Source organism: Mobula birostris, chromosome 3, assembly GCF_030028105.1.
Source record: "Mobula birostris isolate sMobBir1 chromosome 3, sMobBir1.hap1, whole genome shotgun sequence".
NCBI lineage: Eukaryota > Metazoa > Chordata > Chondrichthyes > Myliobatiformes > Myliobatidae > Mobula > Mobula birostris.
In genome coordinates this window covers 190599378-190671466 of record NC_092372.1, presented here as the reverse complement: position 1 = coordinate 190671466, position 72089 = coordinate 190599378, and the positions used below count along the sequence as shown (strand labels likewise).

The 72089-nt window shown below is 43.5% G+C and overlaps 1 protein-coding gene and 1 pseudogene across 1 annotated transcript; both read right to left on the bottom strand.

The window, feature by feature from the left end:
* Positions 1–15197: 15197 nt before the first annotated feature.
* LOC140195725 (uncharacterized) lies at positions 15198–18040 on the bottom strand (annotated as a pseudogene).
* A 5181-nt stretch (positions 18041–23221) lies between these two features.
* LOC140195499 (patched domain-containing protein 3-like) lies at positions 23222–65897 on the bottom strand. Its single transcript, XM_072253881.1, has 4 exons — positions 65123–65897; positions 49272–49393; positions 49030–49175; positions 23222–28950 (listed from the first exon to the last, which is right to left on the bottom strand). Exons 1-4 carry the CDS (start codon positions 65843–65845, stop codon positions 27260–27262), a joined length of 2682 nt encoding a protein of 893 aa, XP_072109982.1. The 5' UTR covers positions 65846–65897; the 3' UTR covers positions 23222–27259.
* Positions 65898–72089: the final 6192 nt, after the last annotated feature.

Genomic DNA, 72089 nt, shown 5'->3' with positions numbered 1-72089 from the left:
TGTAAAGGAGGGTAGTGACACAGACCGCTTGGTATACGGCGACCTTTGTGGAGGGACAAAGGCTCCTATTCTGAAAGACTCTAGGCTGAAGTCTCCCAAAGGCAGCTGATGCCTGTTTAATGCGGCTCTGGATGTCGTTGTCAATGCCGCTATCCTCAGACAGAATGCTCCCCAGATATTTGAAAGATGGCACTGCTGACAGCTTTTCATCACCAACAGTGAAGGCAGGTAGAGTGGGTGGGACACTGGTACTCCATTGGCAAACCACTTCTGTCTTGGTGGTATTGACAGTCAGCCCCATACTGCTGTATGCTTTCACCACCACAGCAAGGACAGTCTGAAGATCCTCCGGAGTATGGGCCATAAGAGCACAGTCATCTGCATACTGCAGCTCCAGGATCCACTCTCTACAGAGTTTGGTGGTTGCGTGGAGCCTCTTGACGTCAAAGAGGTTGCCAACTAATCTGACGTCCACTGCCACACCGCTGCTGTCTTCAATCTTGTTGTGGAGAAGCTTGGTAACACACAGCAGGAAGATGTTAAAGAGCACTGGCGCTAGTACACACCCCTGCCTCACCCCTGTGCGTACAAGGAAGGGCTTGGACTCTTGTCCTCCTATGGTCACCTGAGCAGTCATCTCATCGTGGAACTGGCGAAGGATGTTAACAAATTTATTGGGACAGCCAAATCTAAGGAGGACATCCCATAAGAGCTCTCTTTGCACAGTGTTGAATGCTTTGGAGAGGTCAATAAAGGCCATAAACAGGTCCTGATGTTGCTCCCGGCATTTTTCCTGAAGCTGCCGGGCTGTAAAGATCATGTCGATCGTGCTCCTGCTCTTCCTAAATCCACACTGTGATTCAGGCAGCATTGACTCGGAGATGTTGCTAATGAGTCTCTAAAGCATCACCTTAGCCAGGACCTTTCCAGCAACAGAAAGGAGTGATATGCCCCTACTATTGCTGCAGATGGCCTTGACACCCTTGTTCTTATAAATGACAACGATGTTTGCATTCCTCCATTGCTGTGGGATGTTCTCATCAGTCCAGGCCTTGGTGATGTACTGGCCGAGGGTGCGCATACACATGTACCCTCCATTCTTCAGTAACTCAGCAGGGATATTGTCAGTGCCAGGGGACCTGTTGTTCTTAAGGGAATGGACAGCTGATAGAACCTCCTGGAAGGTTGGTGGTAGACTGAGGTCGTGGATAGGAGGAAGTTCAAGCAGTTCGTCCAGGATGGTGGGGTCTGCATCAGAGTTCTGATTAAGCAGGGTGTTAAAATGCTCAGCCCACCTCAGCAGAATGGTATTCTGATTCTTCAGAAGTGTTAGACCACCTGCTGTTTTCAGGGGAGTAACGCATCGATTTATTGGGCTGTAGATGGTTTTGACAGCACTATAAAAATTATGCATATCATTATTATCGGCAAAGGACTGGATTTCATGTGCCTTTTCAGTCCACCACTCATTTTGTATGGCCCATATTGCCTTCCTCCGAGCTGCCTGCCAATGCTGCCTTATGCTGGTGGATGACGGGTTGTCCAAAGTTGCCTGGTGTGCTTTGTGCATGTCCTTAAGCAAGTTGTGGATGGTGTCTGAGTTATCGTCAACCCAGTCTTGGTGGTTCCTGCTCTTATGGTCGATGGATTGGGCTGCTGCCTCAGAGCGCAGAGCTGATATAAGTCCACTGTTATTCCATGGTATTTTCTGAGCTCAGACAAGGTTCCAACTCCCTTAGTTTCTCAGCTAGGATGCGTCGAAACTCACTTTTTGCATCTGTATTTCTCAGGCGTTTGCAATTTAGCCGCTTTTTACTAGACCATATACATTTAAAGTGAGAGAGGGGAAGTTTAACAGAAATGAGCATAAGTTTTATTTTTACACAGAGTAGTAGGTACCCGGAGTGGTCTGCTGGAGGGATTGCTGAAAGCAGACGTGTTAGTGGCATTTAAGATGATGTTAGTTGGAATATGCAGAGAATGAAAGGATATATATCATGTACAGGCAGAAGTGGTTTAATTTAATTTGGCATAATGTTCAATGTAGAAACTGTGGGCAGCAAAGTCTGCTCCTGTGCTGCATTTTTTCTGTGTTCATATAAACTGTTATTTAGCTTCTTTAGAGTCCCATTTGCCATTGGTAAATCTTTATGATCGTTGGTGATCTGTTGGTAGTCCAGATTGCCAGCTAATTGTAGATGCAGATGATAGACACCTCCACTATATGGTATGAGGTATTTGAAGATTCTGTTGGCGTTACTGTAGCTCTGGGCTTTTACAGGATAGGGCTACTTGCTCCATATCCAGCCCTCCTCCTTTTGCTGCTGAGCTTTGAACTATCCTTGGTGGAGTTACTAAGGGCAGATGTTTGCAGGTAAAATGACAGCTGACAAGTCGTATTAAGAGTTAAGAGGGGTATTAAGAGTTAAAAGCAGGTTTGTTTTGGTAAGGGAAAATAGCAATGGTGGTATGATTAGAAAGCCTCGGATGACAGAGGACAAAGGAATAATCTAAGTGTGGAGCAAAGGGGTGTGGCAAGGTCCTAAGGAATAAGTCTTATCTGTATTCACCAAAAAATGTGAAAGATATCCAGATTGTCTTGGTACGTTGTAATTTTCTGTTTAGTGGGATGCCATGGAACATTTAATAGGGCTGGGTGGGATGATATTTCTAAGGGACAGTAGTCTGGTTTGGGGTCTTTTGGCAGAAGGTGTGGAGAAGAGCACCAGGAAAGATGCCTGGAGGGTCCCATCAGAAAGGGAGACCCTAATGCAAGGAGTGCTTTGCAAAAAGGAGGATTCCAAGAAGGGAAGTTGTACCTGTGGTTGGTGATGGTAATTCAGTGATAAGTAAAGACATACACCCAGCTACTACAGAAACGTTCTCCAACATTTATGTGCTCAGGCAATACACATCACAGTTGCTGGTGAACGCAGCAGGCCAGGCAGCATCTCTAGGAAGAGGTACAGTCGACGTTTCGGACCGAGACCCTTCGTCCGAAAGCCCTGGTGAGAGGGTTGCATTTGTGCGATGCTCATCCAGAGACTGGATGCTGTGTGAATGCTTGAATGCTTTTTTTGGATTGATTAAGCAGTTTATTTGTGCATTTAAACCAGTGTTTAAACTAGTGTTTATGGAAAGTGAGGTACATCGTAATTAAGGTACTTTATTATGGATGCCGTGGGGATTAAGGTTTGGTGTGATTCAAAGTGGATGTCCATAAGTAATGCTTGTGTTCTGAGCTGGGTGGATATTCGAATTCCCAGTGAAGTGCTAGTTAGAGTGCTAAATTCTGTAAAAGTATTGGGGAAAGTTATGCTGATTAAACGGCATTTTGACCAATCAGCTGGTAAGTTTGTTGTGTTAGTCCAGAATACCAGTAGTGTGACTGAAGTCACGCTGCCTGATAAGACAGGGGCGGCTGGAGAGGCGGGGCCATGTGCAATCCATATTTTTAGAGAAGGTAGCTGAAGGTGAAGACTTTAAAGACAAGTTGTTTTCATTTCTGCGAAGTGAGGGAAAGGAGTTGTCTGATGTGCACGATCTAATGGGTCTTACAGCGTCTGATTCAAATTCTGAGCTGCTTTCAGCTATTACATCACTGTTTGATAGATTTTGAAGTGTATCTGTGAAGAGCCAAAGTTGTCATAGGCTGAGAGTGTTCTCTGAAGTCAAGTCCGCCTCCAGATGTGGAAGAAGAATATGAGGCTTGGGCAGAGCAGACATCCTGGTTATTGGATGAGTGGCTGTGCTCAGATAATATGAAAAAAAACAGCAACTGGTAGAGAGTTTAAAAGGTCCAGCTGCCTGATGTGGTGAGGCCCTTTAAGGGAGAAAATTTGTTGGTCACATCCATGTACTACATGCAAGTGTTAGAAAATGCTTTTGGCACAATGGACAGCCCAGCTTATCTTATGATGAACTTTAGGCACACGTTCCAGGAAAAAGGAGAGAAGCTTTCTGCCTACCTTTTCAAACTAGATAGACAGCAGCACTGCTTGTGCCGTAAAGGGGACATTCAACTGGCTGAGAGAAATCGGTTAAGGGTGGAGCAAATTGTGAAGGGCACGCTGTCACATGATCTGATTACTCTACGCATTCGAATGACTCACAAGATGTGTCTTCCACCCCCATCCCCCCAGTTTGTTGAGCTGCTTAGAAAAGTAAAAGGAAATGTGATGGAGGAGCAAAAGGCCTCCAGCAGTCAGGCAATGGCCTCAGTAGTACTTTCTGTTGCTGAAGCGACCCCTGATGCCATACAAGTGGGGACTTTGCAAAATGAAGTGAAAATCCTGCAAGCCAAGTTACATAGAAACATAGAAAATAGGTGCAGGAGTAGGCCATTCGGCCCTTCGAGCCTGCACCGCCATTTATTATGATCATGGCTGATCATCCAACTCAGAACCCCGCCCCAGCCTTCCCTCCATACCCCCTGATCCCCGTAGCCACAATGTCAGCTATTGCTGCTACCAAGCGTGACAAGTCTGAATGGAAATCTGACCCAGCTGTAGCATGTACTAAGCAGGGGAATGCCACTGAAAGCAGTCTTTTGACTAAAGAATCGACTGGTATATTTTGTTAAAACTGTGGTGAGGGTGGACATTTCAAGCAGGAGTGTGAAGGACAGGAGAGCTTCGGAAAGTAACCCAGCAGTTGCTTAAACAAAAAAGAAAGTTGGGAAAAAGTGGAAGGACCCAGTAAGGAAACAGCCATGCGTCTCAGAGAGAACAAGTTCCAATCGGTGTATCAAGGAAAATACTAAAGTGAAAAATCCTATTCCTGAAGGTTTAGTGGGAGCAAGCTTGGATGTATCCATATGGATTGAAGGTATTTATGCTAGAGCCATACTTGACATGGGTTCCCAATTTATTTTCTTTACTGATCCTATTACAACCAGTATTTGATGCATTTACCATTGATGCCACTTGGTGCCCTAGAAGTTTGGGGGGCGTAATACTGATGATTACCCGTATGATGGATACTTGTCGTTGAAACTGGAGTTTTCAGAAACAGATATTGGAGTAACACACACAAAATGCTGGAGGAACTCAGCAGGCCAGGCATCATCTAGGAAAAGAGAACAGTCGATGTTTCGGGCTGAAACCCTTCAGCAGGACTGGAGAAAAAATGCTGAGGAGCAGAGTTAAAAGGTGGGGGCGGGGGGGGTGAAGGGAGATAGAAACACAAGGTGATAGGTGAAACCTGAAGGGGAAGGTGATGAAGTAATGAGCTGGAAAGTAAATTGGTAAAAGAGACAGAAGGCCATGGAAGAAAGAAAAGGTGGGGGGGGGAGGAGCATCAGAGGGAGGCGATGGGCAGGCAAGGAGCTAAGGTGAGAGAGGGAAAAGGGGATGGGAAATAGTGAAGGAGAGGGGGTGGGGGCATTACCAGAAGTTTGAGAAATCGATATTCATGCCTTCACGTTGGAGGCTACCCAAATGGAATATAAGGTGGTGTTCCTCCAACCTGACTGTGGCCTCATCACTACAGTGGAGGAGGCCATGCATAGACATATCAGAATGGGAATGGGAAGTGGAATTAAAATGGGCAGCCACTGGGAGATCCTGTTTTTTCAGGTGGATGGAACATAGGTGCCCAGTGAAGCGGTCTCCCAAACTATGTTGGATCTCACCGATATACAGGAGGCTACACCGGGAGCACCGAACACAGTATATGACTCTAACAGACTCACAGGTGAAGTGTCGCCTCACCTGGAAGAGCTGTTTAAGGCCCTGAATGGTCGTGAGGGAAGATGTATAGAGGCAGGTGTAGCACTTGTTCCACTTGCAAGGATAAGTGCCAGGAGGGAGATAGTGGGGAGGGACGATTTTACAAGGAAGTCGCTTAGGGAGCGATCCTTGCGGGAAGCAGAAAGTGGGGTTGGCGGGGGAGGGAGGGAAAGATGTGCTTGGTGGTGGGATCCCGTTGGAGATGGCGGAAGTTTCGGAGAGTTTTGTGCTGGATGCGGAGACTGGTGGGGTGGTAGGTGAGGACAAGAGGAACCCTATCCCTGAGAGTGGCGGGAGGATGGGGTAAGAGCAGATATGCATGAAATGGAAGAGATGCAGTTGAAGGCACCATTGATGGATGGGGTGGGGGGAGCCCCTTTCTTTGAAAACGGAGGTTATCTCCTTTGTTCTAGAATGAAAAGCCTCATCCTGAGAGCAGGTGTGGCAGAGGTGGAAGAATTGAGAAAAGAGGATGACGTTTTTACAAGTAACAGGGTGGGAAGAGGTATAGTCCAGGTAGCTGTGAGAGTCTGTCCGTTTATAATAGACATCAATGGATAAACTATCTCCAGAGATAGAGACAGTGAGATCAAGAAAGGGAAGGGAGGTTTTGGAAATGGACCAGGTGAATTTGAGGGCAGGGTGGAAGTTGGAGGCAAAGTGGATGAAGTTGACGAGCTCAGCAGGGGTGCAGGAAGCAGTATCAATGCAGTCGTCGATGTAGCGGAGGAAATGTGGGGGACAGACAACAGTGTAGGCTTGGAACATAGACTGTTCCATGTAGCTGACAAACAGGCAGGCATAGCTTGGAACCATGCGAGTGTCCATGGCTATTTGAAGGAACTGTGAGGAGCCAAAGGAGAAATTATTTAGAGTGAAGACAAGTTCTGCTTGGTGGAGGAGGGGAACTGCGATCTGGTGTCCAGAAAAAAACAGAGAGCTTTGAGGCCCTCTTGGTGGGGAATGGAGGTGTAGAGGGACTGGATATCCATAGTAAAAATAAGACGGTAGGGGCCAGGGAACCTGAAATCATCGAAAAGATCCGGGGAGTGTGAAGTGTCACGGATGTGGGTAGGAATGGACTGAACCGGGAGGGATAAAACAGAGTCAGGGTATGCAGATACGAGTTCAGTAGGGCAGGAACAAGCTGAAAGAATGCTTTACCTGGACAAGTGAGCTTGTGGATGATCTAAGACCATTAATACAATCATGTTGGTCTGCCCGGATCAGGTCAAAAAAGGTGAAGCTTCCATTCTTGTGGGGACAAATGCTGCATATGTGAGAAGGTTCATGGGGGCATGCAAAAAAGAGAGATGGAGAAGTTTTTGAAAACCCTGTCCATTCACCCGATGTTCAGAGCTGCTTTGGAGAACGTGCAAGTTCCTCTTAAGCAGGATGATGAGCATAAACAGGAACTGTATGGTACACTCAGTCCAAGCCTGTCATGTTGCGTCCTGAGGAAATAGCTATAGTGACGGTAAACCCCAAATTCCCGAAGGTCCTCCTGGTGGATATTCCAGAGGATCACGAAGAAGAGTCTGTCTTAGCAGCCAGAGTGTTGGTGAGACCTGCACTGCAGAAACCTTCAGCTGTCCACACAAACAGGATAACAGTGATTGTCAGGAATACCTCAGAAAGTGAAATTACCCTCAGACATGGGATGCCGGTGACACATCTTTTCTCTGTGACAGTAATGTCGTGTTTTCTGGTGAGAAAACTGGAGGAGAGTCAGTCCCTTGGATCGGGAAAGTTAACAGCAAAGTCATTCAACTTTGGTGCCTCCCTGGTACCGAGGAATGGTGAAAAAGACTAACTGAGAAGATGTTGAAGCTCAAAGAAGTCTCTTCACTGACGAGTTTGATGTTTTTTGCTTCAAGAGCACTCGCCACACTACTAGACTGATGTTGGACACCCACTTCAGAGAGAGGTCGCAACTATACCCCTACTGATAAGGGAATGGGACAAACTTGAGGCACAAAGTTTTATACAGGATCACATCTCCTCCAGACAGACCTCAGCGTTCCCAGTTGGTTTTGCCTGAGAAGTACTGGAGGATTGTACTAAAGTCACTTCACGATGACTTGAATCATTTGGAGTTTGACAAGACCCATGGGTTGGTCCAAGATCAGTTCTGTTGGTTCGGAATGAAGCCAGAGGTTGGAAAGTACTGTAAATTGTGCATCCGATGTATTCAGAGGAAGACACTGTCCACAAGAGTTGCTCCATTACCTCATTTACAAAGTACAGAACCACTCAATTTAGTGTGTATGGATTTCCTCTCCATAGAGCCTGATTCCAGTAACATTGCGGATCTTGGTCATCACGGATCACTGCAACAGATACACTCAAGCCTTCCCCACAAAGGATCAGTGAGTATCTACAGTGCCAGAGTGTTATGGGGGAATTATTTTGTTCATGATGGTCTCCCAAGAAGGATACACAGTGATCAGGGAAGGGATTTTGAGAGTCGGCTCATACATGAGCATGCTTGGTGCCAAGAAGTCAAGGACCAGGTCACATCATCCTCAGGGAGAATCCTCAGCCTGAAAAGTTCAATTGGATATTACTAGATATGCTTGGAACCCTAGATGTCAACAAAAAGAACAGGTGGAGCCAGAATATTGGGCATTTGGTACACTGCCACAACTGTACACAGAATGAAGTTACTGGCTACTCGCCATACCATTTGATGTTCAGACACAAAGCGAGGTTACCTCTAAATGTCTGTTTTGAAGCCAGCAGTGAAGACTTGCTGCAGAAGACTCATCTCAGGTATGTGTCTGACATGAGGAAAGAACTGCAAAACGCTTATGAACTAGCAGTGGTTTCTGCTACCAAGCAAAGTCAAGGAAACAAGAGGAGATGTGATCAAGATTAGGTTCTCTCAACTGATGCCTGGAGTCAGAGTTTTATTAAGAAATCTGGGACTGCAAGGCAAGCATAACTTGGCCAACTGCTGTGTTTCAATGTCTTACATAGTGGAGAGCCAGGTGCCAAGTTTGCCAGTTTTCCAGGTGAAGCCAGAGGAGGGAAATGGTTCTTTCAAAATTCCCCATCAAAATCATCTTTTACCTCTAGAGCAGGAAGTACATGTTGACACAGGGTCTTACACAGAACCTACACCTAGTAGGAGAACTCTGCACAGGAGGATAACAGAAGGGCAACAAGCTGACAATAGCGTTATTTCAATGGAAATACCTGAAGAACCAATCACTGAATACTGTAAAGGCTCAGAGTATGAGGAAATGGGCATTTGGCATGCTATACCTTGTGCAAGCTCCCCAAGAATTGATGAAGAGATGCCTGAATCTCCCAGCCCAATTTAGAAATAGCAGGGAGGACCACCAGTGAACAGTCAGATGTGATAATGGACAGTGAGGGGAAGCTGGACTCCAGTATAACTGGGGATGAAGCTGAGTTCTCATGTGGCAGGGGGACCCGAGTTGCTGGAAGGTACTAGTGACAGGGGGGTGGGGGCGTCAGGGGAGGCATCTCCTAGTAGACAGGAATGGTCAGCATGAGTGACTGAAGCTGAAGATGTGATAAGGATGTCTCAGAGAGTCAAGAAACCCCAGACACGCTGGCGTATGACCGGGGAAACAGTATTGTATCCATCCCAATGATGAGATCTGTTACTTTCATTTACAAATAGATGGGGGGGGGGGGGGGGGGAAGGTCCTGAAATCACAAAATTGATTTGAATACTGTTCTTATTATTAATGGTTTAATAAGTTCCAAAGTCATGAGGACATGGCTATTTTCGTAAGATTTCTACTGCTCTGCTGGAAGGCATTTTTATTTTAGCAATTTTCAGCAAAAACAGTGTGTACTGCTAGTAAGTGTGTTTTGGCTTCAGCTAAGGATAAGAAGCCATGTTGTCCAATTTATGAATATTGTGTCAGTCAATCTGGATTGTCTTGGTACGTGTTGTAACTTTCTGCCCAGTGGAATGCCCTGGAAGATTTGATAGGGCTGGGCAGGATGAGACTTCTGAGGGACAGTAGTCTGGTTTGGGTCTTTTGGCAGATGTGGAGAGAAAAGCACCAGGAATTCAGTGACGTGAGTAAAGCAATACACCCAGCTACTACAGAAATGAGCTCCAACATTTATGTGCATATTTAGACTGATTTAACTGTAATGGGCCCTTTCATCTTTCCTGTTGACTGATAAAGGTTGAAAAATTGGTAAATGTGCTTTCTTTATGCTGGTGTATGATCTGCCATTTCTTGGCAATTGATCATTGTGAGCAGTATTTACACAGCATTTGCTACAACCAACGTTGCTTAATTCAGAACATCCCAACTTTCCTATTTTGTTGAACCCCAAATCATACTGACCCTAGATGTATATTGCTGATGAAAGGTGGCCTTCTCACCACTGAGTCACATGGTTGTTAGCAAAGTTGGCTAACAAGCCAAGTTTGTACATGAGCCCTGGTGAGAGGGTTGCATCAGTTCGATGTAAATAACTGGTGAGAGCCTTAAAGGACAGGGTTAATGCTTGGCAGGGGCTGATTAGGGACAGTGAGCATGGCTTTCTTTGTATGGGGAAAATGCTGTCTCATTAATTTTGTTGTTCAAGGAGATAAGAAAATTGATGAAGACGGGTGATAGATGTTGTCTATACAGACTTTAACCAAGCATTTTGAGAGAGTCATACAGCACAGAACCAGGGCCTTCGGTCCTACTTGTTCTTACTGACCAAGATACCAACCTAAGTTAGTTCTATTTGTCTTTATTTGGCCTATGTCCCTCTGAATCCCTTCCCATCAATATACTTGTCAAAAATACCTTTTAAATGTTGCTATTGTAGCTCCCTCAACAACTTTTTCTGTATTTTGACCCATATGCACACCACTCTCTATATGAAAAAGCTACCCCTTAAGTCCCTTTTAAATCTGGCCGCTCACCTTAAACACTCTAGTGTTGGGTTCCTTTCTTTTGTTCCAAGACTTTGTACATTTACCCTCTCTATGCCCCTCATGAATTTACACACCTCAATAAAGTTACCCCTCAATCCAAGGAATAAAATCTTAATCTGTCCAATTTTTGCTTATAACTCAGGCCTTTGAGCCTTGACAACATTCTCATGAATCGTCTTTCTACTCTTCCCATATTAATGATATCTGTTCTATAACAGAGAGCAAAATTATACACAATACTTCAAGAGCAGCTTTAGCAACATCTTATATAGCTGCAACATAATGTCTTACTCAGTGTCCTGTCTAAGTTCAGCATGCCAAGTGCCTTGTTCACCATCCTGTGATGCTCCTTTCTGCACCCTTAGGCCCATCTGTTTCACAACACTCCCCAGTGTGCTACAATTCACTGAACAAGTCCTTCCTGGATGACTTCTCAAAATGCAACATCTCATATTTCTCTGGATTGAATGCCATTTGCCATTTCTCGGTCTATTTACATAGCTGAAGAAGATCCCCTAGTAATTTTTGATAATTTTGATAATTTTCTTCTTTATGATACCACCCATTTCAGTATCATCCACAAACTTACTAAATGTACATTCTCATCCAAATCATTCATATAAATGTAATGCCCTGGGTCATATTTTTTACTATTATGCTGTTCTGTGCAAGCTGCTTCCTTGGGTTACTGTTGAAGATAAGAGATAGGAGAATTGTGTGCCATCCAATTAGGATGGCCAGATTAAGGGGAGGTTTCTCTGGTGAAGGACACTAAGGTTGGGCTTGGGGCTTTTGTTTGAGAGGAGATGAAGAGAGAAAACGCAGGAGAGAAGATGTCATAGGATTCGACCTGGAGCTGGACCATGATTCAACGAAACCTGGGGTGAGATCAAAGAAGGATCAGCCATGGGGAAACCGTAAGCTCCAACTTCAAAAGTTACGATTGTGGAACAGAGGTTTGATGAAATGGTGAGCAAAGACTTTGTTTTAGTCCAGACTAGTGCTGACATAACGGCAGTGGAACTGCCTGATACTACTGGGGCCCTTGGAGAGGGGGGCTGTGGGCTGTCCATACTTCCCAGGAGGAGAGGATTGAAGCCCTGAGAGAGGGGGGTCCTGTGAGACAAGCTGGGGAGAAATACTCTGTGAAGAAGGGAAAGTTCACTGCTGAGAGATTCAAATTTGGGGACTGCCCGCTCCTGCAGGTTGGAAGAGGTAGTTGATAGAGAAGATGTTGAAACTGGAAGGTGTCTTTTCTACTGATGAACTTGACGTGGGTTATTCCAAGAACACTCGTCACACTATCCAGGTGACCGAGGAAACCCTGTTCAGAGAAAGGTCGTGGTGACTGGCCCCTGCAGAGGTGGAAGACGTTCAGCAGTACTTGTGTAAGTTAAAGAAAGCTGGGATCATCACTGAGTCCAGAAGTCCCTATGCATCTCAAATAGTAGTGGCCAGGAAGAAGAATGGGAAGGCACAGATGTGTGTGGACTATAGGACTCTGAAGAAGTGTACCATCCCCATCCAATATACTTTCCTAAGGATTGAAGACGTACTGGCCTGTCTGAATCGTGCAAAGTGGTTCAGTGTGCTAGACTTGAGGAGTGGATATTACCAGATCCCATGAGTGAGGCTGACAAGGAGAAGGTGCCATTTACATGTCGTCTGAGATTCTTCCAGTTTGAAAGGATGCCCCAGGATATATTGAGAGACCCTGCCACCTTCCAGTGTGTCGTGGAAAAAACGGCGGTGTATATGAACTTGGTTGGGTTATTGGTGTATCTGGATGACCTGTGTGTTTAGGTCCACCTTGGAGGAACATGAAGCAAGACTACTGAAGGTGCTGGGTCACTTGAAAGCTGAAGGGTTAAAACTTCCTCTGGACAAGTGCCAGTTCTGCAAGATATCTGTCAGCTATGTTGGGCACATTGTTTCCTAGCATGGAGTAGCTACAGATCCGTCTAAGATAGAGGCGGTGACCACCTGGGAAAGGTCTCAGACTGGGCGCACTTTGCACTTGTTCCTTGGGTCGTGTGGGTGCTATCAGAGGTTCGTGAAGGACTAGGCGAAAGTGAGTCACCCTTTAAATCAGTTTCTGTATGGTTACCCTCCCTTGGGGAAGAAAGGGAGGAGGACAAAAGGAGAGAAGGGTAAAGATTATCTTAGCCCTTTGGAGCAAGATGGGATGTGAAATGTGAAGAGGCCTTTCAGTCACTGAAGGAGCTGCTGACACAAGTGCCTGTGCTAGCTTTTGCAGACCCCCAATTGCTGTATGTAATGCATACATATGCCAGCAGAGAGAGCTTAGGGGGTGTCCTGTAGTAGGATCAGGGCACAGGATTGAGACCTGTTGCATTTGTCAGCTGGAGTCTGTCACCCTCTGAGGAAAAACTATCCCACGCACAAGTTGGAGTTCCTGGCATTGAAATGGGCTGTGATGGATAAGTTGAGGTCCTGTCTCTATGGTGCCAAGTTTGAGCTGAGGACAGACAACAATCCCCTAATTTATATCCTGACCTTGACGAAATTGGAGGCCAGAGGCTATCGGTGGTTGGTAGCATTCTGCCTATGATTTCAGCCTGAAGTACCGGCCGGGAAGTAGGAACATTGATGCTACACACATAAAAGTTGCTGGTGAACGCAGCAGGCCAGGCAGCATCTCTAGGAAGAGGTGCAGTCGACGTTTCAGGCCGAGACCCTTCGTCAGGACTAACTGAGGGAAGAGTGAGTAAGGGATTTGAAAGTTGGAGGGGGAGGGGGAGATCCAAAATGATAGGAGAAGACAGGAGGGGGAGGGATGGAGCCAAGAGCTGGACAGGTGATAGGCAAAAGGGATACGAGAGGATCATGGGACAGGAGGTCCGGGAAGAAAGACAAGGGGGGGGGGACCCAGAAGATGGGCAAGGGGTATATTCAGAGGGACAGAGGGAGAAAAAGGAGAGTGAGAGAAAGAATGTGTGTATAAAAATAAGTAACAGATGGGGTACGAGGGGGAGGTGGAGCATTAGTGGAAGTTAGAGAAGTCGATGCTCATGCCATCAGGTTGGAGGCTACCCAGACGGAATATAAGGTGTTGTTCCTCCAACCTGAGTGTGGCTTCATCTTTACAGTAGAGGAGGCCGTGGATAGACATGTCAGAATGGGAATGGGATGTGGAATTAAAATGTGTGGCCACTGGGAGATCCTGCTTTCTCTGGCGGACAGAGCGTCTGTCCCTCTGAATATACCCCTTGCCCATCCTCTGAGTTCCCCCCCCCCCGTCCTTCTTCCCAGACCTCCTGTCTCATGATCCTCTCGTATCCCTTTTGCCTATCACCTGTCCAGCTCTTGGCTCCATCCCTCCCCCTCCTGTCTTCTCCTATCATTTTGGATCTCCCCCTCCCCCTCCAACTTTCAAATCCCTTACTCACTCTTCCTTCAGTTAGTCCTGACGAAGGGTCTCGGCCTGAAACGTCGACTGCACCTCTTCCTAGAGATGCTGCCTGGCCTGCTGCGTTCACCAGCAACTTTGATGTGTCTTGCTTGAATTTCCAGCATCTGCAGAATTCCTGTTGTTAACATTGATGTTGTTGCTTTATCCCGGCATGCGCATGAAGGGCAGGACAGGGACGAAAAGTGGGAGGGTGTTCCTGCCCCAGGAGTGAAATCCATGTGCCAGTTTGCCATCATGATGAAGACAGAGAGAAGACAAGGGCAGGATCAAGCAGTAGGTCAATTGGAAGCTTCTGAAGGCACCATTCCACAAGCTTACTGTAACCTGACTGCTCTGAAGACAAACCTGTTGCCAGAATGGAGTCCTGGGGAAGTGGCAGATGCTCAGTGAGATGATCTGGGCATATGTCAATAGAGCCAGATGCCAGCAACATGGCAAATGCCTTAGTCATTATGGATCACTACACCAGATATGCACAAGCTTTCCCTACCAAGGAACAGAGGGCGTTCATGGTGGTCAAAGTGTTATGGGAGAAGTATTTCATTTATTATAGCCTCCCCAGGCGGATACATAGTGATCAGGGACGGGACTCGAGAGTAGGCTTATATGAGTTACTGAGCATGCTTGGAGTCGAGAAGACGAGGACCACGTTTCATCACCCACAGAGTGATCCCCAGCCTGAGAGGTTTAGTCAGACTTTGCTAGACATGCCCAGAACCTTGGAAATCAGCAAGAAGAAAAGTGGAGTCGATATATTGGACATCTGGTCCACTGCTACAGAATTCCTTCTCTCCCTGGGGGCTCGTATCAGACCTCTGTCAGCAGGTTACATACAGCAACGTTTATACAGTTCAAAGAGGCCATCATTATCCATATATGGAGTTGTTTTCCAATTCTTCGTACAAGATTGTACAGAGGGCCAGACAAAGAAGTAGTCAGCCTTGGAGTGTTTGTCAGACAGACAGAGTCAGACCGTTCTGTCCTTGATTGAAACTAAGAAGTAGTATAGCAAATCCACAACCTAACAGCTGCGCTAAGCAGAAACAAAGGATGCAACTTATGCTAACAGAGTACAAAGTCCTTGAAGGTCAATTTATCATTACATGATAAACTTTCACAATAGGTGGTCACTTCGACAACGAGATGCAATACTGGCCAAAGGCATCGTAAAATGCAGACAACGATCAAAATTAATACAATCAGACTTCCGAAATGCAAAATCAATCCCCAGAAGTCCCCAAATATATTGAAGGGCCAGGGCCATCCCCCTTTCACAAGCCTTAAATCGCTCAGTCAGTACAGCCCTGCGCATACACTGGATATCACTAACATCAGTAGTCCCAGAAATAAGATGGTCAGGATTTACAATCATGTACCCAACATCTCGTCCTATTATCCAGGTGTCCAAGTGTTTCTCTCCTTCAGGATGCATTATGTCCCCAGCTTTGACTTCAGTGGTGTCCCAATCATCCCTCAGAATACATTGCTCTGTGCTGTTGTTACTCAGAGTACTGGCTGGTTCACTGTAATGGTCTAATGTTTTTCAGGATCTCCACAGGAATTAAGGACGTCATTCACCGTCACAACTTGGAACCGTCCCTTGTGAAAGCCTATACCACCATCTGAACACTTCTTACTTGGGCAGCTCATCTTTGCTGCTCTGTCGGAACTTTGTAGCGTGATCCCCATCTTTGTTTCTTGTGAGTTGTCTGATAATGTAACTTCTGCAAGCTGGGTTTTATTTAATATATTCGAATATAGTTCATGCGCGTGGCCAAGTGGTTAAGGCATTCGTCTAGTGATTTGAAGGTCACTAGTTCGAGCCTTGGCTGAGGCAGCGTGTATGTCCTTGAGCAAGGCACTTAACCACATATTCCTCTGCGATGACACCGATGCCAAGCTGTTTGGGTCCTAATACCCTTTCATTGAACAACATCGGTGGCGTGGAGAGGGAATTCTTGCAGCATGGGCAACTGCTGGTCTTCCATACAATCTTGCCCAAGCCTGCACCCTGGAAACCTTCCAAGGAGCAAATCCGTGGTCTCATCAGACCAACGGATGCCTATAAAGATAAAAGTTCATGCTGATACGTCTCTGTCTCCAAAACTGTGACAGCCTTTCCTTTGTTGCCTGTATAGTCTGTGTCTCTTCACCGTTTTTATGTTTTGAATTTATGCAGTGAGGTATAGTATCCCCTTTGCCCAGTTCCCATTGATGTTCTGCAACTATGTCAGGAGTTTTCAGGAGATCCAGCTTTGAGGCCGTTTGCAGTGTCTGTAGCCGAACTTTATTCATTGGCATTGTGGACTGAACCCACTCGCTCTCCCTCTTACTGCAGCCATCATATTGTGACTTAGTTACTCGAGTCAATGCAGAATCACAACTTCCATTCTGTATATTTGTACATTGTTTTGTATCTAAATCTCTAAAAAAGATTCCTTAACGGATTTATATGCATGGGCAATTGTGGGTTCCCCATCATGTTCTTTGTAGTCAAACAAAACTCTGCATCTTTCTGTGCAGTAGCTGGAGATGGGAAAACCTTCAAAGTACTACTTACACACTGTCTTGTCTTCATACTTTTCAGCTTCCTATTCTCAGCTCCCTTCACAGGGCTGCATAGCCGAGACCCAGAAGTAGTCTGCTTAATAGCCATTAGGCACTCTTCTAGAAGACTATCGGAGGAAGCCTCTGTGTCTTGGGATGCGGTATCACCTTTCTCTTTAACCAGGGTTCCTTTCCATTTCTTTGACCTCAGAGCCCCATTGAGACTAGTAAATCTTTTCCCAGGCAGCTTAACGGAACAAAGAGTCTCACAATTTTTCAATAGACTTTGCCTTTTTTTGTTCTCAGTAAACCTATATTGTGGACCCGGTTTCTCATTTTCGTTATCTGAACAGCTCAAGAAAATGCTGAGATTCAGCTATTATATTTTCCTTTGATCGGTTAAAACTATGATGGCAGGCTGGTATCATAGTGGGTACTGCAATCTGATTCATTTGTGTTTCGGGAACAGTACAAATTTCTACATTATTCACTGGATATTCAGGGACCGCTTCTCTGATATCGGGAGTGTATGGGATACTTGATTTCACTAAATTCTCTTCATTGCTGCTTTCCAATTGACTTGAGTCCATGGGGAAAGTTTTTATCCCTTTTGTTTCATCAATTCCATTTCCAAATGCAATTTCCTCGAAGTGTTTTTTTTTCCACCAATGATGAATTTTCCTTTAGTCCAAGAGAGTCCTCCTACTCAGTTCCTTCAGTAACACGTTTGCAGACTGTTCGATATATCCACCGAGATTGCCCTTTTAGTTTCACAGCCATGGTAGTGGACAGTAACACCTGATATGGTCCTCTCCACCAAGGTCTGAGTTTCCCTCGATCCCAGTTCTTGATCAGGACAAAATTTCCAGGCTCAATCGTGCGGTAGTCACCTTTAGGCTGGGTTTCGTCTTCCTGGTAGGCCTGTCGTACCTGTGAATGCAAGCTTTGGAGATTTTTTGTTAATTTGCATAAATGTTTTCCCATCTCCTCCCCCAGGGTATGCATATCCAATTGTGCAGGTAAGCTTTTGGAGAGGAGCAGCACACAACGTCGGGGTCCCCGTGGGGTTCTCATGGGTTTCCCGTAAATGATTTCTGCAGGTGATAACCCCGTCTTACTTGATGGCGTGATTCTCATATGGAATAGGGCTAAGGGTAAAACCTTCAACTTGGTCAATCCAGTTTCTTGTGTAATTTTGGCCAGTTTACCTGTCAAAGTACCATTGGCTCGTTCCATTATGCCGGCTGCTTTCGGATGATGGGTACAGTGGAACTGTTGTTTTATAGCAGATTCTTTACAGACTCCCTCATTTATTTTAGCAACAAGATGTGGCCCATTATCCAAGCTTATTATTTCTAGCAGTCCATAGCGAGGAATTATTTCTTTTAGCAATATTTTCACAACAGTCATAGCGGTATTATTAGTTGTAGGAACAGCTTCAATCCATCTGCTAAATACATCTACTATCACTAAGCAATACTTATTACAATGTACTCTAGGTAGTTTTATAAAATCATGTTGCAAACAAGAGAAAGGCCCACCAGGCAAGGAGGTGGTTCCAGAAACACAAGGCATTCCCTTTGCAGCATTCATTTTTTACAAATTAGACATGCTGTGGCTCATTTTTTAGCTGCCTGCTGGAAGCCAGGGTGCCACCAAAATTGTAATAATGTATTAACCATTCCCTCCTTGCCCAGGTGTGTACAATTATGTACATAATCTATGAAAATGGGTAAGAACACAGAGGGAACACAGACCTGTCCCAAAGGGGTTACCCATAAATTGGTCTGAGGTTCAAGGTGGCAACCCATTTGGGACCATAGTCTGCGCTCTCCTTCAGGGACGTCCCCCTAGAACATACGTATTTCCCCCATATCTGGTATAGCCGTCCTTAGATTTTGTCTAATAGGAGCTTTCTGGGTTCCCGAGGGGACTAAAAGTGTGGGATTCAAGGCTGTCTGTTTGGCTGCTGGGTCAGCCCTAGCATTACCATTAGATATCTCATCAGATTCCCCAGTATGGGCTGCACGTTTAATAATAGCCAAAACTTGAGGTAGCTGTACAGCAGTGAGTAAGTTGTTTAGAAAGGTAGCATTACTAATGGGGTGGCCAGAGGAAGTCAGGAATCCCGTAACTCCAAATGCATAACGGGAGTCTGTGTAAAAGTTCGCACTTCAGTCTGTTGCTAGGATACAGGCACGAATCAGAACAAACTGCTCAGCCTTCTGGACGGAGACAGCTGTTTCAAAAGAGGCCTGCTCAGTTACTTCACTGTCCATCATTATTGCAGAGCCAGAACATCGTTTCCCTGCTGGATCCACAATCATCTTCCGTCATCATAAAACGCTGCCTCGGGCTTGAGGGGGTATTGCGGAAGGGATGGGAGAGTCTGTCCTTCTCTCATGGTGATCTGGACGAGTGGGGGGGGGGTGCAGTTGGTGCGGCAGACTTCATGGCCTGAAATTGCCCAGAGATGTGGTAAAATGCCTTGGGTTTGTCAGTATTAAAAGAGTGTCTTACCAGATGTCCCATCTTCACCTCCGTCTCCTTACAGTATCGGAGTTGGCCCGCAGCCTAGTCTTGCCATTCTTCCTCTGTGCTGGAGGCTTGTTTCATCAGGGTGTAGGCAAGGAACCCTCAGTTCTTTGGCTTGAACCCAGGGCGAACCCTAATGTTGGCATGGGAAACCGCCAGTCCTGTCTGTCACCAAAGGGAACCTGGAACTTCAGTCAGTAATGCACTGCCCTCTTTTAACCTCTCCAATCACCGTGACTGGAAACTTGTGTCCCTCAAAGGGTGCATAATATTGGCTCTCCTCAGTTGAGCACACCGTAAGATCATAGCACAGAGTCACATGAAGGTCTGCCTCTGGCAGAGGGGGTTCAAACGAAGTGGAGTCCAGATTAAGTGCCCACCGCTGTGGCGGGGGGGGGGGGAGGGTGAATTGGTAACTGGGGAAGCTGTTGGTTGTTCACTAGTCCCAGGGTGATACCCTTGTCTGTGCATAGAATCTTGACTTCCAACGGACATAACAAAACCTCACACTAGGTCCCCCTGGAATTCCACCTGCAGTGGCTGGGTACATGAATACGTGCGTTCTGTGCTTTGGTTCCAATTTCTGATCCCCAGATATAGCCTGCTCGCGTCCTTCTTCCCACTGAACATATTCACCTTTAATATTTAAGACATGGCAAGAGTAAAGGCAAACAAATGAGGTAGCAGCAAATTTCACTTTTGCCCAGTAACAAGCATTATTCCATTTAGGCGGTGAAGAGACTAGAGGTGTATAAGATGATAAGAGGCACAGATTGAGTTGATAGTCGGAGACTTTATCCCAGGGCTGAAATGGTTAATAGGGGGACGTATGTAATACTCAGGCTCGCTCAGCTCATGTTCGTCTAGGGAGAGCAGCCTTCGGCCCCACCAAACTTTTGTGCGGATTTTGTGTAATGTACAAACCCATTGTAACTGTCATGGTCAGGTCCAGGAAGTCTGCATTCCGGTTCATGGTCCAGTCCGTGGACTCCGGACTCCAGGTCTTCCGGCTGTCCCTTGTTTCAGTTGGGCTTAATCATAGGCACCTGATGCTCGTCTTGTCGCTGGGAATATAAGTGGCCCTGGGATCGAGTGTGGTTGCTGCTTCAGCTCATCAGTATCCACTTGGAGCACCCTGCCGGTGGAAGGCTAGAACAGCCATTCATGATCTCTAGGCCTGGTTAGAGGACCACTACTTCACAGAACCTGGTTGTCTCTAGTCGGAGCAGTCATTGTGGTGTGGATTTGGCTGATTCTGGGGCCAGCCAAGGTTGTTGGCTGCACCGAGACTCAGAGCCACCCTGGATTGAGCTCCCTTCCTGTCCTTGCCTTCGTGGGGTAAGTCAGGCCGTCCTTGCCATTACCCTGTGGCTGGATCTGTCCCTTCCTGTCCTTGCCTCCGTTGGGTTAGTCCGGCCGTCTTTGCCATCACCCTGAGGCTGGACTGTTCCCTTCCCCTCTCCATCTGAATCCCTGACAGTTTCTTCGGCGGTTTTCCTCGGCAGTCATCCTGGCCTCGCATCCTAGTAAGCATCCCAGCCCGGCGTCCAAGGAAGGGGCCCGGCCCTGTGCTGTAAGAAGGAGTACCTCGTCCTGCCCAGGCAAGCATTGAAGGAGCCAAGCCTCGTCTAGTCCTGTAGCCAAGCCTCATCTAGTCCTGTAGCCAAGCCTTGTCTAGACCTGTAGCCAAGCCTCGAAGGACCCCAAGCCTCGTCTAGTCCTGTAGCCAGGCCTCGAAGGACCCAAGCCTCATCTAGTCCTGTAGCCACGTCATGTTCTCGTCTAGTTCCGGGGTCCGAGCCTGAGTCAAGACCCAGGTTCTGGGTCCTTGTCCAGTCTCTGGCTTGGAGTCCAAGCCCAGGCTCCTAGTTCCCAGTTCCTCATCCTGGTCCCGCTTTCCTAGCCCAAGTCTGTGTTCCTGTCCCAGCTCCTAGTCTGTGCCTCATCCTGTCCCTAACTCTAGTCCAGTCCAGTTCCCAGTACTTCAGTGTCTGTGTCTTGCATTTGGGTCCATTCTGAACGCGCCCCCTTATGACAGTACCTGGACAAATGCGCACTAAGTCTTTCATCACAAGATTCGACACCAAACATGTCGCAGCCATCACCTGTTGCTGGCCAAACTGTCGGAGTCGGGCTGCGTACTGGTCGAAGCTGGTGAAGACTCTTCACTTGTTTTCTGTAGATGAGTCCTGCGTATGCCCAGTAGGAGGTGATTCGCCCAAATATCCGTTTCAATGTGGACGGAGGTATTTTCAAAAACGCCTGGTGTGGAGGCTTATCGTTTTTACGCGAAACCGGCGTTTTTAAAATTACGCAGTCTAGTGTGGACGTAGCCTGATTTCCCTTTGGGGTTGATCGGGATTCGAAAACCCGATCCCAATAATATGTCAAAGCTCATCGCAGTCGATTTCGATCATTGTCAGGCCAATCCATATTATTTGTTTTAATCATGTTGGGTAACCTAATTGGTAAGCATTGGAGCAGTAAGGTATTAAACTGGGGGACAGATTCCCATTTTTAGAAGCTTGGCTTCCTGTGAAAGTGCTATAGCAGGCCACAAGTCACTCCTGACAGTCTGGTCCCAATTTCCCAGCCTTAGGTTTGCATTCAAGTACTTTAGTGATAGTTACAGGTTGTTGGGGAGCCCTCTCCTAAGCTTGAACAATCTGGTCTGTCTGTTCATTTTCATTATGGATTCCCGCCTGTAACTCCTGATAGGTTTGGTATCTTAATTCTGCCTTCCATTTCCGCCCCTCATCAGCTGAGAGAATCATGCAGCAGAGACCGAATAAATCTTGCGGGGTCGCATTATACATTTGTATAGTACTGTGGACATAATAAGCAAACTGTGCTGGTTTTTCCTTTTCTGTGTGGGGCCTGATTCGTGATCATTATCATATCTTGAGGCTTCCGGGGTGCATACACAGTAATTACTGAGGGCTGTCGCTCCTCTGCTGCTTGTGGACTGGGCAGCATTCGGGTGGGCAATTGTCTTTGTGGAGCCATTAACTCTGGGGTTTTATTGGATCCTTCCCTCCCTGTCTTGGAATAATCTTCAGTATTCCCTTCCTGGATCTCATGGTATAGAGAGCCTCCCCTTCCCTGCCGCCGCTGTTTTACCTAAGCGGCCACGGTATCTGAGTACTGGGATGATTGGGGTTCGGGAGCACTGGGTGCACTCAGCCTCTGCTAAGGTGGGTGCCCAACCCTCATCGCGGTCACTGTCCTCAAACAGGGTCGATATGCCAGACATAGGTTCGGGATCCCGTATTGACCCTGGATCTTGCACGCAGCACTGCCAATTTAAACCTTCCTGTCTGTCCATATCTGTCTTTGCCTGTTTTCTTTGTCTTTCTCGTTCTTTAATCAATAATTACCACTTTTTTATCTCAATTCTTTTACCAAATTAAACTTACTGCTTGTTCACAAGAGGTCATATCCCAAGTTCCCTTTGGTGGCCACACACCGTTTCCCAGTTTCTTTGTTAGTGCTGCACTTAACATCCAGATAGACTGCAGGGGAGTCCCTTTCCCCTCTGTTTGGCCAAGCGTCTGTCCCGTCCTGTGCTGGTCAATTTCGCGGGTCAACCGCCTGTCACCCAATTAGTTACTTCAATTTACCAGACCACTGCCACTGGCCCGCCGGGTCAATTAGAATAGACCAGAGTTGGTTACCCCCTTATCTAATTACCAGGTTCTGCCACCAGCCCCAAAATGTAATAGGTTGCTGCCACTAACCTGCTGCCCAGTCATTGTGGCCAACCCAAAAGAAAAATGTAGTAGATCACTGCCACTAATCTGCTGCCTAATTCTTCAGCACCCGTAGACTTTAATACTCACAAAAACAACTGCTTACCTTATTCTCCCGGTCCGGGTGGTTTGTTGGATCCCGTCAAGGTACCAGTTCCTCTGGTCGAGGGACAGGAGTTTCGGACATGTAGAAGGGACAGTCAGAGGTAGAACACCTCAGGGTGCCCTACCACCCGTTATTACTCACCCGCAACTCTCCGTCACTTACTCAGCCCAGAAGGACTTACCCTATGTTGGGATCCGAGTCACGGCACCAAATGTAAATTTAAATTCGTCAGACCAATAATCACACCACAGTTCTTTACTTTATCCTTTTCACCAGTTTATTTGTTCGAGCTCAGCCGGCGAGAGGCTCCAGAGCCAAAACACCGAGAGGGACAGAATTCCTTCTCTCCCTGGGGGCTCCTATGGGACCTCTATCAGCAGGTTACATACAGCAACATTTATACAGATCAAAGAGGCCATCATTATCCATATATGGAGTTGTTTTCCAATTCTTTGTACAAGATTGTACAGAGGGCCAGACAAAGAGGTAGTCAGCCTTGGAGTGTTCGTCAGACAGACAGAATCAGACTGCTCTGTCCTTGATTGAAACAAAGAAGTAGTTTAGTGAATCCACAACCTCACAGCTGCACGAAGCAGAAACAAAGGATGCAACTTATGCCAACAGGGTACAAAGTCCTTGAAGGTCATTAACCCCTGAATCCCCAATATCCTCAAAAACTTCATCAATAGGATTAGACCTGGAGTGGGGCCATGATTCGATGAGCCCGGGGTGAGATCAGATGAGGATTGGCAATGGGGAAACTGTGAGCTTCAACTTATGCACATTAGACTGTTTCATTAAAATGGGCCCTTTTCTCTTCTTTAAAAATTCTTTCTTTACTAACCTTTAGTCAATTTAAGAACTATAAAGCTAAATCTTTTAATTGTAACAGGGTAACGAATCACACAGCACCCACACAAACAGGGTTTTGGGGTGGGCTCACACCTCAATCCCACACGTTTGGCTGGGGCCGGAGATCGTCTTCCCTAGACTTACACAGCTGATGGAACTAGACTGTTTTATAAACAATAAACAATCCACTAATTCCATGAATCACAGGCCTCTAGTCCCAGAAACAACAATCCACCATCTAAAACAAAAGAAAATCTGCAGATGCTGGCAATCCTATAAACACACAGAAAATGCTGGAGGAACTCGGCAGGCCAGGCAGTATCTATGGAAAAAAGCAGTTGACGTTTCAGGCTGAACCCCTTCAGCAGGACTGGAGAAAAAAAACTGAGGAGTAGATTTGAAAGGTGAGGGGTGAGAAAAACCAGGCGATGGGTGAAACTTGGAGGGGGAGGGATGAAGCAAAGTGCTAGGAAGTTGATTGGTGAAGGAGACAGAATGTCAAGAAAGAAAAATGGGGGAGGGGGAAAGAGGAGCACCAGAGGGAGGTGATGGGCAAGCAAGGAGATAAATTGAGAGAGGGAAAAGGGGATGGGAAATGGAGAAAGGTGTTGTAGCGTGGATGGAATCACCGGAGAGACAGAGTCATAAAGCAGCTTCTTTATTCGACACAAGAAGCAGGCATCATACAGACGGAAATGCTTTCAGTAGAAAGGTCTGCTAGCCCAATGTGGGCTCGATATTTATATGCTAAATACTAAGGCAATTGCAACTTAAGAAGTTATAGATAATGCTTCCTTTTGAAGCTACATACAAACATCACACCTTCTAACTTCATCCTTTCCTTCTGACACCAACATGTCTGGGTGGTATCCACAGCCTTTAGTTAAATCCACAATACATTTATTTGGCATTTTACGTGCTAACATAGAAGACAATTAATACTTAACATATAGATAATACTGTCTCCGAAACTACAGCATCAGGTCAAACTACAGGGCCAGAAGCATCTGGTATTCACACCTGTTTAGGAAGCGCATTGTTGTGGACTCAATCCACAGTACTTTGTCAAATAGAAGTCTGGTGGCCAAAGTCATTTAAGTGTAAACGAATCATCTACCAAAAAAACTCACTCCAACAAAAGAGTGGGGGGGGGGGGGTGGGAGGCAATACTGAAAGTTTGAAAATCCACCATTTCTCTGCTTCCTATCGAGGCAATTATAAATCTAGTTAAAACGCAAACAACAGGAATTCTGCGGATGCTGGAAATTCAAGCAACACACATCAAAGTTGCTGGTGAACGCAGCAGGCCAGGCAGCATCTCTAGGAAGAGGTACAGTTGACGTTTCAGGCCGAGACCCTTCATCAGGACTAACTGAAGGAAGAGTTAGTAAGAGATTTTTGGACTCCTTATGATCTAACCTTCCAGACTCACCTGCTATACAGAATTTTGTCAAAGGTCTTGAGAAAGTCCATACAGACAAAAGTCCACCGCTCTGCACTCATCTATCCTCTATGTTACCTCTTCAAAAATAAATAGATATGGCAAAGTTCCCCATGTTAGGATGCACAAAGTTAAAGATTCAAGGTGAGCTGTCTAATTAGATCCAAAATTGGTTTGGTATTAGGAGGTAGATCACGATGAAAGGATGGTTTTCTGATAGGAACTCTGGTCAAAGTTAAAATTCAGTTTAATTCCATATACACATATGCACAGGTGCAATGATAAACTTATTCTTAGCAGCATTACAATACAAGGCATACGCCACAGCATTCACAAGAAAATTATGTAAATTATCCAAGAAAGAACACAATTAGGATAAAGCCAAGTCAATTCCAATTGTAAGTGGTCAAAGCACTGTAGGGGTCCATACTGAAACCCTCATTACTTGTGATGTTGTGACTAAATCCATCATTAAGAACTCTGATCAACCAGGACATGGCCTCTTTTCATTGCCATCAAGGAGGAGGTACATAAGAGTGTGAAGGCACACACTTAATCTGAATGGACATTGAACCCATGAACACTTCCTCAGTAACACACAAAACGCTGGAGGAACTCAGTCGGCCAGGCAGCACCTCTGGAAAGGGTAGTTGACATTTCAGACTGAGACCATTCAGCAGGACCTCACTACTTTTTTTTTGCATTACCTATTTAATTTAACAATTGTATATATTTGCACATTTATTTTTACTGTAATTCACAAATTTAATATACTAGTGATATTAAACCTGCTTCTGATTCTCTTTGCTTAACATGTAACAGCCTATTTTTAATTCAGGCTAACACACTTCTTCCAGTAACCTGAGTACTTAATTTATGCACCAGCCTTTTATGTGGCACTATGCCAAATGAGCTTTTCAGTCTTTCACTACCGGATCCTGGACATTTTCCATTTCTCTGGCTTAACACCAGCTCTTATCACTGTGCATGCCCTACTTCTCAATTGAATGGAAGTACAGCAGATTTCAGTTAATTGAGACACATTGGGAATAGCTTAATTAAGCAGCTGCCCCAATTAGACCAATAGTTAAAAGGGTATAAAAAGAGAAACTCCTAATTAAGTAGCAAATTATGTATTTAAATGAAATACAGAACAAATGAGAACACTACAGTACTATAAAAATCTGTATTAGTTTCTAATAGTTATCGATGGAAGAATTAATTCATTGTACGCTGACATGCTCTTTAGGTTGACTGTAAATGAACAAGACCAGCTAGACACCTTGTGCAGATAGTGGACTGCCTGCAAACAGTACACTCAACAATTGCATCCTGCAAATATTAAATTTCATTGTAGCGTTCAAGATGATTGTTGATGCCTTCATATTCTTTGTTGTTCCTAACGAAGTAGTGAATTTGCTTCATTTTCACACCCAGCCATTTCTAATATCTCCAAGCCTGAATGCTTGATACCACAGTGAGCAAACCAGTCCTACCCTATATTACTTGACAACTACCAGTGACAAAAATCACTGCCTTTTAAACACAAACAAGAAAGTGATGCTATTTAAAAACTTCACTCTAAGCAGGGTGTAATGTCTAACAGCCATACAATGAGCATGCAACTGATGCTAGTTAGAAAATGTTCAGCAACAGTCTCCTGCCTCAATCAAGCTGCACGGTATCCCAAATAAACAAAACAAATCCTGGCTATTTTCTCATTTTCTTTTTATTCTTTAAGAGTTGTCCCAAATAAGCAGCTGCTCCCTGATTAACTGATGGTCCAATTAACTGGAATCCACTGTTGGACTAATAAATGGAAACAGTCTGTTTTCCTTCACTTCTTCAAGCAGAGAAACAAAAAAAAATGCTAAATCTGTTCAAGTAATGAACAAAACTATAAAATCAATTAAAATACATCATCACAGACAGTCCATGCAATGTATTTATAAGAGTGTTATTTTACTGGGCTCCATACTTTCATTGACTGAACGAAATGTTCCTGAAGAGTTACGTTCTATTTCTGGAATGTTTTCTTTTGGATTTGAATGCACATTGTATGTCTCTTTATTTGACTTTGCTAGGGATGCACTTATGTCCTTGTCTGTCTTTGCATAACCTCCACAGAAAGTTAGAAACACAGGCAGAAATACAAGACCATGAACTGCCCCAAAAGATATGACAAGAAACATGATTTTGAAAAATGTCCTGAAGATGTAACTTCCTGCAGCAGCCAGCACAACCACACCCAGTATGGTTGAAACTGCTCCCTGGATAATGGGATACCCAAGAGAATACAGTGCATCAATAGCTCGTTCATTGCAACTTCTTTTGCCACTTGAAACAAATGCATAGGAAATGTGAGCTGAAAAATCCACTGAGAAGCCAATGCAGATGACCAGATTAATCATTGATATGGAATCTAAATTGACACCCCAAAAAGCCATCAACCCAGTTACACCCACTAAAACTGACGCTGTTGCAAATGTGACCCACAGAGAGCAGACTGGGTTAGGTATTAACAATAAGGCGATAAGAAGCATAGCAAGGGCAGCCACAACTACATTCTGTATTGTGTTGGATACTATAACAAGATATTGATCAAAATAGATAAATGCAGGGTGATATACCAGCAGGGGAATGCTACATTTCTTTGCCAGATCTCTTAATTCAGTCAATATGTTTTTTTCAGCAACTGAACTATTGACATTCATGGTTTGAATGAAAAAACGTGAAGCATTAATGTTCTGTTCATTTTCTGAAATGTCAATATCTTGTTTGAATGCAGGGACGAACTGAAGGAATTTTGTTAAGTTTGTCATGAACGTATCTTGCTTGTCTATATCTATATTGTTATTTCCACATACACTAACGTAGGTACGAAGCCAGGACTCTGACAGTTCACGATCTACATATGAGAGGTTTTCAAATCTCTCCATACAGGTTTCAATATCACTCCGCACAGTGGAATTCCAGTAATCTACAGTCTCAGTGACAGTGACCATGATTCGTGGTCCATACTCTGAGAAAAAATTTCTTTCCGTATCATAGAATGGAACCACATATGAATCATCAATGGCCAGATTTCTGAGATCAATTCCCTCCTTGATCTGTAAACAGCCATAAATACTGCCAGCTAAATATCCCAAATACAGGAGAACCACAGCTGCCTTGGTCCATCCATTGGTGAGGAATGGACCGTAATATTCCTTAAAGAAGTAGTGGACTGGATGTTCTGATTCGGCACCTGTTTTCGGATCATAAGCCCCACCTACACAACACATGGTGCTCAGTGTAGATTCTCCTGGTTTAGGATCTTTGTCAGCCTTTCTGAATGTCAGCCAGTGCCTGTTACTGGCTTCCCTTCTCCCATTCAGTGCAAGAACAGCTCCAAAAAATGTAATGTTATAAATAAAGCAGAACAGAACTGTTGTACCGGTGTAAACACAAAATGATTGCACAGATCGAAAAGGTGTCAGGATGCCAATATAAAAGGCTAAAACATCAGTCAATGTGGTGATTGTGATGGAAACAGCTGCTTCAGCATACATGTCTGCCAAACGTTTTTCAACTTTATCTTTAACTTTTGTCTTTTGCCAGCCTGAAAGCATAACAAACATGTCGTCCACACCAATACCTGGAGATGTAAAAATATGATTAATTAGTTTGACACTTAATACCAGTGAAATACCTCAAGTGAATAAAATCTCACATTGTACTGTCATTATCACTGGAATAACATGTAATGTTTATTGATAGAGCTTGTCAAATACATTACAAGCATATAATAGAAATTAAAAACCATATTATTGTAACAAGATACCACCAAGTGCTCTTACTAAACTTCTTCCAGACAACAGGATTACTCTGCAATATTTTCTTGGTAAACAAATATAATGCTGCTTTTGATCAGAAAATAATATATTGAAGGAACCATTGTAGGCCATACAGCCAAGCACTACAGAAACAGGCCCTTTGACTCACTGTGTGTCTGCTGACTGTCAAGTACCCATCTGTTCTAACTGGGTTATGGATAGGACTTATCTACAAGTCCTCAACTGGAGCAGGGCTAATTTTGATTATGTTATACAGGAACTTGCAAAGGTTGATTGGAAAACACTATTTGCTAGTGTAAGGACATATGGCAAGTGAGAGGGTTTTAAAAGTGTGTTAGGGGAAGTCAGTGCCAACGTATGAGTGGTTAATGTATGGAGAAGCCGGTTGGTGGCGTAGTGGCATCAGGGCCGGACTTCGGAGCGAAGGCTCCCGAGTTCGAACCCAGCCGGCTCCCTTGCATGCTTTCCATCCATTGAGCGTCGAGCTAGCAACTTGGCCTCGTAAAAATAAGAAAGCCTGCTAAATAAAAACGCCGCGATGATGGCGTCCCAATGACTCCACTCGGAGTTAAGGGCTTTCTTCCACTTCTTCTTCATGTATGAAGAGCGTTTGATGGCTCTGGGCTGTGCTTGCTGGAGTTCAGAAGAATCTCATTGAAACTTATGAATTATTGGAAGGCCTAGATAGAGTGAATGTGGATAGGATATTTCCTGCAGTGGGTGAGTCTAGGACCGGAGGGCACAGCCTCAGAATACAAGGATGTCCCTTTAGAACAGAGATGAGGAGGAATTTCTTCAGCTGCTCCCGAGTCTTATGGATTTGTTCCTGTTAAGAGTGAAGAAAAAGGCTGACAGGGATAACGAGGGATACTGCAAGGGCTCTGAAGAGGAGAAAGGAGAAGATTTTATATATATATAGTATTGAATTTAGACCAATTTGTAGAAATTTGTTTTCACTTTGACACGAGTCTTTTCTGTTTATCGAAAACCGAAATTAAATCCATTGTGATCAATGTTGTAAAACATGAAAACTTCCAAGGGGTAAATACTATATATATGTATTTACCCCTTGGAAGTTTTCATGTTTTACATTGATCACAATGGATTTAATTTTGGTTTTTGACACTGATAAAGAGAAAAGACTCGTGTCAAAGTGAAAAGAAATTTATACAAATTGGTCTAAATTCATTACAATAATTAAATACAAAATAATTGATTGCATAATTACTCACCCCCCATCAAGTCAGTATTTAGTCGATGTACCTTTGGCAGCAATTACCACCTTGAGTCTGTGTGGATAGGTTTCTATCAGGTTTGCACATCAAGACACTACAATTTTTCCCCATTCTTCTTCAGAAAACTGCTCAAGCTCTGTCTGATTGCATGGTGATCATGAATGAACAGTACTTTACAAATCCTGCCACAAATTCTCAATGAATTGAGGTCTGGACTCATAGACTTGGCCAGGCAAGGACATTAATTTCCTTGTTTTTAAGCCATTCTTGTGTAGCTTTGGCTTTATGCTTGGGGTCATCGTCTTGCTGGAAAACAAATCTCCCAAGTTTCAGTGCTCTTGCAGACTGGTTCAAATTTCCTGCAGGATTTTTCTGTAATTTGTTGCATTCATTTTACCCTTCACAAGCCTTCCAGGGCCTGCAGCACTGAAACATCCCCACAGCATGATGCAGCTACCACCGTGCTTCATGGTAGGGATAATGTGCGGTATTTGGTTCGCACCAAACTGAGCATTTAGTCTGATAGCCAAAAAGCTCAATTTTGGTTTCATTAGAGCATAGAACCTTGCAGATGACTTCAGAGTCCCCTACATGCCTTCTGGCAAACTCTAGCTGAGATTTCATGTGAGGGTTCCTCCTTCCCCCCCACCCCCCCAACAGTGGCTTTCTCACTGTCCCATAAAACTGTGACTGGTGAAGCACCTGAGCACCAGTTGTCATTAGCGCAGTCTATCCTTTCTCAGCCACTGAAGCTTGCATCTCCTCCAGAGTTGTGATAGGTCTCTTGGTGGTCTCCCTCACTAGTTCCCTTCTTGCACGGTCACTCAATTTTTAAGGCTGGCCTGTTCTAGGCAGATTTACAGCTGTGCCATAATCTTTCCATTTCTTGATGATTGACTTAACTGTACTCCAAGGGATCTTCCATGACTTGGAAATTTTCTTGTATCTATCTCCTGACCTGTGCTTTTCAATAGCCTTTTTGTGGAGTTACGTGGTAAGTTATTTTGTCTTCATGGTGCAGTTTTTTCCAGGATAGTCATCAGCAGTTAGATTTTCCTAATACAGGTGTATTTTTACTGCAATGAATTGAAAAACCTTGGCTGCACACAGGTGATCTCCATTTCTCTAATTATGTGACTTCTGAAACCAATTGGCTGCACAAGTGATGATTTGGTGTCATATTAAAGGGGGTGAATATTTATGCAATCAATTATTTTGTGTTTTATACTTGTAATTAATTAGCCTGTTTTCACATACACAAAAGAGTCTTTTTCTGTTGATCAGTGTCAAAAAAAGGCACATTAAATCCACTGTGGTTCAGGGTTGTAAAATAATAAAACATGAAAACTTCCGGGGAGCGGGATGGGGGGGGGAGGTGCGGGGAAGATGGTGAATACTTTTTATAGCGCACTGTATGGCAGGGTTAGGCAGATGTGATCAAGTGAAATCTTTGAGCAGTTTAAGAGGTATGGGACTATATTTATGAGTGAAATTACAAGTGCAAAAGGGGAACATGAGGTAACTTACAGGAGATTCACAAAAGATTCTACAAGAATATATTGAAAGCAAGTGGTTAACTAGGGAGGGAAATGGTCCCCTTAAGGATTAATGTGGTTGTCTGTGTGTGGAACCATGGGAGAAGTCTTAAATATTTGGCAGTGAGAGAGCAAAGATTTAAAAGGGACTTGAGGCAACTTTTTCACAGTGGGGTGTGTGATGTGGAGCCAACAGAAACTGTAGAGGTGTGCACATTTTCAAAGTTTAGAAGACTTATGGACAAGAGCATGAATAGGGATTCCCAACCTGGGGTTCGTGGACCCCTCGGTTAATAGTAGGGGTCAATGGCATGAAAAAGGTTGGGAACTCCCAATTTAGAGTTATATGGCAAAATGCAGGCAAATAGGACTACAAAGGTAGACATCTTGGGCTGAAGGACCTGTTTCCGATCTATATAACTATGACTCCAATTTAACAGCAGTTGTTCTATAATTTTTTTGGTGATTTGAGTGCTTATTCAGATACTGCCTCCATCACTTTCTCAGGCAGTGCTTCCAAGATAACAACTACTACTTGGGTGATAATTGCTTCAAATTCCTCCTTTTCTTTTGATGCTTCACATTAAATTTATGCAATATGGTTGTAAATATCTCCATGGGGGAAAAAAAGTGTTTATTTTTGTTCTCTACCCTATCTGTGCCTCTCATAATTCTGTGTCTCTCCATCAGATCATCCCCTCAGCCTCCCCGACTCCATGGAAAACAAATCCAGCCTATTTAGTCTCTCCGTAAAACTGAATGCTTGATTCCAGGCAACATCCTGGTGACAATCAAAAAACAAAAAATTATGCAGACACTGGAAATCTAAATAAAAACAAATCAAAAATGCAGGAAGTACTCAGAAACAGAATCAGATTTATTATCACCGGCATGTGATGTGAAATTTGTTAACTTAGCAGCAGCAGTTCAATGCAATACATATTATAGAAGAAAACATATAATAATAATAAGTAAATCAATTACAGTATATGTATATCAAATAGATTAAAATCATGCAAAACTGGAAATATATATTAAAAAGTGAGGTAGTGTTCATGGGTTCAATGCCCATTTAGGAATTGGATGGCAGAGGAGAAGAAGCTGTTTCTGAATCACTGAGTGTGTGTCTTCAGGCTTCTGTACCTCATACCTGATGGTAACAGTGAGAAAAGGGCATGCCCTGGGTGCTGGAAGTCCTTAATAATGGAAGCTGCCTTTCTGAGACACCGCCCCTTGAAGATGTCTTGGGTACTTTGTAGGCTCATACCCAAAATAGAGCCAACTAAATTTACAATCCTCTGCAGCTTCTTTTGGTCCTGTGCAGCAGCTCCTCCATACCAGACAGTGATGCAGCCTGTCAGAATGCTCTCCACGGTACATCTATAGATAAGTGTATTTTGAGTGTATTTGTTGACATACCAAAACTCTTCAAATTCCTAATGAAGCATAGTCACTGTCTTGCCTTCTTTATGAATGCATCGATATGTTGGGACCAAGTTAGGTCCTCAGATATATTGACATCCAGGAACTTGAAACTGATCACTCTCTCTGCTTCTGATTCCTTTACGAGGATTGGTTTGTGGACTTCCTGAAGTCCACAATCAGCTCTTTCGTCTGACTGACGTTGAGTGCAAGGTTGTTGCTGCGACACCACTCCACTAGTTGGCATATCTTGCTCCTGTACATCCTCTTGTCTCCATCTGAGATTCTACCAACAATGGTTGTATCATCGACAAATTTATAGATGGTATTTGAGCTATGCCTAGCCACACAGTCATGGGTATAGAGAGAGTAGAGCAGTGGGCTAAGCACACACCCCTGAGGTGTACCAGTGTTGATCGTTAGCGAGGAGGAGATGTTATCACCAATTTGCACAGATTGTGGTCTTCCAGTTAGGAAGTCGAGGATCCAATTGCAGAGGGAGGTACAGAGGCCCAGGTTCTGTAACTTCTCAAACAGGATTGTGGGAATGGTGGTGTTAAATGCTGAGCTATAGTCGATGAACAGTACCCCTGACATAGGTGTTCGTAATGTCCAGGTGGTCTAAGGTCGTGTGAACAGCCACTGAGATTGCATCTGCCGTTAACCTATTGTACCGATAGTCAAATTGCAATGGGTGCAGGTCCTTGCTGAGGCAGGAGTTCAGTATAGTCATGACCAACCTCTCAAAGCATTTCATCACTGTCAATGTGAATGCTACCGTGCGATAGTCATTAAGGCAGCCCATATTATTCTTCATAGGGCATTGGAATGATTATTGCCTTTTTGAAGCGAGTGGGAACTTCTGCCCACAGGTACTCCATCAGGACTTTCCGTCTTCCTCAGCAAGATTAGCCACAATTATGGGAAGACAGAGTCAACAGCAAGCCTGAAAGAAACATAGAAAAATAGAAAATAGGTGCAGGAGTAGGCCATTCGGCCCTTCGAGCCTGCACCGCCATTTATTATGATCATGGCTGATCATCCAACTCAGAACCCCGCCCCAGCCTTCCCTCCATACCCCCTGACCCCCGTAGCCACAAGGGCCATATCTAACTCCCTCTTAAATATAGCCAATGAACTGGCCTCAACTGTTTCCTGTGGCAGAGAATTCCACAGATTCACCACTCTCTGTGTGAAGAAGTTTTTCCTAATCTCGGTCCTAAAGGCTTCCCCTCTATCCTCAAACTGTGACCCCTCGTTCTGGACTTCCTCAACATCGGGAACAATCTTCCTGCATCTAGCCTGTCCAATCCTTTTAGGATCTTATACGTTTCAATCAGATCCCCCCTCAATCTTCTAAATTCCAACGAGTACAAGCCCAGTTCATCCAGCCTTTCTTCATATGAAAGTCCTGCCATCCCAGGAATCAATCTGGTGAACCTTCTTTGTACTCCCTCTATGGCAAGGATGTCTTTCCTCAGATTAGGGGACCAAAACTGCACACAATACTCCAGATGTGGTCTCACCAAGGCCTTGTACAACTGCAGTAGTACCTCCTTGCTCCTGTACTCGAATCCTCTCGCTATAAATGCCAGCATACCATTCGCCTTTTTCACCGCCTGCTGTACCTGCATGCCCACTTTCAATGACTGGTGTATAATGACACCCAGGTCTTGTTGCACCTCCCCTTTTCCTAATTGACCACCATTCAGATAATAATCTGTTTTCCTATTTTTGCCACCAAAGTGGATAACTTCACATTTATCCACATTAAATTGCATCTGCCATGAATTTGCCCACTCACCCAACCTATCCAAGTCACCCTGCATCGTCTTAGCATCCTCCTCACAGCTAACACTGCCACCCAGCTTAGTGTCATCCGCAAACTTGGAGATGCTGCATTTAATTCCCTCATCCAAGTCATTAATATATATTGTAAACAACTGGGGTCCCAACACTGAGCCTTGCGGTACCCCACTAGTCACCGCCTGCCATTCTGAAAAGGTCCCGTTTATTCCCACTCTTTGCTTCCTGTCCACCCACTCTCCACCCACACCAATACCTTACCCCCAATACCGTGTGCTTTAAGTTTGCACACTAATCTCCTGTGTGGGACCTGTCAAAAGCCTTCTGAAAATCCAAATATACCACATCCACTGGTTCTCCCCTATCCTCTCTACTAGTTACATCCTCAAAAAATTCTATGAGATTCGTCAGACATGATTTTCCTTTCACAAATCCATGCTGACTTTGTCCGATCATTTCACCGCTTTCCAAATGTGCTGTTATCACATCCTTGATAACTGACTCCAGCAGTTTCCCCACCACCGACGTTAGGCTAACTGGTCTATAATTCCCCGGTTTCTCTCTCCCTCCTTCTTTAAAAAGTGGAGTTACATTAGCCACCCTCCAATCCTCAGGAACTAGTCCAGAATCTAACGAGTTTTGAAAAATTAACACTAATGCATCCACTATTTCTTGGGCTACTTCCTTAAGCACCCTGGGATGCAGACCATCTGGCCCTGGGGATTTATCTGCCTTCAATCCCTTCAATTTACCTAACACCACTTCCCTACTAACATGTATTTCGCTCAGTTCCTCCATCTCACTGGACCCTCTGTCCCCAACTATTTCTGGAAGATTATTTATGTCCTCCTTAGTGAAGACAGAACCAAAGTAATTATTCAATTGGTCTGCCATGTCCTTGCTCCCCATAATCAATTCACCTGTTTCTGTCTGCAGGGGACCTACATTTGTCTTTACCAGTCTTTTCCTTTTTACATATCTATAAAAGCTTTTACAGTCTGTTTTTATGTTTCCTGCCAGTTTTCTCTCATAATCTTTTTTCCCCTTCCTAATTAAGCTCTTTGTCCTCCTCTGCTGAACTCTGAATTTCTCCCAGTCCTCAGGTGAGCCACTTTCTCTGGCTAATTTGTATGCTTCTTCTTTGGAATTGATACTATCCCTAATTTCTCTTGTCAGCCACTGGTGCATTACCTTCCTTGATTTATTCTTTTGCCAAACTGGGATGAACAATTGTTGTAGTTCATCCATGCAACCTTTAAATGCTTGCCATTGCATATCCACCGTCAATCCTTGAAGTGTCATTTGCCAGTCTATCTTAGCTAATTCAAGTCTCATACCTTCAAAATTACCCCTCTTTAAGTTCAGAACCTTTGTTTCTGAATTAACTATGTCACTCTCCATCTTAATGAAGAATTCCACCATATTATGGTCACTCTTACCCAAGGGGCCTCTCACGACAAGATTGCTAATTAACCCTTCCTCATTGCTCAAAACCCAGTCCAGAATGGCCTGCTCTCTAGTTGGTTCCTCGACATGTTGGTTCAAAAAACCATCCCGCATACATTCCAAGAAATCCTCTTCCTCAGCACCTTTACCAATTTGGTTCACCCAATCTACATGTAGATTGAAGTCACCCATTATAACTGCTGTTCCTTTATTGCACACATTTCTAATTTCCTGTTTAATACCATCTCCGACCTCACTACTACTGTTAGGTGGCCTGTACACAACTCCCACCAGCGTCTTCTGCCCGTTAGAGGATCCTGGAGACTCATAAGACTTAAGTGTCCAATGGATCAACAATTCAATTCATTTCAGACACCTGAAACACTGATTCTGTTTCTCTTCCCACAGTTGCATTAGACCTGCTGAGTTTTGCCAATGTTTTTGTCTTAAATGGCCTGGTGAACCTCCTTTGAACCTCCTGCAGTGCAATCACATCATTTCTATACTGTAGTGAGCAGAACGATGTACAATTGTGCAGCTGTGGGCATAACTAAAGTTTATAAAACTTTACTTTGAACTTCATGGTCTTCTCTTCTTTGGCTAATGAAAGCAAGTATCCTGTATACCTTCTACATCACCATATTTACCTGTGCTTTCACCTTAGGGGCCCATGGTTATACAGCATTGGCCCAACTTAAACATGTCGACCAATATGTCTCCTTTAACTTGTTCCATTTGCCCAAATGTGACTCATATCCCTTTTAGCATTTTCTATCCATGTGCATGTCCAAATATTTTTTTTAACCATTCTAATTATACCTGCCTCTATACCTTCCTCTGGTAGTTCTTTCCATTACCAAGTTTCAAATTCCTGGGTGTCAACACCTGTGAGGATCTATCCTGGGTCCAACATATTGATGCAATTACAAAAGAAGGCATGGCAGTGGCTATATTTCCTTAGGAGTTTGAGATGGTGTGTCAGCAAAGACACTTACAAACTTCTACAGATGTACTGCGGAGAGCATTTTAATTGATTGCATCACTGTCTGGTATGAAGGGGACACTACACAGGATCAGAAAAAGCTGCAGAAAGTTGTAAACTCTGCCAGTGCCATCGTGGTCACGAGCAACCCCAGCATCCAGGAAACCTTCAAAGGGTAATGCTTCAAAAAGGCACTATCCACCATTGAGGACAACCATCACCCTCTTCTCATTGCTACCATCAAGGAGGATGTACACACACCCAATATTTCAGAAGCAGATTTCTGAATGGGCAATTAATCCGCTGAACCCAAATTAACTCTGCCTCATTATTTTTCCTTCTCATTTTGCAGTACTTATTTAATTTTCTTTTTTATATATACTTACTGTAATTTATAGTTTGTATTATTATGCATATATTGCAATGCATTGCTGCCACGAAACAACAAATTTCAGGACATACTGTATACCAGTGATATTAAACCAGATTCTGAAACCTCCACATAAAAAACTTGCCCCTCAGGTTCCAATAAATTTTTTCTCCTCTCACTTTAAGCCTTTGCCCTCTAGTTTTCTACTCCCCTATCCTGGATTTAAAAAAGCTGACCATCTACCTCATCTCTGCCCCTCAAGATTTTATAGACCTTTGTAAGGTCACCTCTCAGCATCCAGCACTCCAGCCGCAGCTTATAACTCAAGCTGTCAGTCCCGGTAACATAATTATGAATCTTTTCTGCATCCCTAAATAAATGGTATTTTTCCTATAGTTGGGTGATCAGAACTGTACACAGTTCAACAATGACCTGTGCAGTGAAAAGGTAAAGCCCCGATTCCTGTTCTCATTGCACTGACTAATGAAGGCAAGCATTCCAAATGCCTCTTTCCTACCCTGAGCAGAAGAGATTCTGCAGATGCAGGAAATCCAGAGCAGCTAGTCAGGATGCTGTTCATCGACTATAGCCCAGCATTTAACACCATCATTCCCACAATCCTGATTGAGAAGTTGCAGAACCTGGGCCTCCGTACCTCCCTCTGCAATTGGATCCTTGACTTCCTAATCGGAAGACCACAATCTGTGCGGATTGATGATAATGTATCCTTCTCGCTGACGATCAGCCTCAGTGCTTAGCCCACTGCTCTACTCTCTATGTACACATAACTGTGTGGCTACACATAACTCAGATACCATTTATAAATTTGCTGATGATACAGCCATTGTTGGTAGAATCTCAGGTGGTGATGAGAGGGTGTACAGGAGTGAGATACCAGCTAGTGGAGTGGTGTCACAGCAACAACCTTGCACTCAACGTCAATAATACGAAAGAGCTGATTGTGGACTTCAGAAAGGGTAAGACGAAGGAACACATACCAATCCTCATAGAGGGATCAGAAGTGGAGAGGGTGAGCAGCTTTAAGTTCCTGGGTGTCAAGATCTCTGAGGATCCAACCGGGTCCCAACATATTGATGTAGTTATAAAGAAGGTAAGACAGCCGCTATACCTTATGAGGAATTGGAAGAGATTTGGCTTGTCAACAAATACACTCAAGAACTTGTATAGTTGTACCATGGGAGAGCATTCTGACAGGCTGCATCACTGTCTAGTATGGAGGGGCTACTGCACAGGACCAAAAGAAGTTGCAGACGGTTGTAAATCTAGTCAACTCCATCTTGGATACTAGCCTACAAAGTACCCAGGACATTTTCAGGGAGCGGTGTTTCAGAAAGGCAGCGTACATTATTAAGGACCTCCAGCACGTAGGGCGTGCCCTTTTCTCAATGTTACCATTAGGTAGGAGGTATAGAAGCCTGAAGGCACACACTTAGCAATTCAGGAACAGCTTCTTCCCCTCTGCCATCCAATTCCTAAATGGATATTGAATCTTTAGACACTACCTCACTTTTTTTTTTCCAAACATACAGTATTTCTGTTTTTGCACATTTTAAAAAATCTATTCAATATATGTAATTGATTGACTTGTTTATTACTTTTTTCCTCTCTGCTAGATTATGTATTGAATTGAACTGCTGCTGCTAAGTTAACGAATTTCATGTCACATGCTGGTGATAACAAACCTGATTCTGATTCTGACAAACACAAAAATGCTGGAAGAATATTGGTGGCTCGGCCAAGTTTCACTGTGACAAGCACTAATCAGGCATCTGCTTAAATATATACAAGTAACATGGAATCCTTAAACCTATCAAAATAAACTTAAGAAGCTTGAACTGAAAGCACCAGGAGATCGCATTACAAAGAGCATGCGGCTTCAGGAAAACACAAGGAGCTCCAAGTGATTAACGATTCCCATTAACCAACAATGATCTATTTCAGATGCTTTAAAGACCTCAGAACCCAATGCCCTCTGGCACCCCGCACAGGCCCAAAGAGCTCATTACAGTCCTCCACTCTGTATGGCTGGCACCTGACAGGCCAGGAAGACGTAGGGAACTTGAGATCCAGAGATGACTTGAGAGGCCCGGGGAGTCCTTGAGATGGGGTGAATGTTTTGAAAAGTCCTCGGAAACCCTTGAAAAGTCCTTGACAACCTTGAATTCTTAGACCCAGAAAAAAACTGAGACCAAGAAAACATGAAACTTGAAACCTCGAAGGGTCCTGGAAGGATCTTGCTTACAATGTTTTACACTATTTTTCCAGAGGGAATTAGGATACAGAAGGCTGTACTCTCAATGTTACAGATTGTGACAGCATAGACATGCTCTTATCTCTGAGCTAGCTGGCTTTCTATAGATTTGTCCCCCTTCGCCCACACCTCAGCGAGTTCCACGTATGCCATGACGCTGAACTCCTCTTCCGCTGGCTCTGTCTTCGAGCCTACTTCTTCGGCAAGGACTCTTCCACCCCCACCGATGACCTCTTCTCCCATCTTCAACCCTCCTCCTCTTCATGGACACCCCGCTCTGATCTTCTGCCTGTTCTGGATCACTTTATTGCTAACTGCCAACGGGACATCAACCATCTCGACCTCACCACACGTTGTTCCCATTCCAACCTCACTTCTTCCGAACGCTCTGCTCTCTACTCCCTCTGCACTAATCCTAACCTTAATATAAAACCCGCCGATAAGGGGGTGCTGTTGTAGTCTGGCGTACTGACCTCTACCTTACCAAGGCACAGCGACAACTCGCGGAAACCTCCTCTTATTTACCCTTCGATCATGACCCCACTGAGGAGCACCAGACCATTGTCTCCCACACCATCACCAACTTCATCCACTCAGGGGATCTCCCATCCACTGCTACCAACTTTATAGTTCCCACACCCTGCACTTCCTGTTTCTACCTCCTACCCAAGATCCACAAACCTGCCTGTCCTGGTAGACCCATTGTCTCAGCTTGCTCCTGCCCCACCAAACTCATTTCTGCATACCTCGACACTGTTTTATCCCCCCTTGTTCAATCCCTTCCTACCTGTGTTCATGACACTTCTCACGCTCTGAAATTTTTCAATGATTTTAAGTTCCCTGGCCCCCACTGCTTTATTTTCACCATGGATGTCTAGTCCCTCTATACTTCCATCCCCTACCAGGAAGGTCTCAAAGCTCTTCGCTTCTTTTTGGATTCCAGACCTAATCAGTTCCCCTCTACCACCACTGTGCTCCATCTAGCGGAATTAGTCCTTACGTTTAATAATTTCTCCTTTGGGTCCTCCCACTTCCTCCAAACTAAAGGTGTAGCCATGGGTACCTGTATGGGTCCTAGCTATGCCTGCTTATTTGTTGGCTTTGTGGAACAATCCATGTTCCAAGCCTATATTGGTATCTATCCCCCACTTTTCCTTCGCTACATTGACAACTGCATTGGCGCTGCTTCCTGCACGCATGCTGAGCTCGTTGACTTCATTAACTTTGCCTCCAACTTTCACCCTGCCCTCAAGTTTACCTGTTCCATTTCCGACATCTCCCTCCTCTTTCTGGATCTTTCTGTCTCTATCTCTGGAGACAGCTTATCTACTGATGACTACTATAAGCCTACGGACTCTCACAGCTACCTGGACTATTCCTCTTCTCACCCTGTCTCTTGCAAAAATGCCATCCCCTTCTTGCAATTCTTCCGTCTCCGCCACATCTGCTCTCAAGATGGGGCTTTTCATTCCAGGACAAAGGAGATATCCCTTTTTAAAGAAAGGGGCTTCCCTTCCTCCACCATAAACTCTGCTCTCAAACGCATCTCTCCCATTTCACGCACATCTGCTCTCACCCCATACTCCCACCACCCCACTAGGGATAGTGTTCCCCTTGTCCACACCTACCACCCCACCAGCCTCCAGGTCCAACATATAATTTTCCGTAACTTCCGCCACCTCCAATGGGATCCCACCACTAAGCACATCTTTCCCTCCCCCCCCCCCCACTTTCCACAGGGATCGCCCCCATGTGACTCCCTTGTCCATTCGTCCCCCCCATCCCTTCCCACCGATCTCCCTCCCAGCACTTATCCTTGTAAGCGGAATAAGTGCTACACGTGCCCTTACACTTCCTCCCTCACCACCATTCAGGGCCCCAGGCAGTCCTTCCAGGTGAGGCGACACTTCACCTGTGAGTTGGCTGGGGTGATATACTGCGTCCAGTGCTCCCGATGCGGCGTTCTATATATTGGAGAGACCCGACGCAGGCTGGGAGACTGTTTCGCTGAACACCTACGCTCTGTCTGCCAGAGAAAGCAATATTTCTCAGTTGCCACACATTGTAATTCCACGTCCCATTCCCATTCTGATATATCTATCCATGGCCTCCTCTACTGTCAAGATGAAGCCACACTCAGGTTGGAAGAACACCACCTTATATTCTGTCTGGGTAGCCTCCAACCTGATGGCATGAACACTGACTTCTCTATGCCCCATCTCCCCTTCGTACCCCATCCGTTATTTATTTATTTCTCTCTCTCTCTCTCTCTCTCCTTTTTCTCCCTCTGTCCCTCTCACTATACTCCTTGCCCATCCTCTGGCCTTCCCCCCTCCCCCTTTCTTTCTCCCTAGGCTTCCCGTCCCATGATCCTCTCACATCCCTTTTGCCAATCAATTTTCCAGCTCTTAGCTCCATCCCTCCCCCTCCTGTCTTCTCCTATCATTTCAGATCTCCCCCTCCCACTTTCAAATCTCTTACTAGCTCTTCTTTCAGTTAGTCCTGACGAAGGGTCTCGGCCCGAAACGTCGACTATTTCCTCGTGTTTGCGTTTCTACAGATCTATTTCATTTGTTACCTGAAAGTTTGGCTTTTGCAGCCTGTACCATGATTTTCATCAAGAGGTTAAATGTAAGGTAGCTTACCCATGATAGGGTGTCCTGTTGGGGAGGGAGGGGCATAGTTTATTCTAATTGTTGAATGTCGCTTCCACCATGATTGGTTAGTTTAGAAATTGCAGCTGGTTTTCTCATTGGTTAGCTGCCTGGTGTCCAGGTTCAAATATCCTGGTACAGAGAGAGCACGTGTTTGAGGTTCTGTCTCTCTTCCTTTGTTTAAGGTAAGTGACGGACATATCCATTGGAAAGGTGTGCTCTGTGTGCATTGCTAGCCAAGTATGTTTGTTCAATATTCAGCTTTGTATTGTCTGTAACTTGGGGAACACGAATGCTTGGTCAAATTTTTACTGTTTGTAAGAAATGATTAATATATTTAACTTCAAAGTCAGTTCATTTCCAGACACAATTACCAGACCCATGAACCTGATTCAACATTACATAGGTTTACTTCAATTGTGTGTTTGGACACTCCAGCCAGGGATCAGCTTTTGGAGCGGGGGTCTTCAGGGTTGCAAACTCAAATTACTGTTTCAGGAGATACTTGTACAGTGGAACATTTGCAATCATTAGCATGACTCATCAGAGCAGTCAGATGGGAATTATGTACTGTAAAAGGTTAGTCTTTCCCACTGCAATTGTTGGCATGTAAGCTTATTCTTGATAGCGTCCTTCCAAACATTGACTTGTCATTAACAATGATGTACCATTACTTGCAAGGAACATCAGGAAAGAGCAAGTTCTTTAAAGATTTACACTACTGACTTGAATGGTGATTTGTTGAAATCAAATGAACTTTATTGACAAGCTTGATTGAAGTGCTCAATTGTTATGCTGATCTGAGTCATGGGGCCCCGAAGCTGGGAGCCCAGGTACTGACAACTTGGAAAGCTTGGAACGTGGATTTGAGAATAGGTGGCATTCTCACCTCAAGATGACTGATACCGAAACACTGCTGTTCAACCTCTGCTGTGTCCATTACTTGGTAGAGTCATACTGTCATGATGTGCACTGGCAATATGGGAGCCCAGGTGCGAAGACAAACTCTGATGTAGAGATGGCGATGAGCGATTGTTCATCATAATTCCAAAAGAAGATTGGCGAGCAACACAGAGAGAAGTTCTCAAAACTAGAATCCTGTGATTAGCGCTAATCAGCCATCTACTTAAAAATACAAGTAACACTGATTCACTGAGCCTATCAAAATAAACTTAACAAGGTTAAACAGAAAGCACCAGGAGACCACATTAGAAAGAGCAAGTCGCTCGAGGAAAAAATACAAGGAACTCTAAATGCTTAACCAATTCAAGTGTTCTAAAATCCTCAGAGCCCACCACTCTCTGGCATCCTGCAGAGGCCTGGAGAGCTTATTACAGTCTTGGTCCAAATCATCAACTGTTTATTCAGCAGGTCAGGCTGCATCCATAGAGAGATATAAACAGTTGACATTTCAAGCTAAGACCCTGGTGAAGGATCTCGGTCCAAAACGTTTGATAGTTTATTCTTCTCCATGGACACTGCCTGACATGCTGAATTCCTCCAGCGTTTTGTGTTTGTTGTCCTTATTTCCATGTCTACCTGTGTTGCCATTTTGATGTATCAGTAAGCTTTGATCTCTCTATTCTACAACATTACAACATGGTCTGTGTACCATTCATTGGCACACTTGCCACATTCATCTAGATCCTACTTCAGTCTTGGATAACATTCTTCACTGTCCAGTACACCACTGGTTTTGATGTCATCAAACTTGTTGAGAACATTGTCATTCAAATTTCTAAAAATAGCAAATAGCAGTAGACCCAGCACCAATCACCATGGTTCACAAGTGGGTATAGGCCTCCAATCTGAATAACAACCTCCAGTATCACCCTCTGACTTCTTCCAGTAAGCCAGTTCAGTATCCAATTGGCTCACTCACCCTAGATCACTTGTGTTACAAGCTTATTTGTCATCAACATTAATGACTTCAGTGATCTTGATCGACTGAGTAAGAGGGTTGAGGAATGGAAAATGGACCTTAATTTGGATAAGTGCAAGATGTCAGATCCAGGCAAGACTTTCACAGTGAACAGAAAGACACTGGAGAGTGTTGAAGAACAGAGGGATCTTCAAGTACAGATGCTTGGTTCACTGAAAATGGAGTTGCAGGTAGATCGGGTGGTAGAGGAGGATTTTAGCACTTTGATCTATGTAAGTTAGGGTATGAGTATAAAAGTTGTGAGATCTTACAGAACACTGGTGAGGCCATTCTTGGAGTATTGTGTTCGGTTTTGGCCACTCTGCTGTAAAGACGATGTTGTTAAACTAGAGAGTACAGAAAAAGATTACAAAGATGCTGCCAGAACTTAACAGACGGAGTCAGGGGGAGAGGTTGGACAAGCTAGGACTTTATTCCTTAGAGCATAGGAGACCGTGAGGTGATTTTATTGTGTGTATAAAATCATGAGGGACATAGACTGAGTGAGTGTGCTCTCATTTTCTTTGGATTGGGGAATCAAGTTCTAGAGCAGGGGTTCCCAACCTTTTTTTATGCCATGGACTCCTACCATTAACTGAGGGGTCCATGAACCCCAGTTAAACTGAAAAGAGGGGATAGGTTTAAAGTGAGAAGGGTAAGATTTAGTTGGAACTTAAGAGGCATCTTTGTTGCACAAAAGGTGATATCTATTGTAGTGGAATTAGCTGCCAAGAGGATATCACTTTTAAAAGTTGGACAGACACAGGGAATGGAAAGGTTTAGAAAATTATTGGCCAAATGCTGGAAAATGGGACTCTTGGTTAGCATGAACCAGTTGGCCCAAAAGGCATGTTTTGATGCTGTAGAACTCTAACACCATGTAGACAACATCTACCACCCTGCTCTGTCACTTCTTTAAAAACTCAAATTTCTGAGATGCTAAGTTCCCTCCGTTTCCCAATATTCCTTATTGTCTTAGTTTCAAGTGCATGCACTACCCTTATTTGACTTCCCAAAATACATCACCTAACACCACTAGAATTAAATTCCATTTGCCTCCACTCCACCCAATATGCCATCGGATCAACGCCATTCTTTTGCCTAGGAGTATTCATTTCACATTACCACCACCACCGACTTTCATGTCATCAGCAAACTTACTTTGCAGTCTGCAGTCTTATTTCCTATAGTTAAGCGCAGATTGTTGATGCATATGACATACAGTAAAGGTCACACCACCTCTGGACCTTGTGAGATTCCAATCATAAAACAGACCTCTATACTTATCCTCTGAATCCTATTACCAAATTGACCATGTGTCCACTTTCTAATTTGCTTTGGATCACATAGGCTCTAACCTTTACAGCATGCCTTCTATGTGGGACCATGCTTTAAATAGAAGCCGGTATGATAGTTTTACTGATGCCCACGCAGACTACATCAACTTCACTGTCCTCATCAATACATATTGCTATTACTTCAAAAACATCAGTCCCTCAACAATAAAGATGTGCACACAATCCCCAATTAACATCTGCCTTTTCAGGTCCAAATTAATCCAGACTCTCAGAATCTTTTCCAGTAATTCTCTACCATTAATGTTAGATTCACTCACAAATAATTTCTTGCCTTATTTCTGCTGCCCTTCTTAAATACAAGTTCTGTAGTTGCTGTCCTCCAGTCATTTGGCTCCTCACATATGGTCAATGTTAGATTAAACATCGAAGTCAAGGACTCAATCTACTCCCTTACTTCTCAACACAGACTAAGATACATCTCAACAATCCTTGGGAATTTTTTCACCTTGTATGCACCAAAGCATCTAAAACCTTCTCCTTTATACTGTATGTTCATATTCTCTACAATATCCCGAAATCTTCAAATACAATATTCTTCTCTAGTGATTACAGATGACAAGACCAACCTATATACCCTGGCATCACATAGTTTTCCCCTTGGTCCCTACTCTTTCCCTAGGTACCCTCTTTGCCTGTATGTATATACTTATAAAATGCTTTGTTATTTTCCTTGATCTTGTCTGCCATTGATATTTTGTGGACCCTCTTTGCCTTCTTCCTAATTTCTTTCTTAAGTTACATAAACATTAAAGACATAGGGTGGCAAGATTAGGAGAGGATATATTGATATTCTCATATTGAGAATATTCAGACATATTCAGAATGAGGAATGCCTTGAAAAACATAAAAGTGGATACTGAAAAATGTAAGGAATGAGATTGCTGGTGCTCAGAATAGAGGGTTGTCCTCTTAGACTGGGGATGAGGAATTTCTTCACCCAGAGAGTGGTGAACCTGGGAATTCGCAGCCACAGGCAGCTATAAAGGCCAAGTCTTTATGAATATTTAAGGCAGAAGTTAATAGATTCTTGATTGGTCAAGGTATGAAGGGATATGGGGAGAAAACGGGAGATTGAGGCTGAAAGGAGTAATGGATCAGCCATGTTGAAATGGCAGAACTGATTTGATGGGTCAAATGACCTAATTCTGCTCCTCTATCTTATGATTTTGTGATCTATCTTTGTATCCTCAATAGTCATAGCCAAGGTCCCAGAAAACCAGAGACTAGCTAATATTCTTTTGTTTGAGAAGGGCAATGGAAAAACAAGGAAATTATAGGCTTGTGAGCCTTACATCAGTGCTAGGGAAGGTTTTGGAGATGATTCTTAGTGATTGGAAAAGCATGGAGTTTGGGGTAGTGTATACAGTATTGTGCAGGGCAAGACCTATCTCAAATTTCTTTTTTTTTTTTTTGAGTAAGTGACAAGAATCATTGACGAGGTTAGGGTAGTGAATATTGTGCATGTGGGCTTTAATAAAGCATTAAATTATACTTTTTGGTAAACCAGTCTAAAAGATTAGGTTCACATGGGATCCACAGTTAACTGGTAAACCGGATCCAAAAATTGCTTGGTTATTAGAAGACAGAGGAGGGGTATTTTTCTGGTTGGAGATCTGTAACCAGTGGTGATCCACAAGGAATAATGCTGGGAACTTGGTTGTTTGTAAAATAGGTTAATAATTTGGATCAAAATGTAGATGGCCTGATGACTCAGTATGCAGATGAAACAAAAATTGTGTCACAATGAGGAAAGTTGTCACAGGATTTAGCAGAATCAGTTGGAAATTTGTTCAGAGAATTGACAGATGGAATTTAATTCGGACAAATGAGAGATGATGTGATAGGTATTTAAACTCCCAAGACATCGATGTTACTGAATGGTGTAATTGTGAATGAAACTGGTCCTAGCTTAAGTAGAAATGCCTGTGATGATGAGACATTGACTACTCCAACCCAAGGAATTGATGGAACACTTAATCTTCACAGGTGCTGCCAGTCTTCCAATCTGTACTAGATTTTGTTATTTATTTCAGCAATGGCTGATTAGTCAGCATTGTGGGGCTGATCTGGATTTTGACTAGGGAAGATGGCATTACAAATGGTGGGGCAGGGGAAGGAAGGCAAGTCAGAAGTTAAAGTTAGAGCAAAGAAGAATAACAAAGGCATGATGCAAATATTTGCCACAGTAGTGTAGCAGTTAGGGCAATGCCATTACAGCTCGGGGCATCAGAGTTCAGAATTCACTTCCCACTGCTGTTTGTAAAAGAGTTTGTGTGTTCTCCCCTTAAACTGTGTTGGTCTTTTCTAGGTGCTCTGATTTCCTCCCACATTCCAAAGACACATGGTCAGTAGGTTAATTGGTCATTGTAAACTGTCCTGTGAAAAGGCAGGGGTTAAGTTGAGGTTTGCTGGACAGTACAGCTCGTTGGGCTGGAAGTTCTGGGCTGCATCTCTAAATAAATTTATAGAAACAACGGGAATGTATACGGGAATTGACAGGACATAGGAGCACTGATATACTGCGAGATCTAGGAGAAGTCCATACCTCACTGGAAGTGGCAACACAAGTCAATAGAATGATATGGAAGGTGTGCAGCGTGCTTGCCTCCCTTGATCAGAGTACGGAGTATAAAAGTTGGCAGGACTGATGAAGGGTCTCAGCCCAAAACATTGACGGTACCCTTTTCCAAAGATGCTGTCTGGCCTTCTGAGTTTCTCCAGCATTTTGCGTGTGGTGCTTGGATTTCCAGCATCTGCAGATTTTCTCTTGTCTGTGATAAAAGTTGGCAGATCACATTGCAGCTACATAAAAGCTTAGTTAGGCCACATCTGGACTATATTTTAATCATGCTTATAGTATTGAGGTAAATGCAACTTGCCTAGAATGAGAAATGGTGCATTGGCTGTATTGATGGCAAATTTCATCCCACAAAACAGCAGCAATCCAAATCCTGATAGTACGGCAAATCCAGCTGACACAACTCCCAGAGCAGCAACCCAGACTTTGTTCCTCACACAGTCAAACCTGAAAATAGATTTGGTAGTCCTCTATAAGACATGTTTTATTTTATATTTTAAATGAAAATGTATCAAAAATGAACCTGACAGTAGCCCATCTTACCTCATGGAAGATGTGATGGAAAAAAAGATCGAAAGAAAGTAAGTGACTGAGAACAAAGGAATGATTTTTTCAGAATTTCCTTCAAATTCTTCTTGCCTTGATATTGATGTGAAATAAGACACCTGTAAGTTAGGGACAAATGTTATATAATTATAAAGTACTTCCAAATTATTCTCGAGCAAATTTCAACCAACCTCCAAAAGGATTTACCACTTCATGATGAAAACAATTAGTTATTAAATTTGCATCAAGTAGTTGCAACAAGAGGCTTAATTCATATTTAAGAACAAATTGCTTTGAAAGCATGTTAAAAACATTAAAGCAAATATTGACCATTCACAAGGAAAACTAATGGCCTTTTTTGTTGAATTTAACCTTTGATATTCATATGCATAAGATTAACGTTGAAGAATAACATCTTTACATTTTAGTTTAACCAGTTACAGAAACACAAAGTGAAATCATACAATATCAATCAGTAACTGCTGAATAGAATTTGATGTCCGCTTTCAATAGTGTACTACTCTAGTTTGGAGTTCAGAAAAAAAGAGACTTTATTTTGACAAGCATCATGATATAGACCGATAGTTTCACTCCCTTTAGGTTAAGATTTTACGTCCTTGGGTATGCTAAGCAACATTTTGCTGAATTCCATTTGATCTTGAAATTCCCAGGGATTACCAAGGACCAGAAGTTCATAAGGAACTGTGATAGTAATAAAGGGGAAACAAGAATTTGGAGTCTGAGGAATCTGTAGAAACAGACCTACCTCCAAAGACCTTCCATAATCTACAAGGTGAAATCCAAGCATGTGTTGCATTTCTCTCTGCTTTCTTTGAGGAGTGCAGATCCAACATCACTCAAGAAATGGGACAGTATCCAGGATAAAGCCGTTTAATTATTTGGCATCTTATCTATCACTCTATACATTCATTCTCTCTGGCACCACTGACCCTATTTTAGTGAACACATGCTGTAAAGTGAACTGCTTATGTTTGCAAGATATCCAGCAAGCTACAGGAGGGCAGGCATTACTGCTGCCTGGTAGGCCACATATTTTATGCTAGGTTTGAGATCTTGATCTTTAGGTAGCTAAAGGCTCTGCTGATGTAGTGAAGGCAATGGTGTATTTCATCCATCATTCATTGATAAGAAGTCACCAAGTTCTAAGAATTGGTCTATATTTCCATTAATTGCAGGAGGACAATGTTGTACAGCAGGGTCTGATCAGTAAAAGAACTTTGTTTAGTGCATATTAAGCAAAGGCTCATTCTACTTTTGCTTCAGTGAATGAGTCAACAATGAATTGGAACCCATGAAAAACAAAATTTGCAGATGCAGGATATCTTGAATAACAGCATAAAATGTTGGAAGAACTCAACAGTTCAGATTGCATTTGAGAAAAGAGAAAGAATTAGCTTTTTCAGGTCTGGCTTCTCCATTAGAATTGAGAAAGAGGGAAACAGTTTGTTCTTAAAATTTCCGGCACTGAGTCTGACCTGGTGGTGCAGAAGAGTGGGACAGAGAAGAGGAAAGCTGTCGTCATTGGAGACTCTATAGTCGGGAGCAGACAGGAGATTTTGTGGACATGAGAAGGACACCCGCATGGTTTGTTGCCTCTCGGGTGCCAGGGTCCGGGATGTCTCTGACCGGGTGCACGACATCCTGGTACGAGAGGGAAAGCAACCAGAAGTCGTGATACATGTTGGGACCAATGATATAGGCAGGAAGAGGGATGAGGTCCTGAAGTGTGAGTTTTGGGAACTAGGCAGAAGGCTGAAGAACAGGACCCTAAGGATGGCGTTCTCAGAATTACTGCCAGTGCTACGTGACAGTGATGGTAAGAATTGGAGGAGATGGCAGTTGAATGCGTGGCTGAGGAGTTGGTGCAGGGAGCAGGGTTTTAGATTTTTGGACCATTGGGATCTCTTCTGGGGAAGGTGGGACCTGTACAGATTGGATGGATTGCACCTGAACTCGAGGGGGACCAATATCCTTGCAGGTAGGTTTGCTAGCATGGTTCGGGAGGGTTTAAACTAATTTGCGAGGCGGATGGGACCCAGAGCGATATAGCAGTGAAAGAAGTGCATGGAGTAAAGCCAGATCTAACATATAGAGAGGCTTTGAGGAAAGAGAAGCAGAATAAACGGTGTAAAGACAATAAGGTAGAAGGGCTGAAATGTGTGTACCTCAATGCAAGAAGCATCAGGAGCAAAGGTGATGAACTGAGAGCTTGGATACAAACATAGAATTATGATGTAGAGGCCATTACAGAAACTTGGCTGGCACCAGGGCAGGAATGGATTCTCAATATTCCTGGATTTCAGTGCTTTAAAAGGGATAGAGAGGGCAGAAAAAGGGGAGGAGGGGTGGCATTACTGGTCAAGGATACTATTACAGCTACAGAAAGGGTGGGTAATGTAGCAGGATCCTCTTTTGAGTCAGTATGGGTGGAAGTCAGGAACAGGAATGGAGCAGTTACTCTATTGGGGGTATTGTATCGGCCCCCTGGTAGCCCAAGAAACACAGAGGAGCAGATTGGGAGACAGATTTTGGAAAGGTGCAAAAATAACAAGCTTGTTATGATGGGAAACTTTAACTTCCCCAATATTGATTGGCACCTGATTAGTTAAGTATGTTCAGGACAGATTCCTGTCACAGTATGTGGACAGGCCAACTAGGGGGAATGCCATACTAGATCTAGTACCAGGTAATGAACCGGGTCAGGTCACAGATCTCTCAGTGGGTGAGCATCTGGGCGACAGTGACCACCGCTCCCTGACCTTTAGCATTATCATGGAAAAGGATAGAATCAGAGAGGAAAGGAAAATTTTTAACTGGGGAAGGGCAAATTATGAGGCTATAAGGCTAGAACTTGCGGGTGTGAATTGAGATGGTGTTTTTGCAGGGAGATGTACTATGGACATGTGGTCGACATTTAGAGATCTCTTGCAGGATGTTAGGGATAAATTTGTCCTGGTGAGGAAGATAAAGAATGGTAGGGTGAAAGAACCATGGGTGACAAGTGAGGTGGAAAATCTAGTCAGGTGGAAGAAGGCAGCAGACATGAAGTTTAGGAAGCAAGGATCAGATGGGTCTATTGAGGAATATAGGGAAGCAAGAAAGGAGCTTAAGAAGGGGCTGAGAAGAGCAAGAAGGGGGCATGAGAAGGCCTTGGTGAGTAGGGTAAAGGAAAACCCCAAGGCATTCTTCAATTATGTGAAGAAAAAAAGGATGACAGGAGTGAAGGTAGGACCGATTAGAGATAAACGTGGGAAGATGTGCCTGGAGGCTGTGGAAGTGAGCGAGGTCCTCAATGAATACTTCCCTTCGGTATTCACCAATGAGAGGGAACTTGATAATGGTGAGGACAATATGAGTGAGGGTGATGTTCTGGAGCATGTTGATATTAAGGGAGAGGAGGTGTTGGAGTTGTTAAAATACATTAGGACAGATAAGTCCCCGGGGCCTGACGGAATATTCCTCAGGCTGCTCCACGGGGTGAGGGAAGAGATTGCTGAGCCTCTGACTAGGATCTTTATGTCCTCGTTGTCCACGGGAATGGTACCAGAGGATTGTAGGGAGGCGAATGTTGTCCCCTTGTTCAAAAAAGGTAGTAGGGATAGTCCAGGTAATTATAGACCAGTGAGCCTTACGTCTGTGGTGGGAAAGCTGTTGGAAAAGATTCTTAGAGATAGGATCTATGGGGATTTAGAGAATCATGGTGTGATCAGGGACAGTCAGCATGGCTTTGTGAAGGGCAGATCATGTCTAACAAGCCTGATAGAGTTCTTTGAGGAAGTGACCAGGCATATTAATGAGGGTAGTGCAGTGGATGTGATCTGTATGGATTTTAGTGACAAGGTACCACACGGTAGGCTTACTCAGAAAGTCAGAAGGCATGGGATCCAGGGAAGTTTGGCTAGGTGGATTCAGAATTGGCTTGCCTGCAGAAGGCAGAGGGTCATGGTGGATGGAGTACATTCAGACTGGAGGATTGTGACTAGTGGTGTCCCACAAGGTTCTGTTCTGGGACCTCTACTTTTCGTGATTTTTATTAATGACCTGGATGTTGGAGTAGAAGGGTGGGTTGGCAAGTTTGCAGACGACACAAAGGTTGGTGGTGTTGTAGATAGTGGAAAGGATTGTCAAAGATTGCAGAGAGACATTGATAGGATGCAATAGTGGGCTGAGAAGTGGCAGATGGAGTTCAACCTGGAGAAGTGTGAGGTGGTACACTTTGGAAGGACAAACCCCAAGGCAGAGTACAAAGTAAATGATAGGATACTTGGTAGTGTGGAGGAGCAGAGGGATCTGGGGGTACATGTCCACAGATCCCTGAAAGTTGCCTCACAGGTGGATAGGGTAGCTTATGGGGTGTTAGCTTTCATAAGTTGAGGGATAGAGTTTAAGAGTCGCGATGTAATGATGCAGCTCTATAAAACTCTGGTTAGGACACACTTGGGAGTACTGTGTCCAGTTCTGGTCGCCTCACTACAGGAAGGATGTGGAAGCACTGGAAAGGGTACAGAGGAGATTTACCAGGATGCTGCCTGGTTTAGAGAGTATGCATTATGATCAGAGATTAAGGGAGCTAGGGCTTTAGTCTTTGGAGAGGAGGAGGATGAGAGGAGACATGATAGAGGTGTACAAGATAATAAGAGGAATAGGTAGAGTGGATAGCCAGCTCCTCTTCCCCAGGGCAACACTGCTCAATACGAGAGGACATGGCTTTAAGGTAAGGGGTGGGAAGTTCAAGGGAGATATTAGAGGAAGGTTTTTTACTCAGAGAGTTGTTGGTGCATGGAATGCACTGCCTGAGTCAGTGGTGGAGGCAGATACACTAGTGAAGTTTAAGAGACTACTGGACAGGTATATGGAGGAACTTAAGTTGGCGTCTTATATGGGAGGCAGGGTTTGAGGGTCGGCACAACATTGTGGGCCGAAGGGCCTGTACTGTGTCGTACTATTCTATGTTCTAATATTCTTTGCTTTGAGCAAGACAAGCTTAATTTATTTTTTACAATGTAGAAAGAAGCCATTCAGCCCATTGGGTTCCCAACAGGGAAACCTTATCCATCCAAATTCACACATTTCCCTACGACATCTCCTGTCTCACATCATCAACTCTTTTAGTTCTATATATGCAATGCTGGAGGCAGATTGATCATAAAATCTATCTTTGCTTTCAATGTATTAGCATAGCATTCAACCATGTGGTAAAAAGACCAAGACATCAAATGTGGCACAAAGTGTAGACTACTGTGTCACAATGATTCCTTTCCTCCTTATGTCTCAGAGGCATGGAAATAAATTGCTAATTTGGTTTATTACTGTCACAGGTACCCAAGTACATTGAAAAACTTTACCATCCATACAGATCATTTCATCATACAAGTACATTGAGACAGTCCAAGAGAAAAGCACCATATAATGTTATATTTACAGAGAAGTGCAGTGTAAGCAGACAGTAAGGTGCAAGCCTATGATAAGGCACCTTGTGAGATCAAGAGTCCATCTTACCATACAAGAGATCCATTCAACAGCAAGATAGATGCTGTTCCTGAAACTGGTGGTATGTGCTTTCAGGCTTTTGTTTCTTCTGCCCACCAGGAGGGAGGAAAAGAGAGAATATTCTGGGTGACAGGGGTCTTTGAGTCTGTTGGCTACATTACTGAGGCAGCAGGAAGTGCCGATATGCAGACAAAAATGAAGGGACAACTATAGCTTCTCCTCAGCGCACTCCAGAGGTACCACAATCACCACCTCTAATATTTTTTAAATCTATCAGTCCCAGGTCAACATATACATCAATGAAGCTGTAATTACACATTTGTAGAGTAACAGTATCAGTCTGTCATGTCTATGATGACTACCAAGAACTTCTCTATGCTAATTCCATTTCAGTTACTGATTTGTTGTTGGCACATGTAACAAGGTTACATAAACTACTTTTGGCATCTATCCATATAGATCATTGCATCACATCAGTGCATTGAGGTAGTAAAAGGGAAAAGCAATAACAGAATACAGAATAAAGTGCTACATTTACCCGCACTTGGTCCACAATTTTTTTTTTAACCAATTCAAGTGTTCTTCCAGGTACTCCTCAAATATTGTGGGAGCACGTGCCTCTACCACCCAGTCAGGCACTGTGTTCCCTCTTGGTGAGAAAATTCTTCCTCATGGAACATTGGACAGTACACCACAGGAATAGGCCCTCTGACCCATGATGTGGCGCTGAATATGATGCCAAATTAAACAAATCCCTTCTACCTTCACATGATCCATATCCCTCCTTACTCTGCATGTTTAGTTGTCTATCAAAGAGCACCTTCAACCCCACTACCAACCCTGACAGCTCGTTCAAAGCACCCACCACTCTGTGTAAATAAATAAATAATAAATTTGCCTTCCACATCTCCTTTAGACTTGCCCTCTCACACCCTAAAGCTACGTTCTCAAGTACTCAATATTTCTATACTGGGAAAATTATTCTGCCTGCCTACCCTATCTATGCTGCTCTTAATTTTATAAACTTCTATCAGGTTCCCCCTCTGCCTCTGATAGTGCAGAAAAAAAAACACAAGTTTGTCCAGCTTCTCCTTAAAGCCAATAGCCTTTAATCTAGACAGCATCCTGATAACCTCTTCTGCACCCTCTCCTTCTTGCATTGGGGTAACCAGACTGTATGCAATGCTCTAGGTGCAACTTACCACTGTTTTATACAGCTGCATAAATGACTTACTTACTCTTGTACTCTAAGTCCCTCAAAATGAAGGCATGCTTTCCACATGCCTTCTTTACCACTCTATCTACTTGTGTTACCACTTCCAGGGAAGTATGGATTTCGACCCCAAGATCCCTCTGTGCATCAATGCTGCTAAAGGTCTCGTTAGCTGTATACTTTCCCCTTAGACCTGACCTCCTAAAGTGCAACACCTCACACTTGCACATATTAAACTTTACTTGCCACTTCTCCATCCACAGCTATAACTGATCTGTATCCATTAATAACCTTTATTGTTCATAACTCAACCAACTTGAGTCACCTGCAAACTTACAACCCATATACATTTTTATCCACTAATTAACCCATCTACATTTTTGTTCTGAAATCCTCTAAACTTTCTTTCTTCAGCATCAACCTGGGCCATTCACAGACAACTCTGCTATGCCTGATAACTGTTTCTTAAAAAAGCGCTCTATTCTGAGCTCCACTGGAAGTGATTACTAGACGGAGAAAGAAAACAATTCAAGCATGTCCATGAAATCTCCTTGAAGGCGATACAGGTGTCCCCCGCTTTTTGAATGTTCACTTTACGAGACGTCACTGTTACGAAAGACCTACATTAGTTACCTGTTTTCGCTAACAGGAGGTGTTTTCACTGTTACGAAAAAAGGCAGTGCACACCCCGAGCAGCCGCTCTCCCCCGGACTGGGAACTGCATTCTTGCCGGCATTGCTTAAACACGAGCCTGTGAGCAGCCGTTAGCAAGATGAGTTCTAAGGTATCGGAAAAGCATAAAGGAGCTTGTAAGGGTGTTACACTTAGAGTAAAACATAATTAAGCGCTTCGATTGTGGTGAACGAAGTAAGGACAAAGTGAGTTTGGCTTGTGGAAGTTGACGAAGATGATGTTGAAGAGGTTTTGGCATCCCATGACCAAGAACTGATAGATGAAGAGCTGATGCAATTGGAAGAGGAAAGGATAACAATCGAAACCGAATCCAGTAGTGAACGGACCGAAAGTGAAGTCGTCCAGGAACTGAACGTGAAGCAACTGCGTGAGATTTTCGCTGCAATTATTGCAGAAAAGTATGACTTTAATTTTGAAAGGTTATGTCGGTTTAGGGCATATTTGCAAGATGGATTGAGTGCTTACAAAGAACTGTATGATAGAAAAATGCACGAGGCTAAGCAGTCAAGCAAGCCTTCCACATCAGCCAAAGCTGACGACGAACCTCGACCTTCGACATCGAGGCAGGCAGATATCGAAGATGACCTCCCTGCCCTGATGGAAACAGACGATGATGAGATGACACCCCAGTGTCCCAACACCCCAACCCCCGTGCAGCAAACCAATACCAATCCACGGAGAATGCAGCGGTAGCTGGGATGCACCCAGCACATCTTTAAGAAAAAAGCCAAAATAAACAAGCTAATTAATTAGGTGCCGCCTGGCACGTAAATATTGGCCCCAATCAGGGGCGATTGCTGATTGTGTCGCCTCTGATCTGGGCCGACATTTATGTGTAATTAATTAGCTTGTTTATTTTGGCTTTTTTTCTTAAAGATGTGCTGGGTGCACCCCGGCCACTGCTGTACTACTGCATGCTTCGCGGATTGGTATCGGTCGGCGGCCTGGAGGGTGGGGACTACTGCACCACCCCACTCTCCGATGACCCAGCCTAACACACCATCATCAGTGTGCTCGGCACTGTCTTCCCAATTCCGGTAAGTGATACTACACTGTACATACATTATTTCTACTTTATATAGGCTGTGTATTTTTGTGTTATTTGGTATGATTTGGCAGCTTCATAGCTTAAAGGTTACTAGAGAGAGTGTTTTTGCCAAGAGCGCTTGTGCCGTGTTTCTGCCGAGAGCGCTTGCGTGAGATTTTTGCTGCGGAGAACAGTGCGGCAATGATTGTAGAGAAGTATTTCTACTTTATATAGGCTGTGTATTTATCATATCATTCCTGCTTTCACTATATGTTACTGTTATTTTAGGTTTTGTGTTATTTGGCATGATTTGGTAGGTTATTTTTGGGTCTGCGAACACTCACAAATTTTCCCCATATAAATAAATGGTAATTGCTTCTTCGCTTTACGACATTCCGGCTTACGAACCGTTTCATAGGAACACTCTACCTTCGAATGGCAGGGGAAACCTGTATCCCCACCATATGACTAGTGAGTCCCTGCACCATGATCTCTAAAATGGAAAAGAATATTTGAATGATATTAAAAACCTCATCCATTTAACGAAAGCACACAGGAACCCTGAAGGAGTTTACTTTGTCCCAAATTTCCCATTCCTATCAAGTATCTCCTATCCTAAATTGGTAGCATCTTATCAGCTAGCTCAGAACCCATCATACTGGAGCGGAAACAAATGAATCTCAATCTTGAAGGACCACCTGTGAGTAAGTAGATGTCTCCAGCAATACCTTCCCAACCCATCACCTTGATAATCTTAAAGCATATGCGGCAAATACATGGACACATCATTTCCTGCAGGAAATACATGGTTGTTTCTTCACTGTTATTTAATCTAAATGCTCTAATTCCCTATCCAGCAGTACTGTGGGAAGGACCACAGCAGTTCAGACTCGCCATTCTCATGGACAATGAGAAATGGGTAATAAATACAGTCCTTGAAAGTAACACCCACATCCCATAAAATGAATTATCATGTAGATCTGATTCCTTGATGTCTATTTTGGCTCTCCAATGTGTTCACAAAAGTAAGGGGAACAATGCTGTGACTCTGAGGAGGGCTACTTGTTATCGTATTTTCTCACATTTAGTCCTGCCTCTAGCCAAGCTGATATGATGCATAGACAACAGTGGCATGTATCCAATAATTTTAAGATAACTAAGATATGCCACTTCAAAAAAAAAGGGACATATCCACCCAAGCCCAATCTCATAAACACACAAAATCAAGAAGCAAATGACAAATGACCCTTACTCATCAATAATCTGCCCCACAATGGTTACTTAGGCTTCTACCGAAAAAAAACCTCACTAATGCACCTTATTACCTCTTGGTCCAAAAATAAACCATCTCCAATGGTGAGGTTGGAGTGATTGTCCTCAGCAACAAGGAAGCACAAATAAATATTACAACTGAAGGAATAAATCTGAACAGAAAAAAATACTCTGCCACACACGAAGAAATCTGCAGATGCTGGAATTCCAAGCAACACACATCAAAGTTGCTGGTGAACGCAGCAGGCCAGGCAGCATCTCTAGGAAGAGGTACAGTCGACGTTTCGGGCCAAGACCCTTCGTCAGGACTAACTGAAAGAAGAGATAGTAAGAGATTTGAAAGGGGGAGGGGGAGGGGGAGATCCAAAATGATAGGAGAAGACAGGAAGGGGAGGGATAGAGCTAAGAGCTGGAAAGTTGATTGGCAAAAGGGATATGAGGGAAGGCCTAGGAAGAAAGAAAGGTGGAGGGGGGAAGCCCAGAGGATGGGCAAGGAGTATAGTGAGAGGGACAGAGGGAGAAAAAGGAGAGCGAGAGAGAAAAAATTATATAATAATAAAAGATAAATAAATAACGGATGGGGTACGAGGGAGAGGTGGGGCATTAGCGGAAGTTAGAGAAGTCAATGTTCATGCCATCAGGCTGGAGGCTACCCAGACGGAATATAAGGTGTTGTTCCTCCAACCTGAGTGTGGCTTCATCTTGACAGTAGAGGAGGCCATGGATAGCCATATCAGAATGGGGAAGGGACGTGGAATTAATACGTGTGGCCATTGGGAGATCCTGCTTTCTCTGGCGAACAGAACGTAGGTGTTCAGCGAAATGGTCTCCCAGCCTGCGTCGGGTCTCGCCGATATATAGAACGCTGCATCGGGAGCACCGGATGCAGTATATCACCCCAGCCGACTCATAGGTAAAGTGTCGCCTCACCTGAAAGGACTGTCTGGGGCTCTGAATGGTGGTGAGGGAGGAAGTGTAAGGGCATGTGTAGCACTTATTCCGCTTACAAGGATAAGTGCCAGGAGGGAGATTGGTGGGAAGTGATGGGGGGGATGAATGGACAAGGGAGTCGCGTATGGAGCGATCCCTGTGGAAAGCAGAGGGGGGAGGAGGGGAAGGTGTGCTTAGTGGTGGGATCCCGTTGGAGGTGGCGGAAGTTACGGAGAATAGTATGTTGGACCTGGAGGCTGGTGGGGTTGTAGGCGAGGACAAGGGGAACCCTATTCCTTGTGGGGTGGCGGGAGGATGGGGTGACAGCAGATGTGCATGAAATGGGAGAGATGCGTTTGAGAGCAGAGTTGATGGTGGAGGAAGGGAAGCCCCTTTCTTTAAAAAAGGAGGACATCTCCTTTGTCCTGGAATGAAAAGCCTTATACTGAGAGCAGATGCGGCGGTGACAGAGGAATTGCAAGAAGGGAATGGCATTTTTGCAAGAAATAGGGTGAGAAGAGGAATAGTCCAAGTAGCTGTGAGAGTCCGTAGGCTTATAGTAGACATCAGTAGATAAGCTGTCTCCAGAGATAGAGGCTCTGCTGCTGGAGACCTCACTTTACCAGTGTTTGTGATTATTGGAGGAAAATTATGTCAGTCCTAAGGCATTCTTCAGAGCATCCAACATCCATCCATCAGTAATCCACTGAATGGATTTCTCTTAGTTAGAAATGGAGCTGTTCTCTGACATTACACACTCTCAAATCCCATTACACTTAGGCAAAGTGATTCTACTGACTAGCAGCTCATTAATCACCTGTTTGCTTGAACACTCTGACACTTCCTGCAATTTTGGAACACTCTAAAGCAGCTTTTGCAAAGCTCTCCAGCCTTATAACAACAAGATCCAAACGTTGAAACATCATTCATTTTAAGAATCGTCAAAGTCCATGAGATCATAAAACAATGAGACATAGTAACAGAATTAGGCCATTCAGTCCATTGAGTCTACTGTGCCATTCCTTGATCGCGTATTTATTATCCCCGTCAACCCCATCTTGTGCCTTCTCACTGTAACCTTTAACACCCTGACTAATCAAGGACCTATCAATCTCCACCTTAAATATACCCAATGAATTGGTCTCCACAGTCGCGAGTGGCAATGAATTCCACAGATTCACCAAACTCTAGCTAAAGTAATTGCTCATTTCTGTTCTGAATGGACATCCCTCTATTCTGAGACTAGGCCCTCCAGTCCTAGGGAGGGAGGGGAGGGAACGTCGACTCAGACCATGAGAGGCCTGCATCGGGCATTTTCATGCCTTACAAGGCGCAGATTGGAAGTCCGTGTGGGGCGCCACTCCTCACACAGACTCGAGCAATGTGTGATTAAGTGCCTTGCTCAAGTGCACAAACACACTGCCACAGCTGAGGCTCGAACTAGCGACCTAGAAATAACTAGATGAACGCCTTAACCACTTGGCCACGTGCCCAACACGAGTCCAGTCCTAGATTCCCTCACAATAGGAAACATCTCTACACCGACTCTATCGAGGCTTTTCAACATTCAATAGATTTCATTGAGATCCCCTCCCCACCCACATTCTTCTGAACTCCAGCAAATACAGGCTGAGAGCCAAACACTCCTCAAATGTTAACCCTTTTATTCCCATCAATCTCCCTTGACCCTCTCCTGTAAATAGTGTGAATGATTTGAAAGTGGAGAAATATGAAGCATGGCCATAAATGTCAGTTTACTTGCCTTTAAGAGACACTGTGAATATGTTGGGCTCCACCCAGTTGCTTTTTCCCTTATGTTGTTTCTATGAGAAATTAACTGTCTTAAGTTTTTGCAGTTTCATAGGAAGTTTTAAAGAAAAGTACAGCCTGGGCTTTGTGATTTGTGTTTTGTGTTCTGATTTGTTACTTCGTTTCTTGTTCATTTACTTCGTTTGTTTTTTTTTTAAATCTGTTACTGTCATAAGGAGGTGGCTGGCACCGACCCAAGTACAAGACACAGACACTGAAGTACTAGGGACAGGACTAGGATACAGGGCGATGGCAAGGACATGGACAGGAAAACCAGGAACCTGGAACGGGACTGAACAAGACAGCTAGGAGCCCGGGCTTGGACTCCGAGCCAGAGACTGGACAAGGACACCCAGTACCTGGGTCTTGCCTATGACTCGGACCCCAGAACTAGGCAAGGATGAGGCTTGGCAGGCAGGCAGGACGAGGCTGGAGTCTTCAGGCTAGAGGCTAGAGACTTGGCTTGGCTTGGCAAGAGGCTAGAGACTGGAGTCTTCAGGCTTGAGGCTAGGCAGGAGACGAGGCGAGGCTTAACAGGAGGCTGGAGACTTGAGGCGAGGCAAGGCTGGAGGCTTGAGACTTGAAGCGAGGCTGGAGGCTTGGCAGGCTCCTCCTGGGCAGGGTGTGGATGGCCACCTGACAGAGACAAGGGACAGGAAGGGACAGAACCAACCACAGGTAACGGCAAGACAGCCTGGCTTACCTAGGCGGAGGCAAGGGACAGGAAGGGAGCTAGGTACAGGGTGGCTCCAGGACAAGACTGCAGGCGAGATGAGGCAAGATTTACCAGCAAGACAAGACAAGGCTTCAGGCAATGCAAGGCGAGACGAGACGAGAACTTCAGGCGAGGCGAGAGTTACTGGCAAGAGAGGGCAGGGCAGGGCTTCAGGCAAGGAAACAGAAGGCAGAGCAAGGGGTACAAGGAGTAAGGACAAGAACAATCCAGCAGCCACACCTGGGTCTCTGAAGGTATTTATGCAGCCAGCCCCGACAAGCATCAGCTGCCTCAATTAGCTCAACAAGAACAGAAACAGGGTAGATAAGAAAACCTGGAGCACGGGTCAATGGACCGGACCGTGAACCGGAATACAGACTTCACGGACCGGACCATGACAGTTACGTGTTTACTGTGTCTTAATCTGTTATTTGTTCCCCCATATGATTGGTTTTATGGATTACTCATTTTTCATACTGGACATTTGAAATTTGAGTAGAAATTTGGACTACTTTATTCCAGATACGAGATGCCCACATTTCAGAGGGAATTAAGTACTTGGGGAGCAAATCTTGTAGTTCTATTGTTTTTGTGTTTTCTAAATACACAGTGACTAATCAGGACCAAGTGCATTTGTGTCCCTCTGCTTTACAGAATGGCAAAGTGGTGGATGCTGATTAGTGGTGGGTGCTCCTGTGATACATTCCTGGGGTTGGTATTTGAATTTGCGCATTGGACCAACAGATCAGTTTGCTGAATTTGTATGAAGACTCCTTACTACATGACAGAAGGGATGCCACTGATATCAATCCCTTGACAACAAAGAAAAGACTTTTGGAGGAAATTATCTGACTTCTCGGATTTTGGCTTTCTGTTTTGGGGGAGCTGGGAGGGAGTAGTCTATTTCAGACAACCTTAACCCAGAGTATGGTAACAGCCTTAAGGGACTTGAGCCTTAATAGCCCTGGTGGAGTGAGTGCTTTAGCATAGAACATAGAATAGTACAGCACAGTACAGGCTCTTCGGCCCATAATGTTGTGCCGACCCTTAAACCCTGCCTCCCATATTTGTTTTTTTTTACACGTTTTAAACTCTATTCAATATATGTATACTGTAATTGATTCATTTATTATTTTTATTTTATTTATTTTTTTCTTCTATATTATGTATTACATTGAACTAGTTAACAAATTAAGGTAACAAATTTCACGTCACATGCCGGTGATAATAAATCTGATTCTGAGTAAAAAAAAATAGCAAACAGAATTTTTAGCATGACATGAATTGGAGGAAACTTTTGCTCATCAAGGACTAGATCTAAGTTAGACAAAAATAATGACAAACTAAAGGAAACAAAAGAGGCAAGAGAGACACTGAAGGTGATGCACCTTCTTGATATCAACTGCTGGATGTAAAACAAACACTTTGTTTATATTAAATATCACTAAGCAGCAGATGGGAAGTTGAAAGGAGGCAAAGTCCCCAATATTCTGAGGGAAGAACAAGAAACCATTGATGGTGCTTCTTCAGCTACAACAGTGTTGTCAGGATTGGAAAAGGCAAGTCTCGGCCCATTCAACCAGATGGTGGTGAAAATGCAAGCCAATGTTGCTAGACTGTATTAATAAGTGATTGCTTCATATTGGGCTGAAACTAAAGCAATATTATCTATGACCAAAATTGTTCAGGCCAGTTGTGAGGTTTTCAAATTTGGATTAACAAGAGCTGAACAGATTGCATTCTAAATGGTGAAAAGCCAGGTACCCAAGGGAAATAGTATAATCGCAGACTCCCAGGTGACAATTGTTTAATTTTTAGGGTTATGAATGTATGGTCTGAGAACTGCAAAGCAGCAAATGTCTTCGATTAAAATTCTCCTACTTACATTCAAATCACACTATGGTCGTCCCTTTGTCCATTTTGATGGTCTCCTTCAATATCAAAGCCAGATAACTGTGCTCTGTAAATACTACACATTCTTTTGTGCCTCCTTTATTTTAATCACAGCAACATTCAGGTGCCTGCACCTAAACATCTTTATGTTATTCTCTTACCTCTCTAAAATACTCCTTAAAATATTTTCCCGCTCTGCTATCTCTTCCTGTATTTTATGTCATTTTTTTTTCCCACTTTGGTGACAGCATGAAGTTCTTTTGGACATTTCGCTGAGTTTAAAACACTGCAGAATCCCAAGCTGTTGAAGTTGAACGAATTGAGTACAGATGAACTCGAGGATGTGTGGAATTTTTTTATGTTTCCAGTTTCCTCAAAGTGAAGAACATCTGACTCTAAACAGTTTTTCCAATATAGGGCAACAGAAAGGCACAATTATTCAATATACTACCCATTTCGACAATTATTTCTGCTCTTAGAAAGAAAGTGAAAATTGCAGGATTGGCAAAAAACTCAATGATCTGTGAATTATTGTTGGTGTTTACCTGCTCATTCATGATAAATTTGGCAGATTACTAAAAACCCCAAAAAATAGCCAGGTCACAGAAGGAGAGATTTCCTCTTGTGTAATCACCCTCAGGTATGAGCTCGCACGAGTGAAAGATGATGCTTTGTTCATTATCAAAGTTCAGTATAAACTGCAAACATCTACTGCAACAGTTTCTCATAAGTGGCACATTTCCATTCATCCATCACTTACAAAGATGTAAACACTAAAGACTAACCTCAATTTCCGTCAGGTTCATCAGTTCCTTTGGAAAGGCGGAAAGGAAATTTTTGAGCCACAGCAAACTTCTCTCTTTCATTTCTTCCGTATCTTCTTGTAAATAATAGTCAATTTGAATTGCTTTTGCTGTTTCCATGATATTGCTTTTTGGTTTTAATTTTACACCTCCAACTGTTGAACCAATAAAAATTCCCTTCATTGTTGGATAAGTAAACTGGGTGCTCTCCAGATTGTCTTTTATGAAGTTTAAAATAGCATTTGAAATGCAAGAGCCTGATCTCAATGCACAAAGAGAAGAATAGTTTCTCATGGTATGGTTATTATCAGAAATATTAAACTGTTTCACCTTTTCATCAAGTGATACAATCTCTTTAAACGCATCAATGGTAAGGATGTTGTTACCTTTCGATACAGCAATAAAGGAAGCAAACGTCCCCTCTGTGTAAAGTCTCTGTTCAAAGAACAATTCAGAATCATTGGTTGGAAAATGTTGCTTAATAAACTCTCTCTCGGCCTTTGCTGGCCCGTCGATAGGTGTAAATTGCTCTTCCAAATCATTGGCTTCAAGTACCGGTAAAAAATAAAAACCTACGCCGAGTCCCGCGGAAAAAAGGAGAGGAATTGTGAGGAACCACCAGGGATTTGTACCCACAATCTTCCCGAGCTTCTTAAAAGCTGCCCTGAAAACTTGCTCAACACAGTTTGTTTTACAACAGGACATGAGCAAAGTTCAGCAAAACTCCCTCGCCTTTATCTCTTCAAAATGTGTTCAAAATCAGGAAGAAGCAATAATTTGGAGATCACTGCGCATGCTTATTCATTTACATGGCTATTAAAATAACGCCATCAGTGACTGCAATGTGGCGTATTCAAAACCAGACTTCCCGTCGATGCGTATGGGGTGGGTGGAGTCTTGTTAGCAACTGATTCGACTCACTGCGCTGAGTCTGCTGGTTCATCAGTATGTTAAAGGAAAATATTGTGATATGTTAACTATTTTTGCTGATGGATCAAAAGATAATTTAACTGGGAATGTTGGTGTGGCTGTTTTTGTGTCTGAATTATAGGAAAAAATAATGTCTTATCAGTATATACTGCTGTATATACTGATATTTATCAGTATACTGTATACAGCAGAATTGGTTGCCATCATTTTGGGTTTACAGTGGATGGAGCAAATTTGTCCTTGCAAAGTTATAATTTGTTCAGATTCTTTTTCAGCCTTGACTAATCTTAAAAATTCTAGCAGTAGGTTAGATTTACTGCTGGAAGCTCTTCAAACTTTATTTCATATATAAAGTATTGGTTTACATGTCATCCTTATAGGTCTCTGCACATAGAAGTGTTGAGGGGAATGAGTGGGTTAATTGTTTGGCCAAAGAGGCTGTTAAAAGTTCAACTGTGGATATAAACCTTCCACATTGCAAATCAGAAGCTAAGGGGTTAGTGGGGCTAAGAATTAGGGGATTATGGCAAGACCTGTGGGATAACGGGAATAGGGGGAGACACCCTTACAGAATACACAAAACTGCTGGATTGATGGGAGAAGGGGGTAAAACAAGAAGGGAAGGAATTATATTGATTCGACTTAGAATAGGGCATACTATGCTTAATTATTCCTTTAATCTTGTTGGAAAACATCACTCCAGGCTGTGTAGGTTTTGTCATCATTGGGAAACAGTTGAGCACATTCATTTTCAAATTGAGGCATACAAGGTTGAAAGAAAGCAAATGCATGTTGCACTGCTATCTTTGGGGGGTTGATAGTTTTCATTTAAAACCTTTACTATGTTATGGAAGTGACTTTAATTTAATTGACTATATTGTCTTTAATTGTTTACAATCATTGAGATTTTGGGGGTAATTTAGTTTTCATTTGATAAAGAACTAGTAGGGGTTTTATTTCCCAACTGTCTACTCCACACCCCGGAAATGCACCGTGTAAATTGGACTGCCAACCACCAGTAACAGCCAGAAGAAGAAGAAGACTTGTTGTGCTGTTTTCTCTGGGGCTACATTAGCATTGCTGTCCCATTGATCCAGGGATCCAGGTTTGTTCCCGATCTCAGTTCCTCTCTGTGTGGCATTTACATGTTTTCCCTGTTTCCCACACTCCCAAACCCATGCTTTTGTTTACCACACCCCATACCGAAAGCAAGTTATTATGTTGGTACTGTAAATTTCCTCTATATACAGAAGGTAAAATGGCAAAAGAGTCAGCACTGAGTTGTGTGGGAAACATTTTTCGGAGCTACCAAAGGCAGAATTGTACTGATGGGATTACATCGTTGGGAGGCAATGGATTGAATGGTCTCCTCTGCATTGTAGTCAGTGTAAAAGCTGTTCCATGGTCCGTGCTGGCAGAATTATGACTGGAGGCTCTCAGCTTGTTTTGCACTTAATTGAAAGCCTAAATTCTCTCTGTTGACTGTAATAACCTAATTAGGTTTTTTTCTTTGCTAAGTACTTGATTTTGCACAAGGTCAGAAACCTTAAGGGAGAAATAATAATAATACAAAGGATAGTAGATTTTCCATTGAAAAAATGGTAATTTCTTAAAATAAGGGTCTTGTGGAAAGCCTAACTCACACATATTTTACTAGGTTAGTAGAAGTGAGTATTTCTGCAGAAACATGCCTAATTTTACCTGCACTATACCTAGTACTACCTCATAGCATTCTTGGTCTGTACATCTAGAGATGTGTATTAAAAAAAAAATCTTTTGAGGCTATATGATGAGGTATTGATATCCTGAGTACCCAAAATCCAGCACAAATCCCCACTCTCTGCAAGAGCTCCTCCACCAATGAATCACCCTCTGTGGAGACTCTGCTCCTGACCAATGGTTTTAGCCAGGCTGGACCAGGTCTATGGTGCTCTGGCTGAGATGTGTGGAATCAGGGCTATAACAGTGAGTTCAGGTCACTGTGGGAACAGCAGCAACTACGGATAGCTGGTACAATTTCCATTATCACCGTCAGTCATCATCATCTGTTTGATAAAAGCGGCTGCTTCCCTCCCTTCTTGTTTGCATAGCCCAAAAATATTTATTTGAGTCTGATTTCACGTACGCAGGATGAATGAATTATTTTTATTTGTAAGCTGTTCATGCAAAACAAGATTTGGTGATGGACAAAGGATGTTTCATTCAGGAAACTGGGAAATCTCCCTGATATTTTTCAAAAGTATCATTTAGATTCAGCTGTGCATAAGATGATAATTGAGCATTCATGAAAAGTTTTGCACTTCTGACATGGCATAGACCCACTACTATTCAAAGTTCGAAGTAAATTTATTATCAAAGTACGTACAGTATATGACACCAGATACAACCTTGAGATTCACTTTTGCAGACATTCACAATAAATAGAAAGAAACACAATAGAATCAATGAAAAACTGCACACAAGATGGACAAACAACCAATGAGCTAAAGACAACAAACTGTGCAAATATAAAAAAAAAGAAATATTAATAAAAAACTGAATTCCTATAGACATGTTAAACCAAATAAAATATGAAGTTGCACAAGAGCTAGAAAGAAACCATCCTGAAAACTACAACAATGCTATACAATAAACTAAGGATAATGCCACCCTTCAAGGTGCTAATTAAAACAGAATTACTTCAAAAACTATTTTAGAACCTGACAGTAATAGTAGCAACATAGATGTACTGTAGAGCCTCCACAGAATGCTGATACCAAAGCTAAGCTTACAGACCAAATTATCCTAACATTTAACATCCCAGTGTCAGAATGCATGGGCACAAAAAGACTCTGCATAGCAAAGCAGAACATGATCAAAATTTGAAAAAAAATGTTAATACTGTCAACAATATTATATTATCACAATATTTAGGAAAGCTTGAAACATTTGAAGAACTACATACAATAAAATAGAGGCACTCATTGATAGAATCCAAAACTGAGTGAAATGAGAACACTGAAATGGAAGAGGAGATTAAGAAACAAAATTGGAATCTTAAGAGCAGAAGTAGCCCGCATGATGGACTATAAAATGGATAACCCAAACAAGAAAATTAAGAGAAAAGCTAAGGAAGTACAAAGTCAATAGAAGAAGATATGATCAACCTAACAAAAGCATTTTACAATTTATAGATACATTAAGACAAAAGCTTGGTGAATATACTGTAAAGCCAGACTAAATAGATATATGAAATGTGCTAGATGAAGAAAACAGAATCATCAGTTCTGGAACAGTGGGAAAGGTGTATACAGGACATTGAAACTAAATTCCACGCACCTCAATGTCACCAACCCTAGCACAGAATTACCAACAAACACAGGAGATAATGAACTTTTCTTAATATCCGGTCAGACAGGGTGATGCACAATCAAGAAGCAAACTAGATTAGGGAGGAAAAAGATCTCATATATTTGAACACATGTTAATGCTTGAAGTTAGAATTGTCACGTACCCCGTGTCTTTCTCCTTTCCAAACAAACTTCGTCTCTTTCTCCTTTCCAAACAAACCATCAGTTTTAAATGTCTCTCTCTGACTCTCTTCGAACAGTCAATAGGGGCACTCCTGGATCCCCTCACACTCCCCTTCCTCAGGGGAAAAAAATTGTCAAAGACGATTTTTTAAAAATGTCCATCACAGAGTTTTAAACAATACAGGGAGAAAAAAACATCAGATGACAAAGCAAAAATGGTTACAGTTTCCAACTTAACATCGGGATAAGTAGTCAGCTATGATGTTATCAGTACCTTTTACATGTTTGATTACCAAATCAAGGTCCTGCAATATTAGACTCCAATTTAACAACCTCCTATTTTTATCCTTCGTTTTATTTAAAAACACCAGCGGATTGTGATCTGTGTAAATCACAAGAGGTCTTTGGGCAGGACAAGTATAGCCCTCAAAATGTTGTAAGGCCAGAATAAGTGCCAATAACTCTTTTTCAACAGTTGAATAATTCTTTTGGTTCACATTAAATTTCTTTGAGAAATAAGCTACTGGGTGTTCAATATCATCTGCACCCTTCTGTAACAGTACTGCCCCAGTAGCTTTGTCACTAGCATCTATGGCGATTGAGAATGGCTTTGAGAAATCTGGTGCTTTGAGCACAGGATGATAACATAGGATGGATTTCAACTGTTCAAATGCTTCCTGGCAAAGGTCATTCCATGCAAACCTTTCCCTCTTCCCTAGGAGCTTTGTTAGGGGGAGAGCGATGTCAGCAAAGTTCTTACAGAATTTTCTATAATACCCAACCATCCCTAAAAACCTTCTCAAAGCTTTCTTACTAGTTGGAACAGGAACTTCAGCAATCGCTTGGACCTTGGCCTGTACAGGAGCCAGCCGGCCTTGGCCCACCACATACCCCAGATACGTGACTGTGGCATGGCCAAATTCACTTTTAGCAAGGTTCACTGTAAGATTGGCCTTAGAAAGTCTATCGAACAGTTTCTCTACCGCTGCAATATGTTCTTCCCATGTGTCACTCCAGACCACTAGGTTATCAATATAGGCCTCTGTGTTTTCTAACCCTCTAATCACCGAATTGATCATTCTTTGAAATGTCCCTGGTGCATTTTTCATCCCAAAGGGCAAAACATTGTATTCATACAGCCCTGAACGTGTAACAAACGCTGAGATTTCTCTGGTCCTGTCAATCAATGGAACACATCAGTATCCCTTCAACAGATCAATCTTCGTGAGGTACTTAGCCTTTCCCACTTTATCAACACAGTCATCCACTCTGGGGATAGGATAAGCATCCGTCTTGGTTATGGCATTAATTTTCCGGTAGTACAGAATCTCATGCTACCGTCCGGTTTAGGCACAAGGACGCATGGTGATGCCCAGTCTGAGGTAGATGGCCTAATAATACCAGTTGCGAGCATGTACCCGATCTCTTTTTCAACTTCTTTATTTTTCTCGAAGTTTATTCTGTAAGGATGTTGTTTAATGGGCTGGGCTGAATTTATAATGACATCATGCACTGTCCCCTGTGCACCATCTTGGTGTGTCAGGAAATAAATCTTTGTGCTTCCTAATTAGTTCCTGAAATTGCTCTCTTTGTGCAGGCCCTAGATGACAAACCTTATCAGTAAGGTCCTTTAAGATAAGGGAATTCCTAAGTCTCGTGGACACAATACTCAGTTTAGTGAAATGACTTTTTTCCTCATTATCAAGTTCCTCAGCCCCCCCACTCCCTGTTTTCGTGGTCATCCCTACTGGTACCGCCTCAGCATCATGATACGGTTTCAACATATTAACGTGCACCAACTGTGTGGCCTTCCTCCTGTCAGGAGTTTCAATAACATAATTCAAAGAATCAATTTCCTTCACTATGCAGTAGGGCCCATGGAATTTTGCTTGGAGGGGGTTGGTCACAAGAGGGAACACACCAGTACTTTGTTTCCAACTTCAAACACTTGCTCCCTCACTCTCTTATCAAACCACTGTTTCATTTTAATTTGGGAGTTTTGCAGATTCTTCCTGGCAAGGTCACAGGCCTTGTTAAGCCTTTCTCTGAATTTTAAGACATAGTGTAACACGCTGAAACACACTTCTGGGTTAGACCATTGCTCTCTGAGCAGGGTCAAGGGTCCTTTGGGCCTCTGGCCGAAAATGAGCTCAAACGGGCTGAACCCCAGGACTCTTGAATGGTGTCCCTCACAGCAAAAAGTAGTAAGTGTATCCCCTCATCCCAGTCCTTGTCATTCTCATGGCAGTAGGTCTTAATCATAGTTTTTAAAGTGGAATGAAACCTCTCCAGAGCCCCTTGAGACTCCGGGTGGTAGGCAGATGACACAATCTGGTGAGCTCCCAGCTCAGAAACTACCTGCTGGAACATTTTTGAAGTGAAGTTGCTACCCTGGTCAGATTGAATTTCTTTAGGTAAACGTATCTGTGCGATAAACTTGCTGAGTGCTTTTACCACAGTCTTGGCCTGGATGGTTCTGAGGGGCACAGCTTCTGGGAACACATTAT

Excerpts from the sequence above, each read along its gene's own strand:
- LOC140195499 (XM_072253881.1), bottom strand. The coding sequence starts at position 65,845 with ATGTCCTGTTGTAAAACAAACTGTGTTGAGCAAGTTTTCAGGGCAGCT. Across the intron at positions 49,394-65,122 it reads TGAACCTGACGGAAATTGAG|GTGTCTTATTTCACATCAAT; the intron begins GTTAGTCTTTAG and ends CCTAACTTACAG. Across the intron at positions 28,951-49,029 it reads TGCACCATTTCTCATTCTAG|GTATTGGTGTGGACGACATG; the intron begins GCAAGTTGCATT and ends TTACATCTCCAG.